The sequence below is a fragment of the Apium graveolens genome, chromosome 6 (assembly GCF_009905375.1).
Source record: "Apium graveolens cultivar Ventura chromosome 6, ASM990537v1, whole genome shotgun sequence".
Lineage (NCBI taxonomy): Eukaryota > Viridiplantae > Streptophyta > Magnoliopsida > Apiales > Apiaceae > Apium > Apium graveolens.
In genome coordinates, this window is record NC_133652.1 from 303,798,914 (window position 1) to 303,869,483 (window position 70,570).

The 70,570-nt window shown below is 34.8% G+C and overlaps 5 protein-coding genes across 8 annotated transcripts; 2 read left to right on the forward strand and 3 right to left on the reverse strand.

The window, feature by feature from the left end:
• Positions 1–14,402: 14,402 nt before the first annotated feature.
• LOC141668641 (tubulin alpha-2 chain) lies at positions 14,403–17,621 on the reverse strand. 2 transcript variants are annotated; one of them, XM_074475605.1, is made up of 5 exons: positions 17,400–17,621; positions 15,915–16,149; positions 15,457–15,827; positions 14,768–15,228; positions 14,403–14,685 (listed from the first exon to the last, which is right to left on the reverse strand). In XM_074475605.1, the coding sequence occupies exons 1-5, from the start codon at positions 17,490–17,492 to the stop codon at positions 14,511–14,513; spliced, it is 1,335 nt and encodes a 444-aa protein (XP_074331706.1). In that variant the 5' UTR covers positions 17,493–17,621; the 3' UTR covers positions 14,403–14,510. The 2 variants fall into 2 exon arrangements, with proteins under 2 accessions (XP_074331706.1, XP_074331705.1); XM_074475604.1 differs by having other exon boundaries at positions 14,403–15,228; positions 17,400–17,619.
• Positions 17,622–27,977: 10,356 nt separating this feature from the next.
• Positions 27,978–29,635, forward strand: LOC141666354 (putative E3 ubiquitin-protein ligase ARI8). Its single transcript, XM_074472345.1, has one exon. It carries the CDS (start codon positions 28,007–28,009, stop codon positions 29,633–29,635), a length of 1,629 nt encoding a protein of 542 aa, XP_074328446.1. The 5' UTR covers positions 27,978–28,006.
• Positions 29,636–35,700: 6,065 nt separating this feature from the next.
• On the forward strand, positions 35,701–37,703 carry LOC141668642 (uncharacterized). The gene is made up of 2 exons (XM_074475606.1): positions 35,701–36,393; positions 36,838–37,703. Exons 1-2 carry the CDS (start codon positions 35,843–35,845, stop codon positions 37,520–37,522), a joined length of 1,236 nt encoding a protein of 411 aa, XP_074331707.1. The 5' UTR covers positions 35,701–35,842; the 3' UTR covers positions 37,523–37,703.
• A 3,838-nt stretch (positions 37,704–41,541) lies between these two features.
• On the reverse strand, positions 41,542–44,852 carry LOC141668643 (uncharacterized). Of its 3 annotated transcripts, none has more exons than XM_074475608.1 (2): positions 44,631–44,852; positions 41,542–43,512 (listed from the first exon to the last, which is right to left on the reverse strand). In XM_074475608.1, the coding sequence occupies exon 2, from the start codon at positions 43,466–43,468 to the stop codon at positions 41,756–41,758; it is 1,713 nt and encodes a 570-aa protein (XP_074331709.1). In that variant the 5' UTR covers positions 43,469–43,512; positions 44,631–44,852; the 3' UTR covers positions 41,542–41,755. The 3 variants fall into 3 exon arrangements, with proteins under 3 accessions (XP_074331709.1, XP_074331710.1, XP_074331708.1); XM_074475609.1 differs by having other exon boundaries at positions 41,542–43,515; XM_074475607.1 differs by having other exon boundaries at positions 41,542–43,542.
• A 2,184-nt stretch (positions 44,853–47,036) lies between these two features.
• LOC141668644 (putative pectin methylesterase CGR2) lies at positions 47,037–50,776 on the reverse strand. Its single transcript, XM_074475610.1, has 7 exons — positions 50,620–50,776; positions 49,677–49,827; positions 49,505–49,544; positions 49,216–49,257; positions 48,407–48,781; positions 48,078–48,133; positions 47,037–47,530 (listed from the first exon to the last, which is right to left on the reverse strand). The coding sequence occupies exons 2-7, from the start codon at positions 49,797–49,799 to the stop codon at positions 47,378–47,380; spliced, it is 789 nt and encodes a 262-aa protein (XP_074331711.1). The 5' UTR covers positions 49,800–49,827; positions 50,620–50,776; the 3' UTR covers positions 47,037–47,377.
• Positions 50,777–70,570: the final 19,794 nt, after the last annotated feature.

Here is a 70,570-nt window from a genome sequence, read left to right on the forward strand (position 1 = left end):
TGGCTGTGTATATAGGCAAGAGAATGCCAAGAGACGCAAAGATATTTAATGCTGACAGGTAGAATTAATTCTACCTCGTCTCCCTAGACTTTGAAAAAGAATAACAGTCATTGGAAAAGGAATGTGCACATGTAACAAGAGTGAACTGTTCAAGGACGAGTGCCATTATGTTTTAACCATAGACTATTAATCTTCCACTTCAACATTTTGAAATTAATCTGAGACTGTTACCAAATTTTACTCACAGATAAGTCAAGTAAAGGGTTAGACTGAAAAATCAGAACTTAGACCTATACCAGAACTTAACAGTCATCAGAACATAATGTCTTAACTCGAACAAGGAATATCTATCTTAGTAAATACTCATACAAGTTCTTAGTTATGAACGTCAGAACTTAATCATCAGAACGTGTAACTAGAACTTGTCCTCAGAATTTGTGCAAAAGTGACACAATGACTGTTTATCTAAAATAACATAGACCACCACAGAAATTTTCATCATTCAGATGGAGTGATTAGTGTGTGCATTAAGCTAAATAACAGACAAAGAGTAAAGTCTGATCTACTTCAGTACATCTTAGAAATAAGTCATAATTAAAATTTTGCTAAAGAACTGTCATTATCCTGAAACCTACTGATAAATGAGTTCATGCATGAGTCCACCTCAACTGTTTTTGTGCTAATTTTATGCATCTTTTGAAATTCTATTTTACAGTGGCTTCTCAGTGTAAGTGAGTCACGACTGCTTATCAGAATTTATGCTATTATCAGAGTATTTCTCCAGTAATCATAGAGTGTGAACAGTCACCAAGAAAAAATATTTTGCTTTTCTAATGCATATTTACTTAATACCAGCAATGCACTTGGGTCGTCCCTTTCACATTTTTACTCTAGATCTCAAAGGAGTACCTGATATTATTCTTTGAATTTTTTTTTTCTTTTTGATAAGTGAGGTTTATCAGCACTTAGTACATTCAGCAGTTTTACTAGAATCAGAATTTAAACAGATGAGTAGCATTATTCTAATTTGGGACTTAGTAATAAGATGAATAAAGTAAACTAAACTAAGCTCAAGTATCAGAATTTGCTTGTATCATAAGATTTCCACAGAAATAATTACTTCTTTCATGGGATCATTTATTTATTGAAGACTAGTAGGTCAGTATCTAGCACAATTATCCTCATAGGATTGAATAGTTACTGAAATAGACATGTCACTTATCAGAGTTTAGAAACATATATCAGACAACAGTCAGTACTTAAAGACATTTATCAATTAATGCACAGAATATACAAAGAGATTAATTCTGTAAATACTGATCATAAAGTCTGATAACCTAGAACAAGTTTAAGCAGATTTAGAGAAAGAACCTGAAATCATTCCAAGTTCATTTACCAATTTTGAAAAGGTAGCTTCACACAGTGGTTTTGTGAAGATATCTGCTACTTGTTGATCTGTGGGAACAAAATGCAATTCCATTGTACCTTCATCCACATGTTCCCTGATGAAATGGTACCTGATGCTGATGTGCTTTGTCATAGAGTGTTGAACTGGATTACCTGTCATAGCAATAGCACTTTGATTATCACAGTAAATAGGGATTTTGAAATATGTTAACCCATAATCCAGTAACTGATTCTTCATCCAGAGAATCTGTGCACAGCAGCTTCCTGCAGCAATATACTCTGCTTCTGCAGTTGATGTGGAAATTGACTTTTGTTTCTTGCTATACCAAGAAACCAACCTGCCTCCAAGAAATTGACAGCTTCCACTTGTGCTTTTCCTGTCAATTTTACAACCTGCAAAATCTGCATCTGAGTAACCTATTAATTTAAAATCTGATTCTCTAGGATACCATAATCCTAGATCAGCTGTTCCTTTAAGATACTTAAGGATTCTTTTTACAGCTGTTAAGTGAGGTTCTCTTGGATCTGCTTGAAATCTTGCACAAAGACAGGTAGCAAACATGATATCTGGTCTACTAGCAGTTAGATAGAGAAGTGAGCCAATCATACCTCTGTAATCAGTAATATCTACTGAATTACCAGTATCCTTATCCAGTTTTGTTGCAGTGGCCATGGGAGTGGATGCACTTGAACAGTCTTGCATTCCAAATTTCTTCAGCAAGTTTCTGGTGTACTTAGATTGACAAATAAAAGTTCCTTCTTCACTCTGTTTGACTTGAAGGCCCTATTAAATAACTAAGTTCTCCCATCATACTCATCTGATATCTTGACTGCATTAGTTTGGCAAACTTTTTGCAAAGTTTGTCATTTGGAGACCCAAAAATAATATCATCAACATAAATCTGGATCAGAAGTAAGTCCTTGCCATGGTTGAGATAGAACAGTGTTTTGTCAATAGTTCCTCTGTTGAATCCACTTTCCAGAAGAAACTGAGCTAAAGTCTCATACCATGCTCTAGGAGCTTGCTTAAGTCCATAAAGTGCTTTATCAAGCCTGTAGACATAATCTGGATGTTTGGAATCTACAAAGCCTGAAGGTTGTTCAACATATACTTCCTCTTCCAATTCTCCATTGAGAAAAGCACTTTTCACATCCATTTGAAAGACAGTAAACTTTTTGTGAGCAGCATAAGCCATGAATATCCTTATGGCTTCTAACCTAGCAACTGGAGCAAATGTTTCATCATAGTCAATTCCCTCCTGTTGAGAATATCCTTTTGCAACCAGCCTTGCTTTGTTCCTTACAATTATGCCATCACTGTCAGTTTTGTTTGTGAATACCCACTTTGTACCAACAACCGATCTATTCTTAGGTCTTGGCACTAAGGTCCAGACTTTGTTTCTTTCAAATTCATTCAACTCTTCCTGCATTGCTTGCACCCAATCAGCATCTTGAAGAGCTTCTTCCACTTTCTTTGGCTCAGACTGAGAGAGAAAAGAATTGTAAAGACATTCATTCGAAGTACCTGTTCTAGTTCTGACACCTGCCTCAGGATTTCCAATTATCAAATCAGGTGTATGTGATTTTGTCCACTTCCTTGCAGATGGAAGATTTTCTCTAGAACTGGATGCTCCCCCATGATTCATGCTGTCTTCGGTTTCATTTTCTGATGCTCCCCCTGAAACTATGCTCTCTGAGTTGGATCCTTCAGTATTTAGATTTTCAGTACTGTCAGTACTTGGCTTATCAGAACTTGACGAATCAGAATTTGAAGAGCCAGATGTATGTTCTGATGCTTCTTGAGATGTGATAATATCTTGAGTATGCTCCCCCTGTATTGGTGCATCTTCCTTTGACGTAGTCACCACAGTTTCAATAACATCAGAGTTTAATCCATCAGAATTTACAGTATCAGGACTTAGATTGTCAGGACTTGAGGTATCAGAATATGAATCTTCATTTTCAAATCTCAGCTGATCATGATCAATGCAATCTTCAAGTCCAGTGATCTTCTTGTCATCAAAAGAGACATTGATAGATTCCATGACCACTTTTGTTCTCAAATTATAGACTCTGAAGGCTTTTGTAGAAAGTGGATATCCCACAAAGATTCCCTCATCAGCTTTTAGATCAAACTTGGATAGCTGTTCAGGATGAGTCTTGAGAACAAAACACTTACATCCAAATACATGAAAGTATTTGAGATTTGGCTTCTTGTTCTTCACCATCTCATATGGTGTTTTTCCATGCTTGTTAATGAGTGTTGCATTTTGAGTAAAACAAGCAGTCTGCACAGCTTCAGCCCAGAAATAGGTTGGAAGCTTTGCTTCTTCAAGCATTGTTCGTGCAGCTTCAATGAGAGTTCTATTCTTCCTTTCAACAACTCCATTTTGCTGTGGAGTTCCAGGAGCAGAAAATTCCTGCTTTATTCCATGATTTTTGCAGAACTCTTCCATTATCAGATTCTTGAATTCAGTGCCATTATCACTCCTCAAAATTTTCACAGAATCTTTGATCAATTTATCCAGATGTTTGACATGATCAATCAGGATAGATGCAGTTTCACTTTTTGTGTGCAAGAAATACACCCATGTGTATCTGGTGAACTCATCTACTATGACCAATGCATATTTCTTCTTTGCAATAGACATGACATTCACTGGACCAAATAGATCAACATGAAGCAGATAATAAGGCTCAAGAATTGATGATTCAGTCTTGCTCTTGAACGAAGATTTTCTTTGTTTAGCCTTCTGACATGAGTCACAAAGACCATCAGGAACAAACACTGATTTTGGCAGTCCTCTCACAAGATCTTTCTTGATCAGTTCATTTATCTTGTTGAAGTTTAAATGAGAGAGTTTCTTGTGCCAATTCCAGCTTTCTTCAGTTGAGGCTCTACTCACTAAACAGATTGCAGAACCATCAGAACTTGTTGAAAGCTTAGCTTCATAAATGTTACCACGCCTGAATCCCTTCAGAACAATTTTTTCTTTAGATTTACTAACTATTTCACAATGTTCTGCAAAGAAATCAACATGATAACCTCTGTCACAGATTTGACTTATACTCAGTAAGTTGTGTTTAAGTCCTGAGACCAGAGCTACATCTTTAATGATGACATTCCCAAGATTGATATTGCCATATCCCAAAGTTTTTCCAATGTTGCCATCTCCATAAGAAACACTTGGGCCAGCTTTCTCCACAAAGTCTGATAGCAGGGCCTTATTTCCAGTCATATGTCCTGAACATCCACTGTCCAGAACTAAAATATTTTTCCAGTTGCCCTGCAATCAAAAAGACCACTAATTATTAGTTTTAAGGATCCAGACTTGCTTGGATCCTTTGGCCTTTTTAGGTTTGTTAACATTTGCAGCGGATTTAGCATCAGATTTTATGTTAACAGTTTTCTTATCAGAACTTATACTACCAGACTTTGAATCAGAACTTACACTAGAAGGAACAACAGAAACTTTCTTTAAAGAAGGTTTTATTTGATAATAATCATAGTACAAACTATGATATTCCTTACAAGTATAAATGGAATGCCATAAACTACCACAATGAAAACAAGGATTTTGTGGTTTGTATCTAACAGACTGACTCTTAACTCCTGACTTTGTAGATAAGGAGTTAATATTCTTATTCTTCCTGCAAAAAGAAGCCAGATGGTTAGAACTTCCACAGTTATGACATGCTTTCCTAGGAGCATCAGGAACAGATTTATAGTTATTGCTTTTATTCACACTTTCCTTTCCATTCCTGTTTTTCCTAGGTGATTTTACCTTGTTTGCATTCTTAACATCTTTCAGCTTATGCTTAAGCTGCTTCTTTGTCATTAAGCCTATGTTAACTTCAGCTGTCTTTTCCTGTTTTAGTTTGTCAGAAGCTAATTCCTTTTTAACTTCTGATTTCTCATTTTCAGATTTTTCAGTTACAAACTTAATAGGTTTTAACTTCGGCTTTTGCTTATCAACAGGCTTAATTTCTACAGTTCCTTTTTCATTTTTATTTTCTCCATAGCCTAAGCCCTCTTTCCAGTTTCCACTGCTTAGCAAATTTTGAGTTGTTTTGCCAGAGTTAGTCCAAGTTCTGATAATCTCTCTCTCCTTTTCTAACTCAGTTTTTAGAGATTCATTCATTTTTAGCATTTCATCCCTAACATAAAAAGCATCATCTCTATCCTGCTGAGTTTGATGGAACATGACTAACTCTTTTTCTAAGAAATCATTTCTTTTCCTAAAAGCAAGATTTTCAGAAGTTAATCTTTCACATGTTAAAGTTTGATCTCTATAACTAACAAATATGGTTTTAAGATATCTTCTCAACTCATTAATATCATCAGTATGAAAAGCATAAGTAGTCTGAGGTACCTTTGTTTCAGCAGCTTCAGAACTGCTCTCAGAACTTGATTTATCAGCATTTGCCATCAATGCATAGTTCTCCTCACTTTCAGAGTCTGAGGTGTCTGTCCAGCTTTTCTGCTTTGTGACAAGAGCTTTGCCTTTGTCACTCTTGGTCTTCTTGCAATCAGGAGATATGTGGCCTTTCTCACCACAATTATAACATTTAACATTAGCGTAATCTCCTCTGTCAGACTTTCCTCCTCTTCCTTCAGATCTTCTGAAATTCTTCTTATCAGAACTTATGCCTTTTCTGGAAAACTTCTTTCCCTTCCTGAACTTCCTGTATGCAATCTTTGTGATTCCTTTCACCATAAGAGCACACAGCTTCATCATCTCCTCATCAGCATCAGTTTCAGGCAAGCTTTCAGAATCTGAGTCATCATCACTCTCAGAACTTGATGACTCAGTATCAGACTTTATGATAAGAGCTTTACCCTTGTCTTTCTTTGAGGAAGGTGGTTTGGGGGATTCCTCTTCAGCCTTGAGAGCAATTGTCCTTGACTTTCCTCCTTTCCTCTTGCTTCTTTGTTCCATCTCAAGTTCATGAGTCTTGAGCATTCCATAGATTTCATCAAGAGTTGTTTCATCAAGATTGTAGTTGTCTCTTATTGTTGTTGCCTTCAAATCCCAACATTCAGGAAGAGCTAACAGGAATTTAAGGTTTGTATCTTCAAGATCATACTCCTTATTTACTAATGACAAGTCATTCAAGAGTTTGACAAATCTATCATATACATCAGTCAATGACTCATTAGTCCTAGAGTCAAAGTGTTCATACTCTTGAGTGAGTATTGTCTTCCTGTTCTTCTTAACTGTTTCAGTTCCTTGACACCTTGTCTCCAGTGTATCCCATATCTCCTTAGCAGTCTTGCAGTTGATTACCCTGTTTGACATTACATTATCAATGGCACTATGCAATAAGTGTCGTACCTTGGCATCCTTAGCAATAGATGCTATATCTTCAGCAGTGTAATCACTCTTTTCCTTTGGTACGGTCATTGCTGCTTCACCTGCAACTACAACAGCGAGCTTGGTAGGTTTGTGAGGCCCTTCCTTGATTCTATCAAGGTATTCTGGATCTGTTGCTTCCAGAAACATGGTCATCCTTACCTTCCATATGGGATATTCAGATGGTCTCAATATGGGAACTCTGATAGTCTCATATCGCCTCTGAGTTGATGTCTTTGATGATTCCTCAGTTTTGGTAGGCTTAGTTGGAGTTTCTGTGTCAGACATGATTGTGTTTGGATCTTTAACTGTATGTGTGTTAACAGAAGGCTCTGATACCACTTGTTAGGTCACACTTTCACTGTAGAGGGGGTGAATACAGTGTTTATTACAATCAAATCAAACTTCAAGAACTTATGTAACAGAAAACAAACTTTATTTAAACAATAAACTCTGTTACAATCCGGAACTGTTATCTCTCAGTGATGAACAAAATATCACGAGGGCTGCTAGGGTTATATTTAATAATATTCTCGATAATGATAACACTTATAGTGTAAACCCTATGTCTGTGTTTATATACTACACAGTTACAAGATAATCGCTAATTGATATGGAATATAATTCTGCTTCCTAAAATATATCAATCAGATATCTTCTATTCCAAGTATTCCATTCTTCACGGAATTCCTTCTTCACGCATATCTCTTCTTATGTTTATCTTGATCTTCTTAACTTTAATCAGCTACTGTCCTTATCTGATCGTCCTTCAGCACTTAAGTTCCGATATCTATCTCCTGATGCTTATCTCCTGATAACATAAGTACTGATATCCCTTAAGTTCTGACTTCCAGTATAAGTACTGATCAGTTAAGTACTGATTTGTTCTGTTCAAATAAGATCTGAAATCTAAACATAAAACATATTAGCCATGACATTATCAAATATATCTAACATGGGGTTCCTACAAAACAACACTGGAAGGGGGGTTTGGGTCCCGCGGCGCCTCCGGTGTGAGAGTAAGAACTCGCTTCTCGGGAAGATGAAGATAGATATAAATGCAAGATGGTTGTGTGTGTATATGAGTGTAAGAGAGTGATTAACCCCAAAACCTCACCTTCTTGGGCTATTTATAGCCCAAGGGTAGGGTTTTGGGGTTGGTACCTTTAAATCGTGGCTGTTGGTTCTGGGAGCGGAGGGCACCTGGCTGGAGTGGATGTTTTACACGTGTCAGTGCGGGACTGGCTGAGGAATGTTCTGAGGATCCTCTGACACGTGCCTTGATTATTCCCATTATTTATGTGTGACAGTTATCCCCATCATGTGCTTGGGCCAGTGTCTCACGTGCTGGGATACGTCAAGGTTGGGTTTGCGGGACTGGGCCAGTCAGGACTGGTAGTGCGCAGGACTAGTCCTTCCAGGAGCTGTGTGGAGTTAGGAGTCTAGGATTAGTCCTCCCAGGCTGTATTGAGTTAGGAGTCTGGGACTAGTCCTCCCAAGAGCTTCATGGAATTAGGAGTCTGGGGTAAACCCTCGCAGGAGCCATATGTACTATCAGTGTTGGCTAATTGTTTGAAGTTAATTATATATTCCCGGTTTAATCTCGGAAAATCAATCAGCCTTTGTTCCGGGAAAGAATATTATGGACAATGTGTTGATTACTTTTGAGGTTATCCATCATATGAACAGGAAGAATTCTAGGATTGATAGATATCCTGATTTTTTTAATAGATCGCGTGATTGCTTATGCATGGGCATAACTCTCTTTAGAAATGAGGGTGAAATAGCTTTAAAGCTTGACGTTAGTAAGGCGTATGATAGAGTTTACTTGTCTTTTTTGAAAGTGAGAATGCAATGTATGGGATTTAGCACGAATCGGATAGCCTGGGTAATGATGTGTGTCACGACTGTTTCATACGACTTATGCTTCAATGGTTCTATTATTGGCCCTGTTACTCCCTCAAGAGGACTATAACAAGGGGACCCCCTTGTCCCCTTATCTTTTCTTATGTGTCAAAGGTCTGTATGATTCTCTTCACAAGGCTGCTAAGAAGGAGTTATTCATGGGTCTCAGATCAGTATTTCTACCCATGTCATCACGCATCTCCTGTTTGCGGATGACATTTTCCTCTTATTTTGAGCAATTATGGAGGAAGTCGCTGTTGTTAAAACCTTATTAAACGAGTATGATAGGCTTCAGGATAGTCAGTTAACTTTCGAAAATCTGGAGTATTTTTCAGTAATATTGTCATCCAACCAAAGCGTAATGATCTTTCTACAATCTTGGAAGTTAATAATGATCTCGGGACCAGTACATACTTGGGACTTCCCTCGCTAGTTGGTAGATCAAAAAACGTGTGTTTGGCTTTGTGAAAGATAAAGTATGGAGAACGATTCAGAGTTGGAGACCAAAACCAATCTCGCTTGTTGGTAAGATGGTTTTGATTAAAAATGTAGCTCAGTCAATACACTCTTACTGTATGTCGTGTTTCTTGTAGCCTAAGACTTTGTGTCAGGAGATCGAACGAATGCTCAATAATTACTGGTGGAATGCTAAATCAGATGATAGAAGAGGGGTCAATTCGTTATCATGGGAATATCATCTTGTCTGCTGACTGATGTAATATTTGGAAGCTCGCAATCCCATATAAGGTGAAAGTTTTTCTCTAACGCCTCTGCACGAACAATATTCCAGTTCGCCAAAGATTAAACTAAAAAGGGTGTTTTGTTGCCAATTAATTGTCCTATGTGCAAAAGGGGTACTGAACATTTACTGCATATGTTTTTTAACTGTCCATTTGCACAACATTGCTGGCTATACACTGGTGGATCTTTTAATATGCAGACTATAGATTCTGCTTCTGACTGGTTGCTTTGGAAAATTGATAATGCTACGAATGATGGAGTCCTCAGAATTACACAGGTTTTGTGGATAATTTGGTTCTCCGGAACAAAAAAGATTGGGAAAATAAAGTAGTGACCTATTGTGTGGCTATGGACTGGAGCTTCAAAATGTTCTCGGACTGGGAAAGTGCAAAACAGAGTAGAGTGGCTAGGCATCTACCATCCATATCGGCTTTGAACCATACTTCCCACATATGGAAGCCTCCTGAAGAAGGCTGTCTTAAATTAATTGTCGGTGCCTCCTTCGTTACACTAAATCTATCGTGTAATTTCGTGTTCGTGTACATTCGTGTTTCGTATACCAAAAATTAAAACTCATGTCCCTATTTTTCGTGTCGTTTCGTGTCGTGTTCACGTTTCGTATACCAGAGGGTACATATTGAATTTGATTCGCTGCTATGTATCCAAGCGATTTATCGTTCTGAGGAAAACTATCTCGAAGTGAGTCATATCCTGGAGAATTTTCGTACAGTGTTAAGATCTGAAGTAGGTTTCTCAATATCTTTTGTTAAATGGAAATCAAACAAAGTGGCTGATGAAGTAGTTAAATTACCTTGTTCGCTTAATTGCCCAAATATTTTCATGTCAAGTTATTTGTAGGAGACTTGCTTGTCTGATTTCCTGAATTATTAAAAATCATCTTTAATTCAAAAAAAAGAAAGTAATATCATTAAAAAAGTAGTATTTTTATCTTTTCTTCTCTTTATGCTTATTGTTTCACTATCTCTGAGCAAAGTTATCAATTTTTTTTATATTTTATTACTAAATTTCAATACGTGATTGATTATAAATTAAATTACTTTTAACACTTCAAATTCCAAAAAATGAATCTACATTTTTTGTCATCAAAGTATCTAATTCAAATAATGGATTTTCTACGATGTCTCCATAGGCACACAATAAACTGGCATTATAACACAATTATGACTACATATATATAGCAATCCAAAACTTAGACACCAAAACATATATAATCTGATTTTAATTATAATTGTCTTCTCATACAATTATTACACAATCGAATTATGATAATAATTTTCTGCCCATATAATTATTGCATAATTCAAATATGTTTTGCATCACCAAGTCCGTCCAACAATAACATTTGGTTAAAACTCAACAAAAATTAGAGAAACGGAGGAAGTATACAATTTAAAAGAAAGAGAGAAAGACTGTGATTTTTATATTATATTATAAAATATTAATTAAGACATACTTACCAAGAGAAATACTTACCTTAGAATGGATTTCTTAAATTTTGAGTTAAGAGCACAAATAGCAAGTTCATTTTGAACATATCACAATGCCTTTGATCACATTTAATATTAACCTAACGTGGCTGCATTAGTATGTGATCATAATCATGTTGTTTTCTATATTTTTTTACAAATTTCAGATTACAAATTAATTATTGCTTTCAAATTTTAGAAAACCAATATAGGAAGTAATATTGGATAGAAGTAAAATAACTTTTCCGTTCACTATATTTTAAGAAATAATTATTTTATTATTATATTTTAGTGAACCAGAATGGTCCCAGATGAGTGGAGTATCTCTGTGAATATATTTGGAACAATTAGCTTTGAAGTCGAATACCAAAACCATGTAGCATCACATTATTAGGGTAGAGTTCCAAGAAGTAGGAAAATTACATCCTCAGGCAACTACAAGTGGGCCATGATTTTTGGCTTAAATTTTGCCCTAAATTTGGACCGAGACAACTTTCTATTCCAACAGTTCAGTTTAAATTTTGTCCAAATTCATATATCAATATTTTATTCTTTCAACTATTAATATATTATTATTTTAATGTATTAATATTAATTCACATACCTATTAATTCAATTGGACGCGAAATAAATAAGATCATTTTAATTACAAACTTAATAAATTTATTAAATTAGAAAAATATTACACTTAAATAAGAAAAATTAATATTATATTTAATTAACTAAAAGAAAAATAACAAATATAAAACTACTCTCCATTAGTATATTGTTCTCACAAATGCTCGATTAATGTATCTCGAAGAGCAATACGAGCTTCTTTATTTTTTATTTTTCGATATCATCCAAGAAATTATTGAAATCGAGCATTTTTATCATTTTCAATCGTCTCAACTTCTGGATCTGGAATTGCGATCGTCTCTTGAATTGAAGCAGTCAAAACACGTTCATCTTCAATTATCATATTATGCATAATAATGCACGTCGTCATTATTTCTTATAGTACATTTTTATTTCAAAATCGTGTTGGCCCTGCAACAATTGCAAAACGTGATTTTAGTACTCCAAATGCACGTTCAACATCTTTTCTGCATGCTTCTTGTTTCATTGCAAATAATTTTTTTTTGGGATCACGCGGCTCATGAATAGTTTGTACCAGTGTCGACCATTTTGGATATATACCATCTGCTAGGTAATATTTGGTGTCATAAACTTTTTCTTGAATGATGTAGTGAGTCGGAGGAGCAATACCTTGAGTAAGATTTGCAAAAAGATGTGATGACTCTAACACGTTAATATCATTATTTGATCCTGGCAAGTCAAAGTGTGCGTGTCGTATCCATAGATCATAATCAACCACGATTTCTAGAATAATAGTAGGAGATCCACTGCGGCCGGTATATTGTCATGCCCAAGCCGTTGGACAATTTTTCCATTTCCAATGCATGCAATCTAAGATACCCAACATTTCAGGGAAACCTCGACATTGACCGATGTAAAGAAGCCATGCAACATCATTAGCATTTGGTGAACGAAGATATTGTTGTCCAAACACTTCAATAATTCCACGACAAAATCGCTTAAGAGAGTCAATAGTTGTAGATAGGTAAATCTATCTCATTCTCTATAGTCGATTGGATGGATTGCTTCTTATCAAAACCGTAAGATGCAAAAAACTTATTTTCTACAAAAAGCTAATTAAATCTTATCATGTTTCACAAGTGACAAAAGCATTGGGACATTAAATCTTATCTTCTGAATACAAGATAAGAAAATTTTACTTTATCTCATATTCACCATTAGATGGATTTCACTACCGTTGGATGACTTACCTTTTTTTCTATAAATTGTTTTGTTACACAACTAATTTCATCATCCTCTTATCTACTTTCATACAATTATAAAAAAAGACTGAGTTCAGAAAATCGTAATGTATCATACACAATTGAGCAAGATATATACTTAATCCAAATTTGGCTTGACATTTCTCAAAATTCTATTATAGGAATCAACCAATCTGGAGATCAGTTTTGGTCTCGTGTTGCAACTGTTTTTCACTCGGATCCAAGATTTCAACATCTTAATCGAAACAAAGAATCACTATGCAAGCGCATGCAAGCCATCAATGCTGCTATATCCAAATTGAAAGGTTATGTATGCCAAGTTGAAAACCAACATCCAAGTGGCGCTTCAAACGAAAATATCGTAAGTAAACTATTAAAATTTGAAGTTTTAGTACTCATCTATGTTACTTAAATTTTATTTCTCATCTAAGTAACTTGTATTTTGCGGATGAAGAAAGCTAAATTATTTTTGAAAGACAGACCCAAAATATCAAAAATGGTTCAAATTCGATCATGTATGGCATATTCTTAAAGATTGAGAAAAATTCTCCACCCCAAACACCACACCACATGTTCAATGTCCAAGTTAAACCGATGATATTCATCCAAATTTATCTGCATTTGATACGACTGACGAGGAAATAATGTTCTTGTCGAATTCATTAAAAAAAATCAAGATTCGGAACGAAAACCATCTCGCAGAATACAAAGAGGAAAATAAAATTTTGTTAAAAGATTTGAACTCTATATTTGATCCTAACTTACGTAAATTTATTCGTACTGAACAGACCCGAATCATGGAAAAAAGGGCTCAACAACCAAGATCAACTTCTCAAGGTCGAGTTTAGGAAGATGAAGGTTAAGGATCATAAAATGATCATAATTATAATCAATATTATGATTATTTTGGAGGATTTGAAAATAATTTATTTGATTAAATCAATGTTTAAGTTCACATTATGCTTTTAGGTTGTATTTGCAATTAATATTTATCAAGTGTAATCTTTATTTTATTTTTAATGTATTATTAATTTAAATTAAAATATTTCAAGGTGTTTAATATATTTTTGTTAAATAACTATTATATATATAAGTGAAAAATTAAAAAATATAATTAAAAACTACTTAATATATATACTCCCTCTGTCCCGTTGATTTCTATACGTATACTATTTGCACGTATTTTGAGGTCTCTATAAAATATAGTTCCGTAATGTTTTTTTCAAAATTTTTTTTTTTGAATAAAAGTTTAAACATGAAACTTTTTTTCAGAAATTTTTTTTTAAAAAAAAATATTGTGGAATTATGTTTTAAATGAGCATTGAAAAGCGTGCCGAAAAGTAACGTATAGAATTCAATGGGACAGAGGGAGTATATAATAACATTCAATCAACAAATTAATGAATATATAAAATATAAAAAGATAATATTTTATTATTAAATTGGTCCAAATTTAGGCCAATAGAACACTATTGGAGATGACCTTATAACTCCCAACTTAGCTTCAAGGTTGATAAATATTTAAACTATTTGCTCGTCAGGTTTAACATATAAGTTGGTTAAATAGATGGATATCAATGAATCTATCCCATGTATCAGTATTACTATTTACCAAGAACTAGAAGCAGCCAAACCCATATAAAAAACAAAGGGATAAAGAACCATGATAACACATACCAAAGACAATAATATGATTTGGCAAAGGTGAACTGAAATGATTCTCGGTTCAAAGAGAACAAGCAACGAAATATAAAATCAATGCACTGTCTGGAACATTACATGAACATACTAATCTTGGCGCTCAGTAAAGGAATAAAAAGTAAAACCAATAACTTCTTAGTATTCACCATCATCCTCGTCACCATCATCCTCAGCACCTTCAGCACCAACTTCCTCGTAATCCTTCTCAAGAGCAGCAAGATCCTCACGAGCTTCAGAGAACTCTCCTTCCTCCATTCCCTCACCCACATACCAATGCACAAAGGCACGCTTTGCGTACATAAGATCAAACTTGTGGTCAATGCGGGAGAACACCTCAGCCACACTGGTGGAGTTTGAAATCATGCAGACAGCTCTCTGAACCTTGGCAAGGTCTCCGCCAGGAACAACAGTAGGGGGCTGATAGTTGATTCCACACTTGAATCCAGTTGGGCACCAGTCAACGAACTGAATTGTCCTCTTGGTCTTGATAGTTGCAACAGCAGCATTAACATCCTTGGGGACAACATCACCACGATACATCAAACAGCAAGCCATGTACTTCCCATGACGAGGATCACACTTGGCCATCATGGAGGAGGGCTCAAAAGCAGTGTTGGTTATTTCAGCCACAGAGAGTTGTTCATGGTATGCCTTTTCAGCTGATATGACAGGGGCATATGATGAAAGCATGAAATGGATCCGTGGATATGGGACCAAGTTGGTCTGGAATTCAGTCATATCCACATTCAGAGCACCATCAAATCGCAGAGATGTAGTCAAGGAGGAAATCACCTGAATTAAACATTGACAGACCAAGTGATTAGGAATACTAAAAAACAAGCACTAGAACAAATTTCAGAATATTTGATTCCCCTATACCATCTTCCCGAAGAGAATGAGCAATTCAGTCTCGTCAAGAACCAGGCATGTGTGTGTTTGGGTGAAGTTCAAAAAATGTACACAGGTCCAGATAAGAATGAAAAAACAACAAAATTTAGATGAAATATTGAAGAGTGATACCTGAGAAACAAGCCTGTTAAGGTTGGTGTAGGTGGGACGCTCAATGTCTAGCGAGCGCCTACAAATGTCATAAATGGCCTCATTGTCCAAAAGAATAGAGACATCAGTGTGTTCCAGGAGTGAATGAGTTGAAAGGACACTGTTGTAGGGTTCAACGACAGAAGTTGAAACCTGTGGTGATGGGTAGACAGTAAACCCAAGTTTGGACTTCTTCCCATAGTCAACAGACAGCCGCTCCAAAAGCAGGGATCCAAGACCGGATCCAGTACCACCACCAACAGCATTAAAAACAAGAAACCCTTGCAACCCGGTGCAGTTGTCAGCAAGTTTTCTGATGCGGTCCAAGCAGAGATCAACAATTTCTTTTCCAACTGAAACAATGAACAAACAGATTTCAAAAAACAATACTAACCGATACAGCTGAGAATTTGAAACTTATGTAAAGTAACAGTATTTACTTGTGTAATGCCCACGAGCAAAGTTGTTAGCAGCATCCTCTTTGCCACTGATCAACTGTTCAGGGTGAAAGAGCTGACGGTAAGTTCCAGTCCTGATCTCATCAATGACAGTGGGTTCCAGATCAACAAAGACAGCACGTGGGACATGCTTTCCTGCACCAGTTTCGCTGAAAAAGGTGTTAAAGGAATCATCCCCGCCACCAACAGTTTTGTCACTCGGCATCTGACCATCAGGCTGGACAAACAAACAGGGAAAACAGTTAAAAACTAAAATACTTACTATGAACCAATACAGGGAATGAAATATTATCAACAAATCCACAAACGTACAATGTTTATAATCAGAAAATATCCAGTAAATATCCAAAACAGTAGCTAAATGAAGCAATGTGGCAGAGAATGAATTCAATTAAACAATCAAACAATAAGACAGATTGCACAGATCAAAAAAAATTATTAAACATACAGCAACCAAAATTCCGAAAACATAACATCAAACAAGTCATAACAATCAGATCAAACAAATAACCGCGAAACTAAAGTCAATGCATCTCATATTCCCCGCATCTCATATTCCCCAATCATTCAGCATCCTAAAATTCATCTCAACAAACGGAACACAGGACACATAAACTAACAAAACTAAACCAAAATTCATCAAATCATAAAAACTCTAAATCACATATCAAGTGCATCTACACAATGATCTAAATGATATTAAGCATCATCACAATGTACACACATATATGTACTCATATCAACAAATTTAATTTATACACACAGAAATTCAAATTATTCAAACAAATCAAGACACTTCTCCATAAACTCAACGCATCGAAACCCTAACAACTAAGCACAACGCATACGGCCACTAATTCCCAAATTCAACATCAATCTTCCACAACATCACTAGATTTACACATCTCCAGACAAATCATTCAGATCCAACCACATTTCTAATCAAACAAAACTAATCTATCATTTCACCAAATCAACAATCAAAACAAACAAATGTAGACACACACTGACACGCATCTACACACACATAAATACATACCTATACATACAGAGACATATACCTGAATTACACACACAAACAACAGATTTATAATTTCACCACATCAAAACACAAAAGCAAGCAAATGTAGACACACACATATACATACACCTATAGATACAGAGATATACACCTGAATTCCACACACACACACAAAACAACAACGGATCTATCATTTCACCGCATCAAAACTCCAAAAACAAGATCAAAACACAAAAAACAAGCAAATGTAGACATATACATACACATATACGTACACCTATAAATACAGAGATACATAACTGAATTCTATACACACAAACAACAACAGATCTATCATTTCGCCGCATCAAAACTCAAAAAACAAGCAAATGTAGACATATACACACACATATACATACACGTATACATACATATACACACACCTATAGATACAGATTTCGATATACCTGAATTCCATGTTCGAGGCAGTAGAGCTCCCAGCAAGCATTACCGACTTGAATTCCGGCTTGACCGATGTGAATCGAAATGCACTCTCTCATTTTCGATCGATTAAAACTAAACAAATCTGAAGATTAATTGAGAAATGAAAGTGAAGAAGAAGATGAAGAGCAAAAGAGGCGTTTATTAAGACGCCTTTTTTATCAAATGATGGTGTGAATGAGCCCTAGCTTTGGTTTTATATCCTATTTATAACACCAAATGAGAATAATTATTTGAGGATTATTGGGGGTTATTGTTTTGTTTTTTGTTAATCGTGGTTAGTTTTTTGAATCCAGGGACGGGCCGGACGGCCGTTTTCGGGAGGTAATTGTTTCGGGTTTCGGATCGTGTTTTTATTGATTTAATTTCGGTTTTAAGATTAAATTTTGAAATTTAATAAAATTTGTAAAAGTTAAAGGATATGTTAAAATATATATTCAAGTTGTAGAAAATATTTTTAAAAATATGTTGTAATCTTATACATAACATAAAATATAATATTTATAATATTATATGCAATTTCGGGCAATTTTGTTTGCAATCTGATTTAGAACTTTGACCATATTTTTTGTAAATAAGTTTAAAGTAATGGGTATTTTTAATAAATCACCAAAAGAAAAAGTAAATCGAAATTTTTAAATAAATAAAAAATATATAATAAAAGTCACCAAATAAAATTTTAAAATAGATTTCAAATATTTCCTATTTCGTTCTGATTATTTACAATTCAGTTAAGGATAATAATTACTTTTTTATTCAAGTAAATCTCACTAATTAAAGTATTTCTTAATGAATGTATTCAAATTTATCGAAATCAAAATATACATGCACGTATGTGATTTATTAAAATTTTATCAATAAATTATTTTAATATTTTTTATTAAATATAAATTACGAATCAAGTCGGGTTTGAATTACGTATCGTATATTTAAATCTTGGGAAGGTGGGGGTAACGGTTAAGAGGTGATGTAACCATGGTTAGATAAAGATATGATTTTTGAAAATAGAGGATTTGCCGCTGGGATGTCAAATGCAGTTGAGGTGGGTGGGGTCCAGGGGACGTGTTTGGAAGATGAAAGTGCAGAGTGACATTTGGATTGTCTTTCTTGGACGGGCCTGGAGTGGAAGTAGACTAGAGCCCATTCAGTACCAAACAAAATCACCTCTCTTTTTTATTAGCGGATGTTTTGGGTGATTTGATCGGTTAGTTAAAATTAATAAAGTAATTTTAAAAAAAATTGATTATATACTTTTATTCACACAAGAAAAATTAAAAAAAATAGTAATTTTAGCTATTTAGTCAAATCACCTACATATGCCTGTCAAAAATTAAATTGTCAATATTAAAAAATAGAGGGAATATTATTTGTGAGAATACGGAGGATAACTGATATGAATAGAAAATATATTCTAAATACACACTAAATGTCGCATTAATTACGCTTGAATTTCCTGTCCAAAACCCAATATAAACCAAACTGGTCTAGGCTCGTAACAAACTAAAAACGACCCAAGTAGTCAAGGCCCACGAGCAGAGGTCGTCAAGGTCCACGAACCTGAGTTGTTCACAGACTAGACCCAATACGGCTGAAAGAACAGAGACATGACGTTCAACATGGACACTAACTCTTATAAGGAATGATTTACAATTTTTTCCCTTAAAAGAGTCTTAATTACCATTTAAGTTGGAGACTTGTCCCCCAAGTCTTCTAACACAAGTCTAATCCTAGACTCATCTCTATATAAAGGGTTCTACCCCTCAACCTAGAACTACGTTTTCGGCTTGATTCTCTACAACACAGAGATACGTAGGCATCTTGCGAGGACAACCGGTCCCCGCCGCGAGAATCCTAATTTTATTCCACAATATTTGGCACCGTCTGTGGGAAGAAGACAACAACCATGATGAACACACAGAGCAGAAACAATAGTGAAACTGACGATCTTATCTCATCACAAACAATCACATCAGTGATGGAGAAACCCCCACACTCATCTTAGGCCACCACCCAAAGAGGAACCCCTGTAGGGGCATCTAACGCCCAGCCTCAAGGGACGCATCCCTCAATCTAAAATTCGTCCCAAGGAATGAATCCCCTAGCTCCTCAAGGGAAGAATCCCCAATTTCAGCAACTACATGCATCCATAAACCCTCATCATGTTGGGTATGAGTATTCAACAGTCGTGACCTCACGGAACACCAACCCACCTTACAGGATGCCTCTATACCCCGAGGTCGGAGAAAGTGGACCCTCTAATCGAAGTGAAGGACAAGCGCAGACGCCCCTATACATATGTGGCTTGGTTCCCATCACTGAGAATCAAGAGTTCTCTGGACCCTACTCCGCTAGAGAGTTTGACTCGTCAGCTGATGAAGTGGCTCCAATGCTTAGTGGTTATTAACAGCCTAGGAGCACTCAAGGGACAATTCCCCAATATGTACAATAGAGGATCAGGGCTCATGAAACTGAGATCCAAAGGCTGAAGCATGATCTGGAGATGCACCTGACACCGAGACCTCCACCTGTAGCAAGACAAAGGGATTTTCCTGCTGTCATAGACCTGGAAGGTCCAACACCAAGAAAGGGGGCTGCAATGGGATCTTCCCATTCTGATGTACATGTTTTTCTCTCATTATCTCTCTTTTCTTGCATCAAGGGCTCCCCTTGGCTTCCCACCCTCACCTTCACCATCTAAGGTGGGACTCCTCTCACTCACTATTGCCATGCTGAAAGAAATAACATGCATTTGTTCACTTTTTTCCTCTACTCTTGCCTAAGGACAACTCAGCCTCGCACTCAAGTCACTTCCTTCCCTCAATCCTAAAAGTGATTGAACAACCACCAAGTCATCTACACTTGTAACATGTTTAGAAATTTCAACCTGTGTTGAGACTTTCAACGGATGAGAGATATCCGTCGAAATAGCAGAGTGAATGTCAACGGATAATTGTTGTGAAACTTATCCGTCGAGAGACAATCACTTGTCAACGGATGAGGAATATTCGTCGAGAGAGTAAAAATGATAGAGTTAGGAGTTGAAACTACTATAAAATCTGTGGTGATTGATTTGGAATTATGCACAGATTTCTCAGTAGTATTAAAAAGAAATGGCAAGTGAGCCAACAAGTCACCTATAAGATGATCCTCACTTGTTTTAGATTTTGGCTCCTCCATGAGTTTCAAAGATGGAGAATCAGGAATTGATGTGTTGATCATATCCACATCCAGTGAGTTTGTGGGAGAATTGTATTTCAATTGTGAGTGATTTTGGCTGTGACTCCACATTTATTGGAGCCGCATCAACCTGAATTTGTGATGGTGCAATAACTGAGTCTTTGACTGCATTTGGCACTGTGTGTGCACGCTGTGACTCCCCCGTTATTTTAGATTTCATTTTTCGGATATAAGTTTGAGGTTGGTCTGTGTCATTTTCCCTTTTGGCCTGTGCTCTTGGTTGAGAACTTGTTTCAATAGTCAGATCCTTTTGGGAGGATGTAACTAGCACTGAACTTATTTCCTTATTAATCACTACAGTCTGTTGGGAGATTGAAATGCGACTTTTGTTTCTTGCTATACCAAGAAACCAATCTGCCACCAAGAAATTGGCAGCTTCCAAAAGTGCTTTTCCTGTCTATTTTGCATCCTGCAAAATCAGCATCTGAACATCCAATTAGCTTAAAGTCTGAATCTCTAGGATACCATAACCCCAAATTCATGGTGCCTTTGAGATACTTAAAAATTCTTTTCACGGCTAACAGATGAAGTTCTCTACGATCAGCTTGGAACCTTGCACAGAGACAGGTAGCATACATGATATCAGATTTACTAGCATCAGATATAGGAGTGAGCCAATCATACCTATGTAGTTAGTTATATCTACTGAAGAACCAATATTTAAATCTAACTTGGTTACAGTGGCCATGGGAGTTGATGCAGTTGAGCAGTCTTGCATTCCAAATCTTTAAGCAGATTCTTGGTGTATTTGGATTGATTTATGAAGATTCCTTCATCAATTTGTTTAACTTGTAACCCAAAAAATAACTCAGTACTCCTATCATACTCATTTGATACCTGGACTACATTAGATTTGCAAATCTCTCACAGAGTTTATCATTAGTAGATCCAAAAATGATATCATCAACATATATATGTACTAATAACAAGTCCTTACCATAGTATTTATAAAAGAGAGTTTTATCGATTGTACCTCTTGTGAAACCACTATCTAGCAGAGATAGAGCAAGTGTTTCATACCAGGCCTTTGGAGCTTGCTTTAGTCCATAGAGTGTTTTATCCAGTAAGTAGACATGATCTGTATACTTTGGATCAATGAACCCTGAAGGTTGTTCAACATAAACTTCCTCTTCGAGTTCTCCATTTAAGAATACACTCTTCACATCCATTTTGAATACCTTTAACTTCTTGTGAGCAGCATAGGACTAAATATTCTAATTGCCTCAAGCCTTACAACTTGAGCAAATGTCTCATCATAATCAATGTTTTTTTGTTGTGATTAACCCTTTGCAACCAGTCTTACTTTATTCCTTGTGATAATGCCCTCACTGTCAGTTTTGTTTCTGAACACCCACTTTGTGTCTACTACAATCTGTTCGTTGGTCTTGGCACAAGGGTCCAGACTTGGTTCCTTTCAAATTAATTGAGTTCCTCTTGCATTGTTGTAACCCAGTCAGCATCTTGCAGAGCTTCTTCAACCTTTTTAGGTCCCGTTTGAGATAGAAAATAATGATAGAGACATTCATTCTGAGTGGATTTTCTTGTTCTTACACCACTATCAGGGTTTCCAATGATTAAGTCAGGTGTGTGTGATTTAGACCATTTTCTTGCAGATGGAAGTTGACTCCTTGAAGATGAACATCCCCTTGATCCATAAACTCTCTGTTATTTCTTTGATTAGTACCACTATTGTTTCTTGATGCTCCCCCTGAATCAGTGTTCCCATTGTTATCGGTATTTGACTCATCAATATTTGAGGAAGATGAGTCGGATGACCTTTCTACTGATGTTTCTTGAGTTGAATCATTTGTAGTAGTCTATGGATTTGAGTCATGTTGCTCCCCCTCAACATATGCTTCAGTGTTAGAACTTTTTCCACTGTTTTGTGGAACCTCAAAGCTTTGAGTGATATCAGGACTTACTGTATCAGAGTCAGGACTTAAAAGTTCAACATAAGGTACTTCATTTTCAAATCTCAATTTTTCATGGTCATCTGCATCTTCTAGACATGTTATCTTCTTGTCATCAAAAGATACATGTATAGATTCCATGACTATTCTTGTTCTCATATTGTAAACTCTGAAGGCTTTTGTGGACAATGGATATCCCACAAAAATTCCTTCATCAGCTTTCAGATCAAACTTGGTCAGCTACTCTGGATGAGTTTTGAGAACAAAACACTTACAACCAAAAATATGAAAGTACTTCAATTTTAGCTTCTTTCCCTTCACCATCTCAAATGGTATTTTTTCATGCTTGTTGATCAATGATGCATTTTGTGTAAAACAAGCAGTTTGCACAGCCTCAGCCCAGAAGTAGGTAGGCAATCTTGCTTCCTCTAGCATGGTTCTTGTAGCTTTTATCAGAGTTCTATTCTTTCTTTCAACAACTCCATTTTGTTGTGGAGTTCCAGGAACAAAAAACTCTTGTTTTATCCCCTTAAGTTTGTAGAACTCTTCCATAGAGCTATTCTTAAATTCAGTTCCATTATCACTTCTGATGATCTTCACTTTATATGTTGTTCCTTTTTCCAGCTCCCTCACATAATCAAGAAGAATGGATGAAGATTCATCATTGGTGTGCAGAATATACACCCATGTGTATCTTGTATATTCATCAATAATTACGAGTGCATACATTTTCTTGGCAATTGACATAACATTCACTGGACCAAAGAGATCAATATGAAGTAGATGATATGGTTCAAGAATGGAGGATTCAGTTGTATTCTTGAAAGAAGTTTTCATTTGCTTGGCTTTCTGGTATGAGTGTTAGGACGAAAACACGCGCTAAATTTACACGCAAGTATACGCGTTCGCAAGTAGTATAAAATATAAATCAGATTCCTTCCCACAGAGACTCTTTTTAGTTAACTTAAGATTATGCACTTATGCAACAATGGCATGGCCCTCGCTCAATGCTAAGACAATAACAAGTTGAGATGCTTATAACTAAGATTAAACTAACATGCAATTAACTAAGAATAAAAGTGATTGAATTAACTATATGAGACAAACATGGGATTCTAACTTCATTAAATACTTTATTCAAAGTCATTGTTCTCAACCTTTGCATGCAATGGTGTTGACAACTAATCAGATAACACGAAACTAGTAAACGCCAACTGTCGTTGTACGAATACCCTACTACCAGACATCCAAAAAATAGATAGAAGCTGAATAGACACCAATTATGTTGAGACCCTATATGTCTATAGAATTTGACAACATAAAGTTTAATGAACAAGTTATCTATCGTGATTACATAGGGCAAGTAAAATGGTTAAAATTACCTACGAATCATGCATAATAAATACATGAACCTATGCTAGGATGGCAAGTTCTAAACCTCTATATTCATTATCGCTTCAATAGAGATTAGCACGTTATCTTATATGTTAGCTACGCACATAAGACGAATAAGCACAACCAATACTAGGATATCAATCAATCACCACACACCAAGATATCGAAACAAATTAACTATAGAAAATCCATAAGTAAATCCGTTAGAACCTCATGACAACGATTAGTTCATAACCGAACTCATCGTCACCATGGGTTCCAATAAAAACATGATATAAAACAATATAAGAGTACTAGGGTTTAAAGACAAATTGAAAACAAGCATCTGAGTATCAACTATACTAAAGAAAATAAAAGTCTTCTTCTCCGTAGCCGTCTCGTGCTCTTTAGGTCTTCTCATTTCTCTCCCTGGTCTCCTTGTTATTAAAAATGACTTATTATTGAGTATATATAGACTTTCGGTAGTCTTGGGCTTCAAATTCTCCAAAACAGACTCAAAACAGGAATATGGCTGAACGGATAAAAACTAGTAGCTAAAGTGCGCGTCTGCGACGACTTTTAGCGACCGGTGTATTGGCGACAGACTTTAGCGACCGACTTCATCGCTAAGCTGAGTAAGCTCCAATATGTCAAAATGCTGACGTGGTGGCGACTGGATCGACGACGAATATCTGTCACAAAAGTTGGTGACTAGTTTAGCGACCGTTTTCTGTCACTAAAGTCTGTGACCGATATCAGCTACTGGATTTTGTCGCGAAAAACAACGACTGGGTTTGCTACGGAAATCAGTAGCTAATGTTTGCGACTAATAAGGTCTACCACTATCGGTCGCTAAAACATCAACGATTTTTTTGCTACTATTTTTTGTCGCTAAAACTTGCTACTCTTTTGGCTACCGCCTACGATCGCTAATATAGGCGACCCCTTTCAGCTACTAATATTTGGTCGCAAATGAAGCATTTTTTGCGACAGTTTTCAGCTGCTGAATTTGGTTGCAAATTCCAGCGACAGGCTTTTAGCTACCACTTTACGTCGCTATTTTAATATTAATTTAGGTAGGTTTTAGCTATCGCATTCGGTCGTTAAAAATAATTTCAAGATTTGAAATATATTCCTATTTCAATACATTTCCTAATATTTAATACCTGTTTTTTCAACACATGCAACAAAACATACTCCAACATTATAAACTGTTAGGTAATGAATAACACACAGAGGGGGGTGAATGTGTTTTACTATTTTTAGGCTTTTCTTGAAAGTTAATGGTTGAACAAAGTAAATTAAATCTTGTATAGAAAAGTGTTCATGCAGAATTTAAACTTGCAGAAGATAAAGAACACAGATCTTCAAAACTCACTTAATTTTGTATTAAAATTAAGACTGTTTTGCTATAAAATTTCTAAGCTCTTTGATATTAAAGAGCTCAGCTTCTTCTTGAGAGTGTTACAAGAATTTTGATCTAATTGTTACTCCTGATTAAAGGACCGCTGTTAACTTTATAACTTAGTTAACTGCTGGTTTACACAGTGGATAATAAAACATGATATTAGCTTTTCTAAACTGTTACTTGTCATTTCTATTTAAAGAAAAACAGATCTTCCATTTCTGGCTTAGCATATCTTTAGCATCCCGTGTTCACTTTAATCTTCCTCTGTCAGTTAATCTTTGTCATTGATCTTGCACATTCTTCAAGCTGCTTTTTGTAGACTTGTTAATCCAGTTGTTGGATTGTTTGTTGATTGTTTATCTTGGATATTGAACTGGTCTGCAATTCTGTACTTTGAGACTGTACATCGAGATCTCCAGTTTAGGTTTATAGAACATTTGCCATCTTGATAAGTATATTAGCTTATCGAGATCTCTAGTACTCTATATTTAGTTTAGCTTGTAGAGGTCTTCAGTTCTCTATAAGAGATTATAAGCTTGTCGAGATCTCTAGTCTTCATATCTTCACTTTGACTTATCGATAACTCTTAGTTCTCCAATAGCTTCTTGACTTGTCGATATCTCAGAGTTCTCTAGTCAAATTTACCTTGTCGACATCTCAGAGTTCTTTGGTGAATTTTGACTTATCGATATCTCGGAGTTCTTTAGAGGAACTTGACTTATCGATAACTCAGAGTTCTCTACTGAATGTAGGTTTGTCGATAACTCTGAGTTCTCTAGTGAAGAAATGACTTGTCGATATCTCCAATCTTCAGTTCTTTAATTTGGCTTGTCGATATCTTCCTGAGTTCTCTAGTAGCTTTCCTGGCTTCTCGATAAGCCATTCTGGAGTTCTCGAATGACTTCTCTATAACATTAAATCTGTGACTTGTAGAGATCTTGACTTTGAGTATTTTTCTCCAAACAGATTTATTCAACTTCAAGCTTCTTCAAAATTCTTCTGAGGCATGATCTTCTTTCAGATAGAATCCTTAGGCTTGATACTGTTTCAGGAAAAAGGCTCCAGTCTGCTCCTTTGCATTTTTACAGATTTTAAGTGTTACAAGTACAAATTACAAATTTAGATAACAATATAACTTACTTAGGGTTGGCCCCAAGCTTAACTAATTACTAAAAATAACAATTCATTAATCTCCTACTCAGATTAGATGTTCATTTGGCTTACTTCATACTTTGATCAGAGATACTAATGACATTGTTATCTCTAGTGATCTTTGACATCATCACTCATATATTACATAAACATTTGCTCAAATCCAGATATCCAAATTGCCTTAATATAAAAGTTCAAATACTTTTACACCATTCAGAAAATGAAAATGACAAATGTAGATTCAAGTGTCAGCCAAGTATGAAAGTACATCACGAAATCAGAAATGCAACAAAGTTCAAATACAAAAGAAATTAATTAGTTAGATTTGTTCGGAATACCAAAGTAAAGATAATTTGTTTACTATTGATGTGAGCTAAAATTTATCTTTTAATTAAAATATAATTATCTTTTGTAAACACACCTATGAATATTAATAAAACTAAATCTTTCAATTAGTGATATTTCTTTAGAAACTATAATTTCACTAAATTATACACATGCATATTTAAAATAATTATCAAATCATATTATCAAAAAATTCTAATAAATAAATTTCAGAGATTTAAATTTTCACTTCAAATTAAATTTAAAAATTATATAATATCAAAAACAATCTGTGCATCGCACAAATTTTAGGCTAGTATTGATAAATATACGGATGCGGAATTGTATTATTATAGTTATATAATCGAATGTTTAATCATATTTTCATTAACTGTTATATGATTGTATCGTATTTTGGTGTTTGAATAGGAGTTGAACAATGTATTCCTCTTATATTTATGATTTGTTAAATCTCTACTCATATTTTATTTAGGATTGTATTAGAATATCGTATCGCATTTGGTGTTTGAATAGTAGTAGAAAAATATTATCATTTCCTATTTATAATTGTATTAATAATATACTTATTTTAATAAGATAATCATCTATTTTTAACTATACCAAATCAATGGTTGATGATTGTTTTGGCGGTATAGAACTAAACTTTTGGATAAAAAAATCTGGACGGTAATTATAGGTGAAGAATATAATAACAAATTTAAAGAGTAGTCCCTCCCATTTGTTTATATTTGGGTTGGGCACGAAAATTAAGAAAGATAAAAAAATGAATAAATTAGTGGAATCGATTAATATTATATATATAAGTGGGTATACCGGAAAGAATTAGTGGATGTAGTTATTTTTTATATTATAAAAGTTTTACTATTTTTGAATTTTTTTAAATATAAATAATTGGAAGGGCCAATGTTAACATACGAGATAGACGGAGGAAGAATATTTTTTCTAAAATAAATATTTAGTGGACAAAGCCCAAAGGCCCAAGGTAAAGAAATCCTAGTTTCATAAGGACAAGGAAAACGAAAACGAATCCTACACCTCCTCGAAAATCAGATACAATGTACTTGTATAAATAGATCTCTATATATTCTCTCCTGCTCTTCGCTTACATGCGAGCTAGGGTTTAGTAAATATTTTTATTCTAACAAATATGGATTGTGGGGAGGATTATTCATATTCTGATGAGGAGAATGATCCGTATTATGATGAAGATTACGTCGAATATGAAGAAGAAGACGAAGACGAGGGCGATGATATGGAGATTTATGATGATGAATCCACGAAAAATATAATTTCGAAAGATTATAGAGTTTTGACAAAAGATGATATAGAGAAACATCAAGAACATGATATTGCACTACTTTCAACTGCCTTGTCTGTACCAAAAGTTGCTGCTTGTATTTTACTACAAAACTACACGTGGCATGTTGATAAAGCGCAAGAGGCATGGTTTAATGATGAGGATGCAGTACGAGGATCCGTTGGTTTGATTAAACAGCCTGTTGTCGGATCACGTAAACCCGGGGAATTGATAAGATGTGGTATATGCTTTGAGTTTTATGTTTATGATGCAGGGTTTGAAAGTTGTGTAGGGTTTTGTGGTCATAGTTTTTGTGGTGAGTGTTTGAAGGGGTATGTTAGTTCAGCTATTAATGATGGTGCTGGATGCTTGATTTTACGATGTCCTGATCCGTCTTGTCGTGCTGTTGTAGGAGAAGATAGGGTTAGTTTGCTGGTGTCTGAGGATGATCAGAGGAAGTATAAGAGGTTTTTGGTTAGATCTTATGTTGAAAGTAACAAGAAAATCAAATGGTGTCCTGCTCCGGGCTGCGAATGTGCTATTGAGTATGAAGTAGGGAGTGAGAGTTTTGGTGTTACTTGCAAGTGTCTGAGGAGTTTTTGCTGGAATTGTGATGTGGATTATCATCATCCGGTTGAATGTGAGACGGTGAGGAAGTGGATTTTGAAGAATGGTTCTCAGACCTGGTTAGTTGCTAATACTAAGGCTTGTCCTAAGTGTAATGTACCTATTGAGAAAGATAGTGGATGTATGCACATGATTTGTCAGCCTCCTTGTAACTATGAGTTCTGTTGGATATGTCGAGGCTCGTGGGAAGGACATGATTTCAAGGCGTGTAATGCTTATAAGGAGAGTGTTAAGATGGGGGAAAGTGAAGAGGAGATGGCTAGAGTGGGAGCTCGGAGATATTCTCATTATTATGAGAGATGGGATGCAAATCAGAAGTCGAGGGAGAAAGCATTAGCGGATTTGCAGGAGATTAAAACTAAAGCACTTTCGCAAATTGGAGAGGAGCAATGTGATGATAGGAGAGAAAGGCATTTGAAATTTGTTACAGAAGCCTGGAAGCAGATTGTTCAGTGTAGGCAAGTGCTGAAATGGACTTATGCATATGGATATTTCATGCCATTTGAAGTTTCGATGAAGACAAATCTTTTTGAGTATTTACAGGGTAATGCAGAGGAGGCTTTGGAGAAACTCCATGAATGTGCTGAGAATAAGCTGCAGATATACCTTGGCGGTGATGGTGATTCAGATGAATTTGACGAGCTTAGAAAGCTGACTGATATAACTGGAAAATATTTCGCGCACTTCCTTAAAGGACTCGAGAATGGTCTTTCAGAAGCTGACGATACTCCATTGGATGAAGAGACCTGGGTGTGTGACAAATGCACGTACAAGAATGAATTCGAGCATAACGTATGCTATCAGTGCTTACTAGGGGCGCGCCCAAAATTGAAGTGGCAGGAGTTCCAGTAACGAAGCAAGCTTACTCTGCAAAATCCCGAAAAATACCAAACAATCAGTTAGTAGTTGCTACTCTTTTTATGTTTTTATTCTAATATCTCCTGAACTCGAATCTTATGTCTTATCTTGGTTGTATGCTATATTGTCTGGCAATTTTCACAATGCTCCTGGTAACAATTTATGAACAGATGTTGATTATTTATGTTATTTGAACTAGATCTATCTTTCTAATTAGTTAGGAGATGATTGTTACTGCAATTTAGGAACATGATAGCAGAAAAAAAGAAAGAAAAGACAGATGATAAAACCTATCTACTACTAAGTTGTTTCCAGTAACCAGTAAGGAAAACCGAGAAACTTAAAGACTCTACTCTGTTAACTTTCACAGAAGCGATATTCTTTCTACCTCTGGAGTAAAGATTCTGCAATTTCTATTCGTGCTTATGTTTCTCAGCTTGATTTTACTTGCTATACTGCTCGGTACAATACTCGGTGCAGCACAACTATCGACACCCCCCCCCCCTTCTCTTCAATCTCCAAATCTTGATCCTATGGTTATGAACCTCCTACGCAATCCCTTTATCATCACTACTGCTCCTTCTCTTATCACGGGGAACAACTTTTTTGTATTGGGTTAATAGTAGAATGAATTAAGCAAAACAACTAGAGTACATTACATTAGAGGACTCAGTTCAGCAAACGAAAGCACCATCTAGTAATTATATCATCGATGTTCTAGGCTAGTGTTTAATCAGACTTTTAACATAGTAGTAAGTAGCTATATCTGTAGATTCATGCTACCTTAGTTCTAGCATTTCTTTTCGTTTGGCCTCTATTTAGAATGTAACTCCAACGCTAATTGTTGCTAGTGTTGGAAAAAATTCGATTTTGCCCCCAAGATTTATGAAGGCCAACTCGAAACATGCATCTTGAACACATGAATATTCGACGGGTGACTGTTTTGATTTAGGCCTCTGCAATCTTTGTGTTTCTCAAACTCCTGCTCTGTAGTTGGTTTTCTAAAGCATCTTTTAGTTATCCTTTGCACTTTTTGTTCATCTGCATTCTGCAGTGCACCTAAAGTAAGCCTTTTGTCATTCAGTTTCTCAGTTGTCTGCTGCTCTAGCTGGTTTTTTTAATTGATTGGTCAACTTGCTTCTTTCCACTTATATTCAACTCGTTGCATAATGTAGAATCGTCGCCTGCACTACTCAAAGTTCTGATACCATGTCAAGGAACCAGTTACTCTAAAACCTCAATGTGTTAGATAATGGCTCTTTCCAGGATTTTATATTATTCTAACACAAAGGTCGCGTACGGCGTATCCAGCTTCACCCCTACAAGTCTTTCAGATGACCATAGAGGCAGGTTAAGCACTCTTTCTTGTTAATTAGAAAAGGGAAAGGATTTGAGCATGTCGATTCTATCGACAGAGGGTGACCGTAATTGGCTGCAAACCACCTTCTTGAAACGCGTAGTCACTGAACTGCTAATCGAAAAGTTAAGTCACCAGACACTGAAGAACTGCAGCAGCACACCTAAAACCCTCATACGCATTCTTAATGTTAATCCCTGGTCTGTAAGTCTGCAACATTGCCAGTGTTGCCCCGGATGTCTTAATTGGTTTAGAGTTTGACTTTAGGGGCTTATCACCTCAAGATCACATAAGTAAGAGTGATTTGTCATATTCGGTGGGTACGAGTGTACTAGTACTCCTCCAGATTAGTTGCGGTGGGCGAAAGCTAATCTGAACACGGGATTAACAAAAAAAAAGTTGTCTACATTAAGGAGCATGAAAATCATGATGGCCTAAGTCACAAATCATAGCTGCACATTTTCAACAAAATTAATATCAGTACACTCAAAATAAATTTCTTAAGAAGAATTTATTCCTCATATTTTCCTAGGTTTATATAAACGAGTGCTTTGATTAAAAATGAAATTAAGTTTTTCTTTTATTTGGGGGCAGTCAAATTATATTTTATTCTTAAATTTGAAACAACGTTATGCGGGACTTAATGGATCATGAGTCACTATACCGATTACTTTAAAAATATTTACTTATCACATTGGCTTAAATAAATGTTTAGCCATTTTCGTGCAAATAAATTAATATTCGGGTATGCGCAATACGATTATTCGCAAACAATTATTTTTTGAGGTAATTACACTTTACGTCTTTTAACCACCTCTTAATTTAAACTTAAATATTTATTATATACCCCATTTCATTATTTTAAAATTTTATAACTCTACTAAAATAAATTTAAGTATGTAATCAAATTTATTTTTAAATTTTTTTTGTAGAATTATAAAATATTGACATTATTACTATATAATGAAAATCAAAACTAAAATTACTAGTATTATTTAAAAAAATTAAATTTACTATTTTATATCAAAATTTAATTTTTAATATTATTAAAAATTAAATATTCAAATTTTTATTCAAAAAAAATCTTAAAAATAAATTATGAAATTATCTATTACTATTATATAAAAGACGAAACATTGAAAGTTTTGGTACGGTACCTTACCTGTTTTTTGGTACACGCTGAATTTACTGAATTATCTTTATTTTACTTAAAAGTTTTATTAGTCTTAGGAATCCAATTATAATAGAAAAAGAAATAAAAATCGTTTTCAGTTATAACATGTTACCTTTTTTATTTTTCTAAATTAAAATAATATAATAAATTAGGTAGGATTTGGTTGACGTAACGGGTCTGAGACTAAAACAGATTTGCTACCTTAGGATAAGACAATATAATAAAAACTACCGATCTAGCTAAAAATAATATTATCAAACCGGGCTACAACTTAATGTGTTGGTCGCTATAATGTCATCACAATAAAATAAAATATGTTATTTATTTAATTTAAAATAAAATAATATTTAACAAGAGCTATAATAAAATTAAAAACAAAATAAATATAATTAGATGGTTGATATAACAGGCCTAGGGCTAAAACAAAATAATGTATATTATTGACCTACGCTAAAACTAAAATTAAATTAAAATTAAAGGCAACTTTTATATTATTGATTATTGTTAAGATAAAATTAAAGTCAACCTAATTTGTTGTTAGATATAATGTAGGCTTAAGATTGTGGGATGATTAAGATCCGACCCTAATAGCCGAAATATTAAAAGTTTGATTGCAGATCTATGTGTGGAATGTTTGGGTTTATATAATTACCGGTTTTTTCAATTTCTGTAATATTCAAAACTATTTTTAATAAAATAAAAATAGAGATGATTCCTTAGCCAGTATAATTGCGTAGGACTAATATGAATAAATACAAAAAAATTATACAAATGATTCGTGATAAATCAAAATTAAAATAAGAAAATACCTATACCGGATAAAATAAAATAATACGTACTTTTATTCGGGTTAATAATTTTTGTATTGATACATTAACTTTTTATCATTGATTCGTGTTTAAACAAATTAAACCAAAATAAATTTCAATATAATTAGTTAGATTTGTTCAGTATATCAAAGTAAAGATAATTTGTTTAATTTGTGACCTAAATTTATCTTTTAATTAAAACATAATTATCTTTTGTAAACACACCTATGAATTTCAACAAAATTAAATCTTGCAATCAGTGATATTTCTTTAAAAACTAAACTTTTACTAAATTATACACATGCATATTTAAAATAATTATAAAATCATATTATCGAAAATTTCTAATAAATAAATTTCAGAGCTTAAAATTTTTAGTTCAAATTAAATTCAAAAAAGTATAATATTAAAAATAATATGTGCATCGCACGGGTTTTAGGGCTAGTACTGGATAAAAATTTTAAAATATGTATTGAACTTTTCATTTGAAATGTTAAGAACCTAGAGAAACTATATATCGTATATACACACGAGAAGATCTAGTAAAATAAATATTTTAACTAATTAGGATATTGCCGTATTGGCATTAGAGATGCGCAAAAAACCCATCGGACCGGACTTTATCCGGGCTTTAAAAAACCCGGTTTTTTTTAAAGGATCGGGTCGTGCTTTTTAAAAAATCTGGTCAGGTCGGGCCAAGTCGGGCTTCCTAAAAAATATAAGACCCGTTTTAGGCCCGCGGGCCGGGCCGGATCGGGCCGAACCGGGCTTTATCCGGGCTTTTTATTTATATATTAAAAAAATATTATAATATTTTATAACTCGAATTATAAGTAGTTTAAATACCGGAGAAACTAATATCTTGGTATATTAGATAGAGTAGTTTAGACACTGAAATAAATAATTATTTTTTAATATAATATATAAATAATCATATATACCTTAATTGTTTTTAGTATTATAATATGATATTTAAAAATTCATAAAAAGTATTGAATATTTTCAAATTTTATATAAAAAAAAACGGTTTTTTAATCTGGATTTTTAAAAAACCAGGGTTTTTCAAAAAACCCGGGCTTTTATCCGGTTCGACCCGGACTTTTATCCGAGCTTTTTTTATCCGGGCTTTTTTAAATCCGGACTTTTATCCAGGGGCTTTTCAGATTTCGGGTCGGGCCTGATTTTCGAGAAAAAAAGGAGATTCATTTAAGACTTGTGGGCCGGGCCGAACTGGACCGGGTTTTTCTCCAAATTGGGTTTTTCAGATTTTTTTTCCGGATCGGATCGAATTTCGGGTTTCGGATTTTTTGAATATCTCTAATTAACATGTATCTAATTTAGCCGGCTGGTAACATGGATAATACAGATTGAGCTCGCTGGCAAAGAACGTTACACAGAAGAATGCCATTAACGTAGAAGATAAAAGAAACTGAGATTGAGATTGAAATGTGGCTGATACGGCAATGGGACCCAAATGTATTTGATAAAGACTACATTCCAAAATTTACCCCAAACTCCATTAACCAACAACAGCTGTAGTCTTTGAACATTTTGCACATCAATCACTTACTTTAGATAAATAGACCGGACCATTTTTGTGACATCATATTCCCGTATCGTTCTAATTTTATCGGATGTTCCCGAAAGGATGACGTGACATCATTTTATTTATGAAATTTATATTAATGAGGAAGGCTTATTGTCAGTGACATTATGAGAATTCAGTATTTGTAAACAATTTTGGGAGCTTTTTTGAAAATTATTACGTTGTCGATTCTAACTTTATAAATAATTAGACAAAGGGGGTATGAAATCTCGCATATTTAAGTTGAGATTTAGTGATTTACGAAAAAAAGTTTAGAAAGTCATATATTAGTATAGAATTTTCTCAAGAAATAAATTAAAATTATTGAAATTCAATGCTCTCTCTTTCAAAATATCTGTTCACTTTAATATGTGTACATATTTTAAGTACATTCATCATATCACATAATTACATGAATTATTTTAAAATTTGTTTTTTAAAAAAAAATTATATTTAAATTTGTATTTAGAAAAATATTATGCAACATTATAGTTAATGTACCTAATATGTGTGCAAACAATTAAAGTGGACAAATATTTTGAACCAATAAAAAAATTATAAACATTATGGACAGTAGATTTTAGTTGGCAAAATGAAAAAAATATTAAAAAAGAAAAATTAAGGTTGAATAAGTATTTCTGTAATACTTATAATATGCATGTACATAATGTGTGTCTTGTACAAATCTTTTTTAAAAAAATAAGTGGAAACATGAATTCTTGAAATACTTATCATGAAACTCATGTCTTCTGTAACTTCAGATACTTCTTTCCAAAATATGTATTCCGTCGATATTTTGGACCTTACATTCCGGATCTGGTATTTTGGACCGTTGATGCTAAAATATGCGAATTTTCTTCTTAAAAAGGTGCATAATTAGCTCATGATTATTCTTTTTAGTATATATTATTTTATATTAAAATATTAAATTACCTAGTTACAGTTCATGCACATCTGCACATTTATTGACAATAAACTGATCCGGAAAGAAATAAAATAAAAAATTGAAATTATACCTAAATTATTAGCTACTTGACAGAGATGCGAATTTCTCAGCTGTCATCTTAGCTTTTGCGTACGTGCTCACAGCTATTATATTACATTACCATTCACTCCACATCCATATATTTATACACTCTTCTCCATTCCTCTGTCTGCATTACTTCTCTTCCCCACATCCACTCATTCATATCTCTATCTCGAGTTTTCGTGTCGTGTACAAAATTGTCGAGTTCTGAGCAGTTGGTTCTTGAGTAACAAGAACCTTATTTTTGCAATGGATCCGTGTCCTTTTGTGCGGATTGTAGTAAAAAACTTGGCTGTCAAGTATTCGAGTACTTCGAAAAATTCAGACACTTCATTTTACTGCAAGATGAAGATCAAGAATCTCGCTACTCAAATCTCGAACATACCTTTAGAACAGGCTAATGATCATGATCATGCGTCGTTCTGCTTAAACAAGTTGCAGTTTGAGAAACTACGTGAGAAATCGAAAAGCCCTAGTTGTTTGAAGATCAAGATCTATAAGAGAGAGCTAGGTTGTGGGATGTTCAGTGAGAATTTTTGTGGGAGTGTTGTTGTGGATTTGAAAGGAGTTGAGAATAAGGTTTGTGTAGTGAAGGATGGGTGGGTTGAGGTTGATAAGAACATAAAGTTGTGTTTGAATGTTCGTGTTGAACCCGATCCCAGATTCGTGTTTGAGTTTGATGGCAAGCCTGAGTGTAGTCCTCAAGTGTTTCAGGTTAATGGCAATGTTAGACAAGCTGTTTTTACTTGCAAGTTTGGGTTTAAAAACTCCGGTGGCAATGATCGCAGCTTAAGATCAAGGTTAGTCTTTTGCTTTCGATTTAGTTTTCTGTTTGTTTCGTATTCAGTGCACAAGACTCCCGTAGCTACATGGTTTGCACTTTGTAGTGTGCGTTTGTTTTTTTTTGACAAATATGGTTTATAGCCTTACGATTGAGTATCTGTTCTCATAAATTCTCGTGACGAGCGAGGATCGAACCCAGGAACTGGAACGATAGGGGATGTGTGTTTGTCTAGTTCATGTAGTTTATTAGTAATTGCAAGTTTGTTATCGTCAACTTATAAGTTACCTGGTACTTGCAAGTCTGTTATCGTGAACTTAGAAGTTATTTATAAGTTAGTTATAAGGTAGATTGGTATGTGAAGTGCCAATTGGAATTGGATCATCATGTAATTGTGCACTTAAGTATGATATTTGTTTCTTGATATTGTATCTAAATTAGTTTACGCAATGTTGTTACACAGATCATCTTTGTCAGAATCAGGCAAGTCAAGAAGCTGGCTAAGTGGCAGCAAGAAAGAACAAGGCCCGAAAGAGCGAAAAGGATGGTCAATTACAATCCATGATCTCTCAGGGTCACCTGTGGCTACTGCATCAATGGTGACACCATTTGTCCCATCAAGCGGAACGAACAAGGTCAGCAAATCGAATCCAGGAGCCTGGCTCATTCTCCAGCCTGGTCAATCAACCTGGAAGCCTTGGGGCCGTCTTGAGGCCTGGCTAGAAAACGGAGATCAGTTAGGCTATCGATTTGAACATTTTCCCGATGGCATCGATGCAATAACTCTTACAAATTCCACACTGAACACCAAAAAAGACGGAAAATTCACTATTGATAACACTAGTCCTGGTCCCTCCCCACTGAGCACTCCTAGCAGCAGTTTTGATTCAGGGACAGGATCCTTTTCGGACGGGGGATCAGGATCATGGGCACATTTGCTCTATCGAGGTTTTGTAATGTCATCTACTGTAACAAGTGGCGGAAAATGTAGCAAGCCTGAAGTCGAGGTCAGTGTTAACCACGTCACGTGCACGGAGGATGCTGCTGCTTTCGTCGCGTTGGCAGCAGCGATGAATCTGAGCATGGACGCTTGTAGTTCGTTCTCTACAAAGCTCAGGAAGGAGTTGAGACAGCCGAATCAGGATTGATGAGAATGATTTTTTACAGTTCATTTTGTTTGTAGTTAGGCAATTTAGGTGCATTGTTCTTTGATTTCTTGATTACATCTAACAGCAATTTTGGCTGTTACGTGATTTTTCCTCGAGTGTACAGAAGTTGACAGAGTATATAAAATCCTTCTTTTGTCTAGAAGGCAGAGTTTCAAATCAATTTCCGTCTTTGCTGAAACTCGAACTCGTAACATACTGTTTTGTTCCTTTTTAATCCATCGGATGTTTAAATTACGAAGAGACGGGAAAATCAAACATTTAACATTTTGCAAACATAATTTCGATCTTCGTCATATGAATAGTAGGGTTAAGCAAGAAAGCAACTAATTCTGAACTATGTTATCCGGACTCGGATAGGGGTGTCGGACACGGAGACTCGGCAATATTCCGAAAAATTTACATGTTTTTGACCTATAATAAGTGTCCAAGTATCCATATCCATATCCGAGTATCGAGTGTCCGACACGGGTAGTCGAAGCAAAATGAAGAGTCTGGGTAACTAAGATTTTGAAGCCGAAACTGAAGTTGTGACGGTAATCGTTTAAAATCAAGCTGAAACCGAAAAATTGAAAACCGAAACCGATACACGAGGTTACAACCTTGAGATGAGGGATTTGTTAAGAAGAATGAGTTGTGTTGGAATCCTATGTTGGCGAGCAGTGAATGAAAAGTGATGGAATTGGTGTTGTGTAAGCTGGCAAACATTGGATTCTAGGTGAGTGAGTGAGAGATCCAATGATTCACTTTAATAATAATGGCAGTGGCATTTTGCACCCATTATTATTACTGTATTTTATAGAGTACTGTTTAACTTTATTTTGAATATTCGAAATTTAAAACAAGATAAGAGGACAGTATTTAAAGGGTTTTATAAATTTATGTCTGGTGCATCATGCTGTAATCCACCGACACTCTGGCTGTTTAAATTTGTGTAGTTTGTTTTCTCACACATTATAATGGCAATTTGAAAAATCATAGTGTAATTAGAGGCGTGTAAGTATTAATTCCCGAACTCATTTAATAATACTCGACTCGAACTCGTATGCAAACCAAATTTGAACATTATTTAGAATTCGTTTAGTTAAATGAATCAAGTCAAGTATATAAGCCGAGCATGTTTTGAACGAGATTAAAACTTGGCTCGAATTTGTAAAACTGTCTCGACTGTCCATTCTAGCTCGAATTTGAGCTCATTTATAATTTCAAATGAATATTTGTTAAAATTTATTTTTATAATTTAAATATTGAAATTTACTTAATTTTTTATATTTTTAATTATCGACCAAACCCGACTCGGCTCGTTTGGTTAACGAATAAACTTGACTCAACTTGTTTATTAAACAAGTCGGATTCGGTTATAGTTTTGAACCCGTTTAACTTAAACAAGAGCGGCTGAATTCGGTTTTATTAGACGACTTGTAACAGCTCAGTCCCACGTCGAGGAAATTTGGGACTTTTGTTCAGTTTATAAGGCAAAGTATTACTACTATGTTCACCAACAAATCATATTCTTTTGGGGGTCTGTGGTGGGCTAGTCGTTAACCCAAATTGGCTGCACTCGGGACAGTGTGTTTCGACTGATTTCGGACTCGTAATCAGGACTTGACTCGATTTTCGAAAAAGACTCGGGATTTGACCCGGGTTGTCACATATGGTATCAGAGCCGACTCTCGAAAGCTTGATGCATCAAGTTGCCGGATGTGGGGACACGAAGGCTGGTGGTATTATCCCACAATGACAAGAGGTCCGGAGGTGGGGACACGAAGCCAGCCGGTATTATCCCACAATGGCTAGAGAGGTATGATCTTGGTCCTATGGTCCTATGGGCTGTCTGTTCGGGCCTGACGAAGACGTCAGGAGTTTAAATGGGGGAGTTTGTAACACCCCAGTCCCATATCGAGGAGATTTGGGACGTCTGTTCAGTTTATAAGACAAAGTATTACTACTATGTGCACCAACAAATCATGATCTTTTGGGGCCTGTGATGGACTAGTCGTTAAGCCAAGTTGGTTGCACTCGTGAAGTATGTTTCGGCTTATTTCGGACTCGTAATCAGGATTTGCCCCGGTTATCGAAAAAGACTCGTCCCCGGGTTGTCACACGACTCAAACTCGTCCTATAAATAATCGGCTTAACTCGAATTACAGCTCCAAGCTCTTTGAAAGATCCGGATCAAATTTTGACTGAATACTAGAAAGTCCAGATTTTATAATCAAAATTTAAAATGAGCGTTGATTTTTTACGGACAATTCTTTGAACATTTTGACCCAACCAGAAATGTAATTTGTAGGTTATATTTGTGTGATGGCGGGTTTATGGTAACAAGAAGGTTGTTAGAAATAAATTACAAATTTTAATATATTATTTTAAAATAAAATAAAATTTTAAAATCCACTATGAAGCGAATTTTACTTTATCAACCTACCGTTAATGGGCTATAAACATAAAAAGTTAAGAAAATGTATTTTTCAGCCCAAAAGAGATTTTGTCATGTTTTCATCATGTAAACTAATTGGTCCAACTGCTAAAATTAACTGAATATCTAAAGCCCAACTAAATATTTATGAAAGCAAGGTGATGGGCCTAATGGCCTTTACTAAAAACATCTTAAGCCCAACTAAATGTTTGAGGTCATCCCGGGCCCGCATATTCATTTCCTCTATCGTATTTATAATCCCATTTTATATAACATACTCCACTGATAGTTGAGTATTTCATGTTGGATATCCCAATTTGTATACTCCTCTGTTTCATTTTAACTGTTTCTTCTCCACATACTTCAAGATGCTTTGACCGCATAGTAAAAATTATTATTTTTAAAATTTTTCTTTTGTTAATAAAATTTTAAGTTATATATTTTTATTCAGAAAAGGAAAATTTTAAAAATTATTATTTTAACTATGCGGTCAAAACACTTTGAAATGAGTGCAGAAAAGTCAAACGACTATTAAAATGAAACAGAGGGAGTAACATAAATGATGGGATACAGACAGTTGGTTTTCTCATATAAATTGAATACTTCACTGAAACTTGATTATCCCATCAACTAAAGTTGTCCAACTTTTCAGAAATTGATCATTTTTGTTAATTTTATATAAAAATAGGTTAAATTTATCCTACACCCAAAATTATTCCGGATGATTAATCGGAGAATTAATAAGATATATTAAAATTAAAATATAATATATAAATCGTTACCTAAACATATTAGTTATTAATCGCATTTCAAAAATCAAATCCGAAAAACGCTTGTAAGAATTAATCGGTCAAATCCGGAAATTTTTAGAACCACAGTTCGTTGGATTATTTCTGTACATTCTTAATTCCTGCATGCTAGTATTTGACAAAGCGGAAACCCATTAAAATTAAAAAACATTTTAACAAGCTGATATAAGCGATAATTTATATAAAACAATTTTTATAATCAAATAAATACTAACACTACCTAACATAAACCCTAGATTAGATGCAAAAGTCTCTAATGGATAACGAAATAATTGAAACATTTAATATCAGATAAATGTTTATTTTCTTGTGCTTGTGAGTCAACTAAACCAATAATGAGCAAATATGCAAGCTGTATCATGCACATTTAAATGATTTTGCTGGTGTTGCCCAAATATGTTTTCTATGCGATTCTCTAGTTGTATCACATCAATTATTACCAGATGCTCGAGCTGTATATGTTCTGTGATATTCAGCTAATAATGCGTAATATATGCCACATAGTATAACACACTACGAAACTCTAGATTTCATGGTGCAGTGGTTGAGCTCTTGCTCCCTTGCAGGAACAAAGAGCTGTGCCTACTGGAGTGTGCATGTGTAATTAATTATCAATAAAAAAAACTCTTGATTTCAATGCCAAAGTTTATCCGCAGAGGTAGCGAATACACTTGAATTTATGTAGCAAGTAACCAGAAAACTTTACGAGACAAGCAAACAGGCAATGTTACAGTTCCTGCTCCAAGTCAAAGGATGATGACTAACAGATAATATCTAGAAAACTTGAATATATTATACAGATAATAAGTTATCTACTATATTCATTTACCCACGGTTTAGCAAAGGCAATTCTGTTAACGATATGCTGACTGACATCGCACACAACAAACATGTACTGCTCTAAAAAAATGAGATAACGTGAAGCAAACATGGAGAAAAATTAAAAATTGAAACTTGAGGAGTGCAGAAAAAACCTGAGTTAAATTATCACTCTTCTGCAACCTCTTCACTGTTGGTTCCCTCTGTTCTAATATCTGGTAAAGTATCAAGATCTATGTGATTCTCTTTGTCATCCACAGGGATAGATGAATCAGAGGAATCAATGGAATCGTGTTGAACTTCGTCTGTATCTTCAGTATTAGACGATTCTAAGTTTTCATATGTTCCCTCTGTTCCTTCGGCGTTTTCCGGATTCTCATTCCCAACTTCATCGGTGCTTTCCACGGTTGTAGTAGACTCAGAGCCATCTTTGTTTTTGGCTGATACATTGGACTGCACAAGAGTTTCTGAGGAAACAAATTCAGAAGTTGTAGAGGAATCTCTGGACACTACTGAATTTTCTTCCATGTTCTTAGTAGGCGTGGCATCTGACGAGTTTGAATCTAATTTAGCATTTTCTAGAGCTACCGTAGAGTTATCGGGTTGTTCAATGACAAGGGTCTCAACGTTGGTTCCTTCAGAGGCAGTTACATTTCCGTCAGTAACAATAAGTGAATGACTTAAATCCGGCATGATAATCTCTGTTTCGTTCTTTACAGACAAGTCCTGAGGATCTGTATTATTTTTTGTTTCTAATTGACCATTAGAACTCTTTTCTACATTGGAGGTTAAATTTCCATTCCCAGCTGCTTCCACCTCACGCTCATTAACATCTGTAGTATTTTGACCAGCATTGCCTTCCTCGGTCTTATTTTTATGTTCTTCTGTACTAGCTTGGTTCTCCATGTGTCCAATTATATTTTCACTGCTTGTGATTTGCCCATCATGGGACACAGCACTAGAAGCGTCATCTCCCTTGTAATGTTCCTCACGTGCTTCACGAGTATTTTTAGATCTTTCATCATGATCATGGTCTTCTATTGAACTGTCATTCTTTTGTTGAGAATCCTTATCGTCATCATATTTATCTTCTGTTTCCTTCTCATCGGTGTCTTCTTTTTCCTTGTTTTCTTCTATTAACTCCTCTTCTTGATTATTACTGGAATTAGTTTTCTTTTGCTCCTGCTCGTTTACGCCATCATCTCCACCAACTTCTTCACCTTTTTCTTCAGTTTCAACATCTTCTTCTTGCTCTTCTTTTTCATGCTTATCTTCTACTCCAGTTTCTTCTTCAAGTTTGTCCTCTTCTCCGGTTTCTTCTTCATGCTCGTCTTCTTCTCTAGTTTCTTCTTCATGCTTATCTTCTCCGGTTTCTTCTTCATTCTTGTCATCTTCTCCAGTTTCTTCATGCTTATCTTCTCCGGTTTCTTCTTCATTCTTGTCTTCATCTCCAGTTTCCTCTTCATGCTTATCTTCTTCCTCGCTTTCTTCTTCATGCTTATCTTCTAATTCGATTTCTTCTCCATGTTTATCTTCTCCAATTTCTTCTTCATTCTTATCTTTCTCTCCATTTTCTTCTTCATTCTTATCTTCTTCCACAATTTCTTCTTCAGCTTCTTCATCATGACTCTCAAGATCCTTGTTTGGACCCTTTTCTTGTGGATTAAGGTCCTTCCTTCCCAATTTCAAAACTGCATTGTCCATCTCCATATCTCGTGAAGTTTTTCCATCATTTTCATCAAATTGTTTTTTCTTATCATGGGAGTGCTTGACCTGGTAAATCAACCAAAAGCAAACAGCAACTAAAACACATATTTGAAGCACGTGCTTCAACCTGAAACCTTTGGATTTCTGATGCCTGTGAGGTGAATGTCTGTACATGTTCGCAATGTAGTTTCCCCGAACGATTTACGAGCAAAAGAAACCTGCTACGAAACAAAATTTTGTTTTAAAACCTAAAAAAAGCAAATGAAGAGAGTCAACAAACAGATCCACCTTCTGGCTTAATTATTATAATAGCACAAACAAAAAGAAAGAACCAATACATGATACAAATATCAAACCAAGATAACCAGCGTAAAAGGGAATTACACTCCCATTAAGTAACAATAGAGTTCTATTACCATCTCATAATTAAATATAGATCGTCTAGTTATCACCAATAAAGTTAGATAGTTTATTACTATAGGTCAGGCAAAACCAATTTGGAAGAGCAAATGATAAGTACAACTACTCTGAAAAAAGTAATTCAGCTAACATTCCCACAATGTTGGATTCTTCAATACTACCTAGATAAGTTCACTCTAATATCCACATTGAACTCATATCCAAGATTAACTGCCGAAGTCCTAAAAAAAATCCTATCTTTAACTTCTTGTCAGCATCTAGCACACAATTACATAAAAGCAGCTTGAACAAAATGTAGAAGACAATGACTGAATTACCTAACAATGGAACAAAAGGTCAATTCTTGAAAACCCTAAACAATATCCTATACTCAGTGAAATTCATAGTCACACAGACAGATACACCACTTATCTTTTGTGATCAAGATCAAATCTTTTTCACATTATACACAAAACCCATTTCAAATTACACTCCATTAAAACCCTAAGGATCAATTAAGTGGCCAAGATCAAATCTTTTTCACAAAATACACAAAACCCATATCAAATAACACTCATTTAACACCCAAAGTATCAAATTTGTAGCCAAGATCAAATCTTTTTCACAAAAAACACAAAACCCACATCAACTAACACTCTTTTAACACTCCAAGAATCAATTTAGTCACCAGGATCAAATCTTTTTCACAAAACACACAATACCCACATCAACTAACACTCTTTTAACACTCCAAGAATCAAATTGGTCACCAAGATCAAATCTTTTTCACAAAACACACAAAACCCATATCAAATACCACTTCATAAACAACCCCAAGAATCAAACTTTCACTTTACTAATTAAAATTCAAAACCCAGTTCAGTACATATAGACATACAATTTTCAGTTAAGTGTAAATTGAGAGACAAGAACATACCTGGAGAAGCTGAATCAACTGAAGAGGCTTTCTCAAGTGGAAACTAGGAATGTGAGTATATAAACACAAAGATATGTATCTATATTTAGACAAAGGAATGTGAGTTTCTTGTAATCAGTGAAATGGTTGTGACTTTTTGTGGAAACAAAACAATTGTGCTGAGGGTTGGGTTTGACAGCCGTGGTGGATCCAAAAACAAGATTATAGAGACCAGATTTTTTTGCAGTTGTTTAATGTTTATATTTACGTGAATTAATGTTATTTTGATTGTAATTATCGATGATATATTTATATTGCTTCCTGATGAATCGATTAACTAAAGATATTATTTTATGGAATCGAGATCGATGTCATATCTCACATATTTTTTATCAAAATGAATTGAATATGCAACAATGAAATCGAAATATACGATCAAAATATAATACGAATGAAAACACGCATTTCTCATTAAAATAATTACAACTCATAAAAATGAAATTATGGAGCTAATTAAAGAGTTACTATAGTTGTTTACATGGTGCAATTAGTGATACAAAATACAATGAATATGAGTTAATTCTTACTTTCCATAGTAGAAAATGTAATGATTGAACATGAAAGTCGACATATTGAATATAATATTGTACAGTTGACAATATGAATACATTTTTCAATATACATCATTTTTATGATAAATATATTAATAATTAGGTCAGTAATTTATGGTTATGGAAATTGAAAATTGGACTAAATCGGTTGAACTACCGATTTGCGATTTATCAAAAATCGGGAATTTATCTAAATGTTTGAATCGAAATAAAATCAGACATATTTTTTTATATTCTTTTAAAATATATAAGTAAAATAATTATACGTGAGATGTGTAAAATTTTCATGTTATCATTTGTACATCCATACCAAGTTGTAACATTATTTTGTATGCATTATTCATTAAAATAATAAGAGTCTTAATTATCTTTACGAATGTCTCTTCTTCTTCTCTTATCTTTCCAGTTTCCATTCGGCGGCCATCTGATTTCTTCATTTAAAATTGTCTCTCTTCACCAACTCAATGCTGAGTATATTTCTTCTTACTTTTCTTCTCTTCAAAGCCTCAAATCGTATGTTTGGTTCATCAAGTTTTGACCGGAAAATTGCCGATTTTGCAAGAAAATGGCCGATTTTGATCGAAACTGGCAAAAATGTTGTATGCTCCGATTTTGCTCTATAATATCGTTTGGTTGCCTTCTAGCAATTTATTAGCGAAATTGTTGATTTCTGTAACATTGCAGTAATCTTTTAACTTATTTACTTATACCTTTGAAAAAATCTTTAAACTGGTTGATTTAATAAAAATGATTCACCTTACTATTGTAAAATATTGATGTAACCGTAATGAACTTGATATTTTAATGTTTCATCATATATATTCAAAATCTTCAAACAAATATTAGTTTATATTTGTGTTGGACATATAATAAGAATCTCAATTTTATTATAACCCCCATAACCCGCTCTTTTATTAGTATACAAACAGAATATCTCTTATATTTATTGGGTTTAATGTTTGATACATTAATATTGTCATTTTTAGATTAACTAACATATTAATTTTATTTGCTGAAAATAAATTTATTTTATATAGAGTCTTAAAAAAAACAAGAATTTAGTATATATATAGAAAATTATTAATAAATTTTAGATATCTAATTATAGGTTGTTAATTTTCAATGATAAATGATAACATATATAAATTATTAATATTAATGAGTTAGGTGTAATTAACATATGTTATTAAATATGACAAATATTTGTATTTATTAATGAGGAGTAATAACGATTTAGGTGTAATTAATACATGATATTAAATTTGGCAATTATTTCTATTTATTAATGAGGGCTAAATTAGTAATTTTGAATAAATTATCTCACCCAACCTCTTATTTGCTCTATTATATATATAATAGATGTCCTTCACTATAAATGTCACTTACCTTTTTTACATTTTCGCATATTTCTAAAAATTCCAGATTTTACCGATTAATTTCTTATATATTTTTATTGATCGGTATATTGAAAATAAAATAAGAATTTTGAATTAAATACATTTAAATATTTAAATATATAGAATGGTGACATTTGAGACATATTTTCATATTTTTTCTCCGATTTACCCTTATTATTAATTCTCGATTCTCCGATTAATTAATCGGTACTCTTCCAATTATCAATTTTTATAATATTATAATTTTTCTAAATAAAACCAGCGGATACGTAATTTAATCTAAATAGTTAATATATGCCTTTTCAGAATTTCACCCTTGTTTTGAGCGAAGTTGTTTATATGTTTATTAATTTAATAATTTTAACAAAGATCATATATTATTTATATCGTGAATTATCAACTAATTTAACTCATGGAAATGATAAATAAATTAACTAATTATTACCTTTGTTACTTTGTACAATCATCATTCATCCATAAAATTGTAACAACAAATAATGATTCTAAACAGTCTCAGTGTACACTAATTTTGGAACTAAAAAAAAAAGCAGAGCCGTAGGTAGCAGTACTAGCACACTGACCTAGTTTAGAGCACTGACCTAGTTTAGAGCATTACTACATGGTAACTTAGGCCAACAAAATCTTCAACTGGTAGTTTCCGACAGTTTGATTCATAAACAAAAGGTTATCAATAATGTTCTGATGAGGCTAAAGAACTTGAGAATGTCGTTTGGAAGGAAAGATCGGTGTTTGTAAACATTTACTTGTGTGATTTGAGGTGGAAAATCTGGCACCCGGGGGTGTATGACCTTTTAACTGATGCCTGCTCAAATTTTTTAATGACGGAATCATTCTCTTGCAGGCTAGTCTGGACAAAATACCTCACCCACCATGACGTGGTTCGTAACTTGGCCTTCACAAGAAAAATAGAGGAGCATGTTATTCTTCACAACTATTTTTGGTATAAAATATGTACCGACAAATGTAGTTTATCTACAAGAACACGATAGTTTAGAAAATAATGTACGCTGATGGGACTCCGTATCAAGTGTGTATATTTAATATCTTTACTAGCATGGTATCCAAGCCCAAGTTCAAACATCTAGATATAGCTCAAATGCAATAGCAGGTTTAGTAACCTGCTATCAAGTTCTAATACTTTTTTTATCTCAAGAGTTCTGATACGCTATGTCACAAGTAACCGATAGGCATATTGAGTATTATGTTGCCATTACCTCTTAGTTCTTATTTTGGGGTATTATGAAAACTAAAAATTGTCCAAAAAGGTCCGTATTTCAATAAGTAGTAAATTTGAAAGGAATGTGTTACTTATGCAGAGTGTGGAAAAATAAAATAAAAAACCCATATCCGACTATCTGTCCATCATACATGCTATTAGTAAGCTCATAGAAATTGGATAGCTCTGCTTTAATTAGAGGAAAGGAAATATATGTACTTACTGGACGACCAAACTTGGACAACTCTGCTACTTTTGCTCTACGCTGTCCTGGATAACCTGCCGTGTGAAATATAATAAATTCAAGGGAGCTTTAACAGTAATATACAAAAAAATGTCCAAAAAAATTCAAATTTGTGAATGCTAGCACTGTAGAATGCAGATAATTTAATATTCTACAGACAACTGGATATAGTGAAGTATGTCACTAACATGCAACACGGTTCAGCTTCAACCCAGATGCCTGATGGCCTAGTATGCATTTGCACTTCTGAACAGAGTATAGCTAAACTGGATTATAAAATATAAAACGTACAAGCGTTCAGGAATTACCAGAGAAAATAACAAGACCATCAGCAGACACCCTTGCCAATTCAGGAAGAGTTTTGTTTAGGTATTTTGGCGACAAGTAGTCTAAGGCATCGGATACTATGACAAGAGAGAATGAGTTCCTGCTGTAAGGAAGGGGGAACTTGATATCAGCAACACGAACAACACCCTTATGTACAAGACTTTTGCAGTTTCTATCCGCATCGTCTAAATCATAGGGCTCAATTCCCCATGCGTCAGTATCCTCCTCTTTTAATAATTCTGATACAACTGAACATGTTTCAGGGCCTACATGCAGTACTTTATGCATACTGTCACCATATGCTTTCTTCAGAATAGGTAGTGCTTTCAGAACTTCTGACGAACATGAAACCCCGGCTGCATATACATCCGAGAGCGACACCAATTGTTATAATGAAGTTTTTTAACAAGAGTTGGAAAATACACGAGCATGCGAAAAAAAGGAGAGGGAGTTTACATACTATATTTTGTGTACATATAAACAATTATATGTAGGATCCTTATTAGATGAAGACAATTTTGCAGGACTGAAGTGGAAAAACTAATTCGTTCCAGAACGAAAAGAACTGAAAATGTTTTTTTTCTAAGAATTTTAAGACACAACATATAAGTTCATAAACCACTTTAATATATCTTAAAGCATTTTTGGTACAGACACATCGTTCTTGTCCCAGGCTGAAGTCAGAGACTTTAAGTTATGTACCCTGGTATTGCAAAATGGCAGGAAAATCAATCAAATTCAAACTTAGCGAACAAACAGGTAAAATATTTGTTTCATCAGCATAAGTTACCTTGAAGTTTCATCAGAGCCTCTTTACCAGCATTGCTTCCACCTGACATGGGAGAAAATTTCAAATACGAATAAAATTCCATAATTTGTGCCTTTTAACATGAAATTGGTCGGAGTTGAAGTATATGTTCAATTGTTCATTATATTTTTGTTTTGGGAAAATGTATATAGCAGGGTGATTCCCTTTGTTTTTTAAACAAGCAGAATAGCCGTAACATTCTCTTGAAATAAAGAGGATTTCACGAAACCAGTATATATAAAACATCCCAACAGATATAACCAACACATACCTGAGCCACTATATAAATAGCCAACTACCAACAAGGCACCCTGAAAATTATTTGAAAATAAATTTCAATTACCTAATTGAAACCATAAAAAGAAAATTTATACTTAGTAGGTAGGACACATGTGAAAGTTCACTTTGCTATCTAATAAACTTTTAACAGACAGGATACTTACTACAACTACCAGCACAACAGACACTAGAGGTGAAGGCCGTGACTTCGGGTGCAAGGAGCCCACGAAAGGAATGCTTCCACCATCTGCAAAGCGTCGAGAGGTGCTTGCTGCCCTTCTCGACATTGCTTTTTTTTACAAATTTACACAACCCCTGCATTATGTTCCAATAATTGATTAAGAAACTAATATCATAATAATATTAATTTTTCGTAAATTCCACAAAAACAGAACTATCACGAAGATTATCCTTGAGCCTAATAATCCCCAAGTAGTAAATTATCATCTATTCTGCAAAAACTGTCCCTAAAATCACACCAGAGCCCAATAATCCCCAAGTATTAAATCATCGTCTACTGCGCATAAAATGTCCCCAAAATCATACCAGAGCCTAATAATCCCCATATATAAATTTATCTTCTACTCCGCAAAAACTATCCCTAACATCATACCATAGGCTGATATACTCGTAACATTTTATCGTCTATTCCACAAAAACTGTCCCGACAATCACAAATATTAACTTATTGTCTATTCCGTAAAAACTATCCCACGTATCATCCCAGAGCCTAATAATCACCAAGTAAAAATTTATCCTGTCCCTAACATTAACACAGAGCCTAATAATCCCCAAACTATTAACTTATCGTCTATTCTCGCAACCTTAATTTATCGAAATTAAAACAATCAGCCCTAAAAACAATGTAAGTTGAGTTCCTAAATTACACATACAACTAACTAACTAACTAACTAAGCCAGCCTTTACATCATCAATTTCATATACAAACACAAGAGAATTATAGCTAAACACTTAAACTGATTTTAATTAACTTCAAAATTAGCATAAATAAAACAAACAAATCAAATAATCACAATTAAACAACAATATAAACTAAATAAAAAACCATATATTCATAAAAAATGAATGGGAGAAAGAGATAATTACTTTACTAATATTGAAGATGTTGCAATTAAGATGGATCTGGATCTGTGTGATTATGCATACACACTAGCAGATATATACACACACACAGTTTTGTTTGCGCGTTTGTGTATATATTTACTCGATTTCAAGTGTCGGTGAAGGTGGAGTGAGATGAGCTTGTGTCCGTTTGATTTTAAAATTTACAAGGAAAAATTAGATGGATACGAAATTTTATTTGACCGGATATGCGTATTTCAACGATTAGATTTTGCGATTTAATTTTTTTTTGAGACCGTTCATTTATTATAACAAAAGTATTTAAAATGGAAATAATCTATTATATATATAATATTGTGTATTTTTTAAAAGTAAACTCGTGTCTTCTTTTTTATAAGAAATTTGTTTTTTATGCATATTAGGCATAAAAAGTATTTTCGTAGTTTTTGTTAACAAACCTATAATTATATTTTTTATTAGTCAGTTTATGTATTACATTGAAAAAGTATTCTTATCATATAATAAAATCTTGGGGAAAATATTTTGAGAGATATATTGAAAAATAAAAAATAGTTATGTCAATAAATTCAGAAAAATACATATCGAGAAATTAATGTTTCACGTAATGAAGCGTCCAACTAAAAAAGTCTGGACTCCATCATATTGATAAGTATCAAGAAAACCAGTTATTCTAAAACCTTAAGGTGTTAGAGAATGGCCCTTTCCTAGATTTTATATTATCCTAACACTCCCCCTCACTCGAAAGCCCATTTATGGGTCGAAAAGTGGATCACGGACGCCCATCTTTGGGGAATAAATTTGCCTTTCGTGTCCCTCATAAATTGTGAGAAATGTTGGGGGTGGTAGGGATCGAACCTGAGTACTCTGCCAGCCTGAGCTCTAATACCATGTCAAGCAACCGGTTACTCTAAAATCTCAAGGTGTTAGAGAATGGTCATTTCCAGGATCTTATATTATTCTAACAATAAGTCATGCCATGAAGTCATCATTTAACAAAGTCAAAAAAACTGTTTGTCCTGACTTGTAACTTTTTCTCTCTATCTTGCTAATATGGCAAGGTCAGTCTTATACATATAACAAGATCTTTCACTTCTTAATTTTATTATACAACGATGATTAAAAATAACATGGTTTCAAGGACAATCAATTTGGAGGAACTATATGCAACGCTGACATTAGAGGAAGAAGATGAGGAAGGTGTTGTTGTCGTAAAAACAGAGGTTAATCAGGCTAAAGATAAATATAATTTGATTGGACATTTCTTGACAGAGAAAAAATCAATTATAACGTTATGCAGAATGTGCTTGCTTCATTATGGTTCATTATGGCGACCAAGGATAAGGAGATTAATAATATGGGAGAAAATCATTACTCTTTTGTCTTTTATCATGTGTTAAATCTAAAAAAGGTACTCGAGGAAGGTCCTTGAACTTTTGAATATAATTTATTGATTGATCATTAACTGAAAGATTAGGAAGATCCACGGGTAGTTGAGTTAAATCAAATGGATATCTAGCTTCAAGTTTATATTCCAAATGGGCTCCCATCAGATCGAATGCTGCAAAGTATTGAAAATTTTATTAATAGTTTTGTTAAGTCAGATCCATCAAATGTTAATGGAGGCTAGAAACTTTATGCTCGTATAAGAATTACCATGGATACTCATAAATCTTTGAAAAAATATGATGATTAAGCGAGAAGGTGGAGAGTGGAGCCGTTGAATTCAAGTATAAAAGTTTGAGCACCTTCTATTTTGTGTGTGGTACGCCAGGGCACTCAGAACATGACTCCGATATTCTGTATGCATACCCGAACATGGAAATTAGTATGGGACATGGTTAAGAGAACCATGCAGGGTGCAAAAAATCAGAATCTGGGAGCCAAATGGTTGAGGAATAGCATTGAAAGGAGGCTTCATGGGTGATATTGTGCAAGACATGCCTGAATGATAACAGGACTAAGTCACATTGACAATCCTAAGATTAAGTTGTTTGATAATCAATTTTGTATTATGTAATTGTATTTCTTGAGTCTGTTAAAATGGTTAGAAGATTAGACCGGGATTTTTCTGTGAACAGATTCAAGCTAATGAATAAACCCTGGAAGAAGATCAAGTCATGATCATGCCTCATAGAAAGGATGTAGAAGCTTGGAGTTGAATAAAACTGTTATATGAAAAATATTTCATGTCAAGATATCGACAAGTCACAGATCAAGTTATATCGAAAAGTCACTCGAGAAGTCCAAAATGACTTGTAGAGAAGTCCTAAATGGCTCATAGAGAAGTCTGAGAGATACCGACAAGTCAAATGAAGATGTAGAGAACCTGAGATATCGACAAGTCATTTCTGCATGTAGAGATCTCAGAGATATCGACAAGCCATTTCTGCATGTAGAGATCTCGGAAATATCGACAAGTCAAATGAAGATGTGAAGAATTGGAGATATCGACAAGTCAATTTCTATTATAGAGATCTCAGAGATATCGATAAGTCAAATTGTGTATATAGAGATCTCAGATATATCGATAAGTCATTTCTACATGTAGAGATCTCAGACATATCAACAAGTCATTTCACATGCAAGAATCTAGAGACCTCGACAAGTCAAGTAATTTCGGCCACTAATTTTTGCGATTTAAAAACTTCTTGAGACGGTTCATCTCGTTTGTAACTTGAATATTGTAAAATTAATAAATAACAAAGTATTTAAAATGAAAATAATCTATTATATATATAATATTGGGTATTTTTCAGAAGTAAAACTCGTGTCTTATTTTAATAAGAAAATTGTTTTTTATGCATATTAGGAATAATAAATATTTCTGTAGTTTTTGTTAATAAGCCTATAATTATGTTTTTTATTAGTCAGTTTATGTATTAGATTGGAAAAAAATATCTTACCATTGAAATCTAGGGGAAAGATATTTTGAGAGATATATCGAACAATCAGAAATAGTTATGTCAAGAAATTCAGAATATAACGTGTGGTGCTAAATGCAGTAAAAATTTGTTACATGTAGTAATCAAGAATTACTATAATATTTGTTTTCTGTGCTGGGTTGATAACATACTAACATATTAAATAGATACACGTTGATTAAGACATAACACATTAAACACATACAATTAACACATTAAACACATACATGTTTCTCTTTTTCTAGATACAGTGAATAAATGACTTATCAATTCACCTTCATTTTATATAAATATAAGCGACTCCTATTTTTTTCATCAGCTCAGTCTGAGGTAAGAATAATTTTTTTAAGTTTTCCTATCATCTTTCCATCAGTATATATAATCTAATAAGTGATTAACATATGTACAGGGTAGCTTGAGTTAAAAAACTTTATATGCTTAAGCATAAGGTAATTGAATCTTTTTTCTCATAATTTTTTTTAAATTTTTTTAACCATATATGACCATATATGAGCAGTATGTATTTAAACCTTTTTTTCTATTTGCAGGGTGTTTATCCACATTTTTACATCATTAAGTAGCTAAAAGGTATGCATTAATCTCTCTAAATCCCTATTTCACGTGTGCATGGCGCTATACATCATATGTATTATGCATGCGTGTACTCGTATAATATAGTTAGTCTTGCAAAATAATTTTTAGTGAAGGCAGTAACACATCTAGGTTAAAACAAAAAGAATAACATGCCAGTATATAATGTGTATACGGATAAAATTTCAAAATAAATTCTATATAAATTATATTTTATTCTAATTTTTTGAAAGAATTTTATTCCACTGATTAATATATTGTTATAAATTAAGTATGAAGAGTATATTGAAGAATAGTTATTGTTTTGAATTAAGTATGAATATTTTTAAGAATAGTTTGTTATTTATCTTTATTTTGCATCATTTTTATTATGTCTTGTTAATTGATTACACATACAAGACTAATAAATATAAAATGCAGTTGTTAGAGATTGTTGGATGTGTTTCAACAAGTAAGAATTTTGTCGTCGGAACGGCATTCTTACAAGATGAGAAGAAAGACAGTTTTCTGTGGGCCCTTCAGTGCGCCAAATCTCTCTTTCATCTAAATCATTTCCCAGTAGTTATAGTTACCCATCGAGAGTTTGCCTTAATACATGCAACCGGTGATGTTTTTCCAAATGTTTATCATATGTTGTGTACACGACATATAGCGAAAAATGCGGAAGATAGAGCAAGATTACTTATCAAGAATCATGATTTTGTACTTGGATTTGTTGGAAACTGGAATAACTAGAGTTGTCTATTTGAAACATAGAAAGATTATGAAGGAAGGCTACAACATTTTTAAAAGACCTATGCTAGTTATCATGGGCTACTAAAATATGTCCAGACTACATGGTTAATTCATGCGAGAAAGTTTGTGCATGCTTACACAAATAAGGTGTTACACTTTAGAAATCGTACCACAAACATGTATTACTTTGAAGTTATCAATATTTCACTTTTAGTTTTATAATATTTTTTTTATTTTTTTTATTTTTTGCTCTCTTATGAAAATAGGGTTGAGAGCGCTCATAATTCACTGAAGAGATTTCTAAAGACATCTACCGAGAGCTTGGACACAATTTGGTTAAGAGTGCATTCATTATGAGAACTTCAAGAAAATAAAATTAAAGCTAGTTTTGTTAGCTCATCAAACAAGGATCTCCATATTACTGTCTTACGCCTTATGACACAATTAACAGGTAAAAATTCCCATATGACCATTAAGAAGATCATTAAGGAATGTAGCCGTCATGAAGTAGACACAAACCCTACCACATTTGGTTGTTACTTGAGAACAACACATGGCCTCCCATGTGCACATAAGATGAGACTACTAGATGAGAAAGAAAAAGATATCGAGTTACATGATGTTCATATTTTTGGAGAATCCTTCATATGAAAGGTGTTACTTCTTATTCAGATGATCAGCGCCCACAATTTCAGGATGATGGTGAAAATTTATTGTCTTGTTTTAATATAATGATGAAACAATCATCGAAAGCAAAGAAAATACACATTTCTCAAATTGAGAAGTTAACACATCCTGAAAAACTTGAATTGGATGAACCCCTCACTGATCAAAAAAGTAAAGATCGGCCGACATGTAGTAGCTCCGCGAAAAGAGATCTTTTTTTTAGCATGTTGAAAAAAAAGATCCCTAACACAAGTCATGAGATAAACGTAAAGTTCCTACGAGTGAAGAATGTCTTCCTCTGGAAATTTCACAGTTTGTCATTCCTTACATTCATAATTGTATAGACGTATTTGCGGATGGTAATTGTGGGTATAGATCAGTAGCTCATCAGATTTCTGGGTTGGAACATCAGTGGAGAAGAGTACTTACAAAATTATACGATTTTAGTGAAGGGCGTTTAGATTATTCGATGAAAGTATGGCATAAAAATAAAGATGAAGCATGGTCTATGCCACGCATGGTAAACTATTGCGAAAGTCCTTGTCCATATGAATACCGGATGTCTATGGAAGAGATGGGTCCAGTGGTTGCAACTATTTATAATGTTATATTAGTTGCTATAGACCCTAAACAAATGAGTACTTTGACATATTTGCCATTATATGTTCCTGAAGGCATTACAAGTCTAAATAAGCTCATTGGCATTGCCTTTCTAAGAAAGTATATGTTAGGAATATATGTGCATTAGTTTGATGATATGTTTAACAAAATACTTAAGTAGAAATTTAGTGTCAGTAGCCTCAACGGATAAGACCACTTTGGCTATCCGTTGATGGTGTAGCTTTACTTAGAAATAAGTCTAGTATTGTAGCATATTTCAGTCTCTGTATTTAAAATGTAATTCTTAGAAGTTGAGAGAAACTATAAGTCATGTTGACTACTAGATGATATGCAGATAGGAAGGCCAATTGTAAATATTTCATGCCTTGTAATTTTGTATAAATGAAGTGGTATCAACGGATGACTTAAAGACCTTCAACGGATGAGAAGCTAAGCTTCAACGGATGTCTCTAAAGCTTCAACGGATAACATCCTTCAACGGATGAGAGCATCAACGGATAAATGCATCAACGGATGAAAGCTTCAACGGATGAAGTCATTAACGGATGAAAGCTTCAACGGATGTTCTGCTAATTAGCCGTTGATAAGTGGTAGTTGTACCTACAGACAGAGGCACATGGGTTGACAGAGAAAACTGAGATGTGGTAGCCGAATTTCAGGATCAACAGAAAAAGCAGCCGTTCTTCTTTAGTACAAAGATGCAATAGTCAACAAAGTACTGGAGTGAACAGGAAAAGAAGCAAGTGAAGAACTTATTTTACTATTGTAATTTTATATTGTTTTTCACTTGTACACTTGGTAATATATAAACCAAGAAGAAGCTAGTAATTAGAGAGAGATTTTCCAGAGCTGTTAAGAAATATCTTGAGAGAAAATTCATCTAGTTTGTACTAGGATGCAGCTGTGATCAACATTGTTGAACACAGATTTTCTAATATACCATCTCTGGTGGAACAACAAATCCACCAGAAAAGTTTTTAAAGTTTGTTGTGTTCTTTACATTTTGTGTTTGAATATATATCTGTCTGCATTAGCTCAAAGCAATTCATACACTTGTTCATCTAGAACACACTGCTTTAATAAACTTCTCAAAACCTGAAAAAGTTTTGAGATTTACATTCAACCCCCCTTCTGTAAATCTCATTGTTAGTCCTCTAGGAATAACAATTGGTATCAGAGCAAGCTCTTGACACACAAAGAGTTTAAAGATCTTGGAATCTAACAAAGATGAGTAAGAAGGATATTGGAGTAAAGATCCCAGTTCTTGACAAAGACAGTTATCACCACTGGAAGGTGAAAATGCACCTTCATCTACTCTCCCAAGATGAAGGTTATGTAAACTGCATTGAGAATGGTCCTCACATTCCCCACAAAGTAGCCACAGTTGCTACGGCCACAATTGCTGTTGGTCAATCCATTCCAAAACCTAGAGCAGAATGGACAATGGAAGACACAGAAGAAGTCCACAAGGATAAGAAGGCTATGAACATTTTGTTTAATGGTCTTGACAAGGATATGTTTGATAATGTGATAAATTGTTCAACTGTCAAAGAGGTTTGGGACACAGTTCAGTTGCTGTGTGAAGGTACAGAACAAGTAAAAGAGAACAAAATGCAGCTTCTCATTCAACAGTATGAGTACTTTCATTTTGAAGAGAATGAATCTTTAAATGACACATTTAATAGATTCCAAAAGCTGTTGAATGGACTGAAGCTGTATGGTAGAGTGTACCAGGTGAAGGATTCAAATCTTAAATTTTTGAGATCCTTACCAAAGGAATGGAAACCCATGACTGTTTCCTTAAGAAACTCTCAGGATTATAAGGACTTTACTCTTGAAAGATTATATGGAATCTTGAAGACTTATGAACTAGAGTTGGAACAGGATGAGGTATTGGAGAGGGGGAGAAAGAAAGGAGGTTCAGTTGCATTGGTAGCTGAAAATGAGAAAGAATGCAGAAAAGAAACTGTGAGATCTACATCAAGCTCCAAAGATGGTGTAAGAAATCCAGAATCAGACAAGGGTAAAGAGCAAGTTGCTGAAAATGAAGACAACTCCAGTCAAGATGACTCTGATGGTATTGATGAGCATCTTGCATTTCTGTCCAGGAGATTTGCAAAGATGAAGTTCAGGAAAAACACTAGAGCCACTAAACCCTATAAGAACATGGTGGACAAATCCAAGTTCAAGTGTTTTAATTGTGGTATAAGTGGACACTTTGCAAGTGAGTGCAGAAAGCCAACCTCTGAAAAGAAGAAATTTGAACAAGTAGATTACAAAAAGAAATATTTTGATCTACTCAAACAGAAGGAAAGGGCTTTCATCACTCAAGAAAAGGACTGGGCAGCTGATGGAGATGAAGAGGATGAAGATGTGGATTATGTCAACCTTGCTCTCATGGCTGATTCTGAAGAAAACGAAGTTAGTTCATCAAGCAATCAGGTAATCACTACTGATTTAACACAGCTTACTAAAGAAGAGTGCAATGATGCTTTCAATGACATGTCTACTGAATTGTATCATTTGCGTGTGTCTCTTAAATCTCTTGCTAAAGAAAATAGTAGGATCAAAGAGAACAATCTGTTTTTAAGTAATAAAAATACTGTGTTAGAAAATAAGTTGATTGACCTAGAGAAAACCAAATTGCATTGTATATCTGTTGAAAATGAACTAGCTGAATCTGTTAAGAAAGTAGAAATACTTTCCAATCAATTAGAGAAAGAGCAAGAGGTGATTAAAGCCTGGAAAACATCTAGGGATGTAAGTGCTCAAATTGCCAAAGTCCAAGGAATTGAATCATTCTGTGAAACTGCCTGGGATAAAAATAAAAAGAAACTGGAATTAATTGATGGACTGTCAACGGATGTGGAATCAACGGATGATGAAAGTTATCCGTTGAAGGAAGAAAAGGAACATCCGTTGAAGGTTCCTCAATTAAAACAGGCAGATGTTTCTAAAAGAGAAAATCTAAAGAAACTCAACAAAAAGTTTGGTTCAACTTCAAAGAACTTTGTCAAAGAAGGAGCAAGCACATCCAAAGATGTCAGAAAGGTGAATGTAGGGCACATGACCTTAGAACAGTTAAACAATAGGCTCAAGATGGTTGAGGATAAAAAGGAATCCAAAAGGAAATCCAACAGAAATGGGAAGGTAGGAGTTAACAAACATAACAATTACACACCTGACAAGTATGCTCCTAGAAAAAGCTGTGTGCATTGTAGTAGTGTTAATCATCTATCTGCTAACTGTAAATCTATTAAGAAATCTCCCATAACTGTACCCTCTTCCATGCCTAACATGTCTGTATCACCTCTACATGCTATGCCTGTTATGTCTCAACAAAATCCTTATGCACATTTTGCAAACATGCCATATTTTAACAATCCTTATCTTGCTGCATTCAGTATGCCTCAAATGCCATACAATATGCCAATGTGGAATAACATGTATGCACAATCCATGCCTAATAATTCTATAAATGTGATGGATAATGTTGTGACTAACCCTACACCTCAACCAACCACATCTAAGACCAAGGTTGACTCAAACTCACCTAAGTCTAAAGATGCAGGAGGAATGAAGTCTAGGAGAAAGGCTAACAAGAATGGACCCAAGGAAACTTGGGTACCAAAATCAAATTGATTGATTTTGTGGTGTGCAGGAAAATAGAAGAAATCTATGGTACTTGGACAGTGGCTGTTCAAGACACATGACTGGAGATTTCTCCCTGCTCACAGAGTTTAAAGAGAGAGCTGGCCCCAGCATAACCTTTGGAGATGACAGCAAAGGGTTTACTATGGGATATGGCTTGATTTCAACAAGGAATGTCATCATTGAAGAAGTTGCATTAGTTGATGGTCTCAAGCACAACTTACTGAGTATCAGTCAACTATGTGATAGAGGGAATACAGTTTCCTTCAATTCTGAAGCCTGTGTTGTCACTAGTAAGGAAGACAACAAAGTGGTTCTAACTGGAGTTAGAAAAGGAAATGTGTACTTAGCTGACTTCAACTCTACAGATGCAGAATCTATTACTTGTCTCTTCAGCAAAGCAAGTTCAGTTGAGAGTTGGCTATGGCACAAGAAGCTATCCCATTTGAATTTCAAAACAATGAATGATCTAGTCAAAAAGGACTTAGTAAGAGGAATTCCTCTTGTTGAATTCTCAAGGGATGGTCTGTGTGATGCTTGTCAGAAAGGCAAACAAAGGAAAGCATCATTTCAGAAGAAGCTTGAAACAACAATTGATGAACCATTACAGCTGCTACATATGGATTTGTTTGGACCAGTCAATGTATTGTCAATAGCAAGAAAAAGATATTGCTTAGTGATTGTAGATGATTTCTCTAAGTTCTCATGGGTCTGTTTTCTTGGATCAAAGGATGAAGCAAGTGAAATCATTATCAATCACATCAGGCAAGTCAACAATCATCCTGACTTGAAGGTTAGAAATATCAGGAGTGACAATGGAACTGAGTTCAAGAATTTGACATTAAGGCTGTTCTGTGAAGAAAATGGAATCATGCATGAGTTCTCAGCTCCAAGAACACCTCAGCAAAATGGGGTTGTTGAAAGAAAGAACAGATCTTTAATTGAAGCTGCCAGAACAATGCTTGAAGAATCAAAGTTACCAACATATTTCTGGGCTGAAGCTGTTAATTGTGCCTGCTTCACTCAGAATATTTCTTTGATCAATCAAGCTAAAGGCATGACTCCTTATCAGTTGTTCAAGAGAAGAAAACCAACTCTAAACTTTCTTCATGTCTTTGGATGTAAATGCTTTATACTGAGGAATCAATCTGACCATAAAGGGAAGTTTGATGCAAAGGCTGATGAAGGAATATTTGTTGGTTATTCAGCTGGAAAATCTTATAGGGTCTACAATCTAAGAACCAACATTGTTATGGAATCTGTGCATGTTGTGTTTGATGATAAAAAGATTGATGGACTAACAGATGAGGGACATAATGAGAGACTCAAATTTGACAATATTGAGATATATTGTGATGATAGTGAAGAGGAGACTGATGGAGATGACACTTCAAAAGGGATTCAAAACATGCCCCTGGATAATGCACAAAATACTGCATCCATTGATAGAAGCAATGCAGTATCCGTTGAAAGACATAGTGCACCATCCGTTGAAGTACAAAATGAAGCATCCGTTGATCATAGTTCATCAACGGATAATCGATTTACATCATCAGTTGATAGAACTCCAAGTTCCCTGCAAAGGACCAACAACTCAGGGGGAGTTTCAACTAGTCAACACTCTGTCTCACATCATGACAATACTGAGGCCACCTCATCTAGAGCACATCTTCCACCACAAAGGAAATGGACCAAGAATCATCCCTTTGAACTGATCATTGGTGATGCATCATCTAAAGTGCAAACAAGAAGAGCTACTCAAGATGAATGTCTGTACAGTAGTTTTCTATCTCAGGAGGAACCTAAGAAAGTGGAAGAAGCTCTATTGGATCCAGATTGGATATTAGCTATGCAGGAAGAGCTAAACCAATTTGAGAGAAACCAAGTTTGGAAGCTGGTACCCAAACCAAAGAACAAGAGTCCTATTGACACAAAGTGGGTATTCAGAAACAAGATGGATGAAAATGGCATTATCATAAAGAATAAAGCCAGACTGGTTGCTAAAGGCTATTCTCAGCAAGAGGGAATAGATTTTGATGAAACATATGCTCCTGTTGCAAGACTTGAAGCCATCAGAATATTTCTAGCCCATGCAGCCCATGCCAATTTCAAAGTCTATCAAATGGATGTCAAGAGTGCATTTCTAAATGGGAAATTAGAGGAAGAAGTCTATGTAAGTCAACCTCCAGGATTTGAAGATCCAAATTTTCCAGACTATGTGTATTATCTGTTGAAAGCACTCTATGGACTGAAGCAAGCACCTAGAGCCTGGTATGAAACCTTATCAAAATTTCTTTTGGAGAATCACTTCACTAGAGGTACTGTTGATAAAACTCTCTTCTTTAGGGATGTTAATGGCTCTAGTATACTTGTTCAAATTTATGTAGATGATATAATATTTGGCTCTATAGATGATAAACTTTGCAAAAAAGTTTGCTAAGCTAATGCAAAGTAAATATGAAATGAGCCTAATGGGAGAACTAACCTATTTTCTTGGTTTACAAGTTAAACAAGTTAGTGATGGAATTTTCATTAGTCAAACTAAATATATTTATGATCTTTTAAAGAAGTTTGACTTAATGGAATGCTCATCTGCAAAAACTCCCATGGCCACTGCCACCAAACTTGAATTAAATAAGACTGAAAGGTCTGTGGACATTACAAGTTATAGAGGCATGGTTGGTTCACTTTTATATTTAACTGCTAGCAGACCAGATATAATGTTTGCTACATGTCTGTGTGCTAGATTTCAAGCTGATCCTAGGGAGTCTCACTTAATTGCTATCAAGAGAATTTTCAGATATCTCAAGGGTACACCAAATTTAGGAATTTGGTATCCTAGAGAATCTGGCTTTGATCTAATTGGTTATTCAGATGCAGACTATGCAGGTTGCAAAATAGACAGGAAAAGTACAACAGGCTCCTGCCAATTCCTGGGAAACAAGCTTGTATCATGGTTTAGCAAAAAGCAAAATTCAGTCTCTACTTCTACAGCTGAGGCTGAATACATTGCTGCTGGAAGTTGCTGTTCTCAAATGTTATGGATGAGGAATCAACTCCTTGATTATGGACTTCATGTTGATAGAATACCTATCTTTTGTGACAACACAAGTGCCATAGCCATAACAGAGAATCCTGTACAGCACTCAAGGACCAAGCACATTGATATCAAGTACCACTTCATTAGGGAGCATGTCATGAATGGTACAGTGGAACTACATTTTGTTCCAAGTGAACAACAAATTGCTGACATATTTACCAAGCCACTTGATGAATCAACATTCACAAGATTGGTAAGTGAGCTAGGTATGCTTAATTACTCTTAAAATTCATGTCTTCTTTGCAATTTGATGAGAAGCCTGAAATATATTAGTTGCTAGAACAAATTTGACTTTTAACAAAGTTTATTCCATCAACGGATGTTCCCTATCCGTTGAAAGTCAAAATTGCTCTATCAACGGATATTCATTATCCGTTGAAAGACAAGTATATCTCTGGAACTTTTATCCGTCAACGGATAAAGCTGAAGTACCTTTCAACGGATGACAATTTACATTATCCGTTGAAATGTCACATCAGACGTTTGAGGTGTTTCACAGCCGTTGATTCTATTTTCTTAACCGTTGATACCATACATACATCTGTATGTATTGGTTTTAAAGGTAGTTATTAGAATACTTACAGTTTATTCTTAAACGGCTGAAATTCACTAACACCTACTTATTGATTAATCCTTTATTTATTTCTTTTTCTTTGAAAGCATATAAGCCCTTCTGATTGTTCATTATTACTTTACGCTTTCTTAGAATTTCAAGCATTTACCATTTTCTCTCTGCAAAACCTTCAAGTTATTCTCTGCAATTTCTACTCACAACAATGGCACCAGTCATGAAGATTATGTCTCAATCTGGGTTCATCTACGAGAAGAACAATTTCATAGCTCTGGTAGAAAAGAATGAAGCCCACTCAGATTATCACAAAATGATGGACTTCATCAAAAACTGTAAACTTAGCTATGCAATGCTGGAAGCCCCAACGATTTTCTGTGAAGTAGTTGAGGAGATTTGGACAACTGCTGAGTTCAACTCCATGGATATGACTATCTCCTTCACTCTCAAAGGTAAAAATCACTGTATTAACTGTGATGACTTACAAGCATGTTTTAAATTACCTGAGAACAATGCCATGACACCACACACTGATAGTGATGTATCCAGCATGTTAGATTCCATAGGTTACTCTCTTAACTCTGCTAATTTAGGGGGTATTAGACGAAAAGGCCTTAGGAAAGAATGGAGTTTTCTTGGGGATGCCTTCATAAAGGTTTTCTCTGGGAAAATTAGTAATTTTGATGCCATAACTTCATCTCTTGTTAATATGTTCTATATGCTTGTTTCTGATAGGTACTTTAACTTTAGCAACTATGTGATGCTAGAATTAGGTACTAGATTAGGTAACAAAGCTAATAGACCTAATAACATCTATTATGCTAGATTCTTTATGTTATTGGCTAACCATGTTGCTGAAGGTTTAGTCATAATCAATGAGAATAATAAACTCAAGTGCTGGGCACAAGAGAAAAGAGTTCTTGCAGACTTGAAGAGAATGGATCTAAACAGCAGTGTGCAATTGGTATATTTACCAATCATGAATGCACCCCAGGTAGGTGAGGTAATTGCTTCTACAACTCCTACTTCTTCCAACCCCTCTATTTCTTTATCTTCTAGTGTGGCCATGAAATCTGTGTCAATGCCCCAACAGATTTCTACCAAGGTCACCAAATCTAAACTTTCAAAATCCAAGACAAAGAAAACCACCTCTGTTGTTTCTCAAAAGACAACAGTTGTAACAACAACCATTAACCCTGAGGGAAGTGAACAGGGTGTGAGTGGTGAGGGGAGGGGTGAACATCAAAGAAACCCCCAGGATAAGGAAGGAGAGTTGAGTGCTTCCCAAGCTAGCCAAGCCCCAGTTTCTCAAAAAGCTGTGGTGGTTGAAAAGGTTTCTAGCACATCCCTAGTAGCATCCTCCCAAAAGGATGTTACTATTGAAAAGAGTTCCCAACCAGGAACACAGAACAAAAGAGGGAGGGACACTAAAGCCAAACACTCACCTACAAAAGCTTTTATTAGAAGGAAGAAGGCTAGAACCCAATCTTCTACACAGGGTGCACACACTGCACAGATACATCCATCTGTCTCTGTGCCTTCTCAAACTCAGTTTGATGTGACTCCAATAAATGTGGAGTCACAGCCCCATTCTCTCACAATAACTACACATCAATCACCAAATACTTCTTCACCATCTCTGGATGTGGATATGTTATTCCCATCAATTCCTGATTCTCCCTCTTTACAACTCAGGGAGGAGCCCCACTCAAATACAGGTGATCATCATCTTTTAGATGATTTGTTGGATCACCCGCAAATTCTTTCAGATATAATTGAAGGATCTGTATCAACACATATCAAATCAATCTATACAGATTCAACAATTATATCACTTTCAATTTCATCTTCTTTTCCTTCTTCAACGGATATCACTCATCCGTTGACAAGTGGTTGCTCTTCAACGGATAAGCTTAACAGCAGTTATCCGTTGATAACAACAGTTTCAACTTCAACGGATATTCCACATCCGTTGATAGTCTCTACACAAATAACTGAAATGATTCCAAGTGTAGAAGACATGAATACTGTGCAATCACTTTTAGGATTGAGGGCAGGGAGTGAAAATTTGAGTGAGAGGCTGGGTTGCTCCCAGGCAAAAGGAGAGATTGAGAGCACAAAAATGCATGCTATTTCTTCCAGCATGGCAAAAGTCAGTGAGTGGAGTACCACCTTAGAAGGTGAAGGTGAGGGAGTGAGATGTGTGAGCCAGGGGGAGCCCCTGATGCAAGAACATAGAGAAAAAGAGAGAAAAGCAGGTACAGTTGATACAAGGGTGGAACCAGCCATTGCTCATGAGTCAATGATTGTGGATGATGCTGAAAAGGAAAGACAATTTCAGCAACATTACAAAGCTGTAATTGATAACATTTCCTTGGATGCTAACACTTTTACTCATCCTGTGACAGCCTATCAACTGTTGGCTGCTCAGGGCAATGAGGAGGCAGAAGAGGACACTACATCTAGTGCACTCAACAGAATCTCTTCAAAGGGATAAAGCTGCTATTAACAGGATGCCTTCTACAGCTGGTGAGCCATCTGAGGAATTTGGAGTAAATTCTGATGATGATGACTCTATTTCTTCTGATGGAAGCATGAACATAGGGGGAGATGAAGACCCTAAGTTCCATTCCTAATCTACCTGAATGGGCCTTGACTAAGGAGCATAGAACAGGTGAATTCAATGTCCACCTGGTCAAACAAATCATCACTATTCAACAGGCCATTCAGAACACTTCAAATGCAAATATCAAGGCTATCCTCCAAGCTCACCTGGACTCACTGCATCTCATGAAGTTGCAGAAAGTAAAGCAAGATATGAGTCTAGATGATCTCAGGAAAGATATTGCTGACTTGAAATCCTTCACTTCAGAAAAATTGGATTCAGTCATGCCCTATGGTACTTTGCAGGACTTGGTTTCGAGATTGAAAAAGGAATCAGTTACTGAACAAAGGCTGGCCAAGTTGGAAGACAGAGTTCAAGGAATTGAAGATTCTGTGGCCACCCTTCTTCTCAACCAACAATCTCAAACCAATCTCCTAATGCAGCTGGCAAAAGCACAAGGCTTGACCCCTCTCCTTGATGATAACAAAAAGGGGGAGAATAAAAGGGAAGGGGAAGGAGAGCCCTCTACAAAGATTCAGATATCTAAAGTGCTAGTTCCTGCCATCACTACCTCTCCAATCATTCAAATCAAGGGAAAACCTGATGGAATTGATTTGATTCAGCTAGCAGCAGCTGAAATACAAATGAAAGAACAATGGAGGAGAATTGATGAAAGGTTGCAATTGGTGTTTGGTTCTACACAAAATAAATCAACATCTGTGAAATTTAGCACAAAGATTGAACCAATCAACATGGAGCTCAAGCCAGTAGGGAGAAATAAGGTTGGAGAGACTTCTTTCAAGAATTTAAAACCTATGGTTCTAAAGCCTAACACTAGATCCAGTATGGACTCCACAAAGAATCCCCTAGACTTTGCTCAGATGCAGGAAGTAGACTTTCCTCTTCCAAAACCTGATGGAGACAAAGTTCTAAGTGCAAGCATCATAAAGAAGAAGGAGACCAAGGACAAGGGTGAGAGAATGGACATGGCCTTTATCTATAGAGAGGGAAAGAGTATCTGTGTGATGCAAGGACATCCCAAATTTCTAAAGGCCAAAAGGGAAGAAACCAGAAGGTTGAAGAAAGAAGCTGTAAAACTCAAGGCTGACAAAAGAGCACAAGCAAAGCTTGAAAAACAGCTAAAGTCAAGCCAAGTTGAAGAAATGAAAGGAATTGAAGTCAGGGGTGAAGAAAAGATTGCTAACTTAGATGAGGTTCTTGGGAGCATATTTGGTGAAAATATGGAAGAAAGAGAGGAATGGCAGAAGGGAAACAGAAGAAAGGCCAAGGCACACAGAAGGAGTGAAGATAACCCTGAAGATACCAAATCTATATCTAAACCACTACCTTCCATACCTGAACCTTTTGTTGCTGATCCCTCTATAAATATCCATGGTGAACCAATCATTCCAAAAGAGGAACCTATTGATTGGGACAACATCACATTGCCTACCTTTTTAACCACTCTACCACTACCAAAGAAACAGAAAAGAAAATCTAAATCTACACCTCCCCTAACCTCTAAGAAATTCACTCAAAAACAAAAACCTAACCCTAAGCCACCCATTTCTAAAGATGATTATGTTCACATCTGTGACATAAAAGAAGCTTCAGACATTAATCTCTATCTGGATGAGCTGGAGGAAGTAAGGGGAATAGCTGCCTACAGACAGCTACCAGAGAGATTGGTTTTCAGATATAAGGGAGCTGGGGAAAGAACATGGCCTCTCTACAGGATTCTAAATGAAGGCTACTCTACCTTGATCAGAGTCTTTTCAGCCATCAAAAAGGATTCTGGCTTTACCAGAACAGCCAAGACTGAAATTCTCAACAAGATTGCCAACATAAGGAAGACTTGGAGGGAACCAAATGCTTTGCCCAGAACCTTACTCATACAAGAAAGGGGAACTAAAATTCACAAATCACCTCATTGGTTGATGGAATTTAGAGATGACAAAGGAGTCAGAAGATACATACACTTTTGCAGCACTTTTATATTTCTACTTAGTTTCAATTCAAATATTTGTTAAGTGTTTTGTTATCATCAAGTTAACCCTGAATTTATGCCTACAATTCTTATAGACATAAATAGGGGGAGATTGTTAGGAATATATGTGCATTAGTTTGATGATATGTTTAACAAAATACTTAAGTAGAAATTTAGTGTCAGTAGCCTCAACGGATAAGACCACTTTGGCTATCCGTTGATGGTGTAGCTTTACTTAGAAATAAGTCTAGTATTGTAGCATATTTCAGTCTCTGTATTTAAAATGTAATTCTTAGAAGTTGAGAGAAACTATAAGTCATGTTGACTACTAGATGATATGCAGATAGGAAGGCCAATTGTAAATATTTCATGCCTTGTAATTTTGTATAAATGAAGTGGTATCAACGGATGACTTAAAGACCTTCAACGGATGAGAAGCTAAGCTTCAACGGATGTCTCTAAAGCTTCAACGGATAACATCCTTCAACGGATGAGAGCATCAACGGATAAATGCATCAACGGATGAAAGCTTCAACGGATAACATCCTTCAACGGATGAAGTCATTAACGGATGAAAGCTTCAACGGATGTTCTGCTAATTAGCCGTTGATAAGTGGTAGTTGTACCTACAGACAGAGGCACATGGGTTGACAGAGAAAACTGAGATGTGGTAGCCGAATTTCAGGATCAACAGAAAAAGCAGCCGTTCTTCTTTAGTACAAAGATGCAATAGTCAACAAAGTACTGGAGTGAACAGGAAAAGAAGCAAGTGAAGAACTTATTTTACTATTGTAATTTTATATTGTTTTTCACTTGTACACTTGGTAATATATAAACCAAGAAGAAGCTAGTAATTAGAGAGAGATTTTCCGGAGCTGTTAAGAAATATCTTGAGAGAAAATTCATCTAGTTTGTACTAGGATGCAGCTGTGATCAACATTGTTGAACACAGATTTTCTAATATACCATCTCTGGTGGAACAACAAATCCACCAGAAAAGTTTTTAAAGTTTGTTGTGTTCTTTACATTTTGTGTTTGAATATATATCTGTCTGCATTAGCTCAAAGCAATTCATACACTTGTTCATCTAGAACACACTGCTTTAATAAACTTCTCAAAACCTGAAAAAGTTTTGAGATTTACATTCAACCCCCCTTCTGTAAATCTCATTGTTAGTCCTCTAGGAATAACAGTATAACCATTTAATTCCGGTATGTATTTATTATTATCTACAATTGTTATACTTTAATTATTATTTCGGTCTGTACTTATTATTATCTAGAGTTGTTATACTTTAATTATTAACTAATTACATTGTATTAAATAATTACGCTACAAATAATATTTTTCAGGTTACTCTGGTGGATAATTGTATTGTTCCAGAGATTTACGGATTTTGGTTCAAGTTTCGTGAAGTTTCTGTACACGGGTGGGAGACATCTTTGAAAGTTAGAATCGGGAATTGGAAGTTAATAAGCGATTAAATAATATTATGTAATTTTAAACATTTATGTATATTTAATTTTTATAAGTGATTTGAAGGTCATTGTTTGAAATTTTAGTATATTAAATAAATTATTACATTTCCTAAAAATTTTAATTTAGAAGAATTAAGATTAAAAAGTTAAAAATAATAACAAATAATGTTAAATAGATCATTACATAAAAAAAATATTTGTACCCTTAAATAGCACGATTAATAATACAATGATATTAAATAACCTAGATGTGTACACTAACTCACACAGATTGATTAAGTCAAACTCCATTAATGAGCTATTATGTAATTTAATATTGGCAGGACTAATGTGTAATTGCTGATTACTGCACGGAGTAAATTTTTACTGCATTTAGCAATCATGAAAAAATAACATATTGAAAAGTCAACGTTCCACGTAGTGAACCGTCAAAATAAAAAAAGTTTTGACTCCATCATGTCGATAAGTCTAACATACCATGAAGTCATCATATAACAAAGTCAAAAAAAATTATTCATCCTGACTTGTAACTTTTTCTCTCTATCTTGCTAATATGGCAAGGTCAGTCTTGTACATGTAACAAGATCTTTCATTTCTTAATTTTATTATACAACGGTGATTAAAAATAACATGGATTCAAGGATAATCAATTTGGAGGAACTATATGCAACGCTGACACTGGAGAAAAAATATGTGGAAGGTGTTGTTGTCGTAAAAACAGAGGTTAATCATGCTAAAGATAAATATAATTTGATTGTACATTTTTTGACATAGAAAAACATCAATTTTAACGATATGCTGTATGTGCTTGCTTCATTATGGCGATCAATGAAGGATATGGAGATTAGTGATATCGGAGGAAATCGTTACTCTTTTGTCTTTTATCATGTGTTAGATCTACAAAAGGTACTTGAGGAAGGTCCTTTAAATTTTGAATAAAATTTATTGATTGATCATTAACTGAAAGAAGGGGAAGATCCACGGGTAATTCAGTTAAATCAAATGGATATCTGGCTTTAAGTTTATATTCC

What these genes read in the sequence shown, in the direction of transcription:
- LOC141668641 (XM_074475604.1), bottom strand. Translation starts at nt 17,492, where the DNA reads ATGAGAGAGTGCATTTCGATTCACATCGGTCAAGCCGGAATTCAAGTC. An exon ending in GCCTCGAACATGGAATTCAG is followed by an intron (nt 16,150 to 17,399) that starts GTATATCGAAAT and finishes TTGTTTGTCCAG; the next exon opens with CCTGATGGTCAGATGCCGAG. An exon ending in TGCTCGTGGGCATTACACAA is followed by an intron (nt 15,828 to 15,914) that starts GTAAATACTGTT and finishes TCATTGTTTCAG; the next exon opens with TTGGAAAAGAAATTGTTGAT.
- LOC141666354 (XM_074472345.1), top strand. Translation starts at nt 28,007, where the DNA reads ATGGATTGTGGGGAGGATTATTCATATTCTGATGAGGAGAATGATCCG.
- LOC141668642 (XM_074475606.1), top strand. Translation starts at nt 35,843, where the DNA reads ATGGATCCGTGTCCTTTTGTGCGGATTGTAGTAAAAAACTTGGCTGTC. An exon ending in GATCGCAGCTTAAGATCAAG is followed by an intron (nt 36,394 to 36,837) that starts GTTAGTCTTTTG and finishes GTTGTTACACAG; the next exon opens with ATCATCTTTGTCAGAATCAG.
- LOC141668643 (XM_074475608.1), bottom strand. Translation starts at nt 43,468, where the DNA reads ATGTACAGACATTCACCTCACAGGCATCAGAAATCCAAAGGTTTCAGG.
- LOC141668644 (XM_074475610.1), bottom strand. Translation starts at nt 49,799, where the DNA reads ATGTCGAGAAGGGCAGCAAGCACCTCTCGACGCTTTGCAGATGGTGGA. An exon ending in CTGTTGTGCTGGTAGTTGTA is followed by an intron (nt 49,545 to 49,676) that starts GTAAGTATCCTG and finishes AATAATTTTCAG; the next exon opens with GGTGCCTTGTTGGTAGTTGG. An exon ending in GGCTCTGATGAAACTTCAAG is followed by an intron (nt 48,782 to 49,215) that starts GTAACTTATGCT and finishes ATGTATATGCAG; the next exon opens with CCGGGGTTTCATGTTCGTCA.